Source organism: Phalangium opilio, unplaced genomic scaffold (assembly GCF_054372755.1).
Source record: "Phalangium opilio isolate 3A_F unplaced genomic scaffold, DU_Popi_V2 ptg000002l_1, whole genome shotgun sequence".
Classification (NCBI taxonomy): Eukaryota; Metazoa; Arthropoda; class Arachnida; order Opiliones; family Phalangiidae; genus Phalangium; species Phalangium opilio.
Genome location: NW_028324144.1, coordinates 16,241,603 through 16,312,262, shown reverse-complemented (window position 1 = coordinate 16,312,262; position 70,660 = coordinate 16,241,603). Strand labels below are relative to the sequence as shown.

The window sequence follows — 70,660 nt, the reverse complement described above, 5'->3', positions numbered from 1 at the left end:
GTAAAAAGCCAAAGTTTTTCCACAATACCTGACGACCATTTAATTTTTGGGCTTCCGTGGCGCAATGGTTAGCGCGTTCGGCTGTTAACCGAAAAGTTGGTGGTTCGAGCCCATCCGGGAGCGGTGTTGTGGGGTGTCAGATGTAGCGTGAAAAGTCATAACTTTTCCACAATACCTGACAACCATTTAATTTCTGAGCTTCCGTGGCGCAATGGGTAGCGCGTTCGTGTGTTAACTAATAGGTTGGTGGTTCGAGCCCACCCGGGAGCGGTGTTTTGGTTTCTCAAATGTAACGTAAAAAGCCAAAGTTTTTCCACAATACCTGACGACCATTTAATTTTTGGGCTTCCGTGGCGCAATGGTTAGCGCGTTCGGCTGTTAACCGAAAGGTTGGTGGTTCGAGCCCACCCGGGAGCGGTGTTTTGGGATTTCAAATGTAACGTAAAAAGCCAAAGTTTTTCCACAATACCTGACGAACATTTAATTTTTGGGCTTCCGTTGCGCAATGGTTAACGCGTTTAGATGTTAACCGAAAGGTTGGTCGTTCGAGCGCACCCGGGAGAGGTGTTGTGGGGTCTCAGATGTAGCGTAAAAAGTCATATCTTTTCCACAAAACGTGACAACCATTTAATTTCTGAGCTTCCGTGGCGCAATGGTTAACGCGTTTAGATGTTAACCGAAAGGTTGGTCGTTCGAGCCCACCCGGGAGAGGTGTTGTGGGGTCTCAGATGTAGCGTGAAAAGTCATAACTTTTAAACAATACCTGACAACCATTTAATTTCTGAGCTTCCGTGGCTCAATGGTTAGCGCGTTCGGCTGTTAACTAATAGGTTGGTCGTTCGAGCCCACCCGGGAGCGGTGTTTTGGGATCTCAAATGTAACGTTAAAAGCCAAAGTTTTTCCACAATACCTGACGAACATTTAGTTTTTGGGCTTCCGTGGCGCAATGGTTAACGCGTTTAGATGTTAACCGAAAGGTTGGTCGTTCGAGCGCACCCGGGAGAGGTGTTGTGGGGTCTCAGATGTAGCGTGAAAAGTCATAACTTTTAAACAATACCTGACAACCATTTAATTTCTGAGCTTCCGTGGCTCAATGGTTAGCGCGTTCGGCTGTTAACTAATAGGTTGGTGGTTCGAGCCCACCCGGGAGTGGTGTTTTGGGATTTCAAATGTAACGTAAAAAGCCAAAGTTTTTCCACAATTCCTGACGAACATTTAATTTTTGGGCTTCCGTTGCGCAATGGTTAACGCGTTTAGATGTTAATCGAAAGGTTGGTCGTTCGAGCCCACCCGGGAGAGGTGTTGTGAGGTCTCAGATGTAGCGTGAAAAGTCATAACTTTTCCACAATACCTGACAACCATTTAATTTCTGAGCTTCCGTGGCTCAATGGTTAGCGCGTTCGGCTGTTAACTAATAGGTTGGTGGTTCGAGCCCACCCGGGAGCGGTGTTTTGGGATTTCAAATGTAACGTAAAAAGCCAAAGTTTTTCCACAATTCCTGACGAACATTTAATTTTTGGGCTTCCGTTGCGCAATGGTTAACGCGTTTAGATGTTAATCGAAAGGTTGGTCGTTCGAGCCCACCCGGGAGAGGTGTTGTGAGGTCTCAGATGTAGCGTGAAAAGTCATAACTTTTCCACAATACCTGACAACCATTTAATTTCTGAGCTTCCGTGGCTCAATGGTTAGCGCGTTCGGCTGTTAACTAATAGGTTGGTGGTTCGAGCCCACCCGGGAGCGGTGTTTTGGGATTTCAAATGTAACGTAAAAAGCCAAAGTTTTTCCACAATTCCTGACGAACATTTAATTTTTGGGCTTCCGTTGCGCAATGGTTAACGCGTTTTGATGTTAACCGAAAGGTTGGTCGTTCGAGCCCACCCGGGAGAGGTGTTGTGGGGTCTCAGATGTAGCGTGAAAAGTCATAACTTTTCCACAATACCTGACAACCATTTAATTTTTGGGCTTCCGTGGCGCAATGGTTAGCGCGTTCGGCTGTTAACCGAAAGGTTGGTGGTTCGAGCCCATCCGGGAGCGGTGTTGTGGTGTGTCAGATGTAGCGTGAATAGTCATAACTTTTCCACAATACCTGACAACCATTTAATTTCTGACCTTCCGTGGCTCAATGGTTAGCTCGTTCGGCTGTTAACTAATAGGTTGGTGGTTCGAGCCCACCCGGGAGCGCTGTTTTGGGATCTCAAATGTAACGTAAAAAGCCAAAGTTTTTCCACAATACATGACGACCATTTTTTTTGGGCTTCCGTGGCGCAATGGTTAGCGCGTTCGGCTGTTAACCGAAAGGTTGGTGGTTCGAGCCCATCCGGGAGAGGTGTTGTGGGGTCTCAGATGTAGCGTGAAAAGTCATATCTTTTCCACAAAACGTGACAACCATTTAATTTCTGAGCTTCCGAGGCTCAATGGTTAGCGCGTTCGGCTGTTAACTAATAGGTTGGTGGTTCGAGCCCACCCGGGAGCGCTGTTTTGGGATCTCAAATGTAACGTAAAAAGTCAAAGTTTTTCCACAATACCTGACGACCATTTAATTTTTGGGCTTCCGTGGCGCAATGGTTAGCGCGTTCGGCTGTTAACCGAAAAGTTGGTGGTTCGAGCCCATCCGGGAGCGGTGTTGTGGGGTGTCAGATGTAGCGTGAAAAGTCATAACTTTTCCACAATACCTGACAACCATTTAATTTCTGAGCTTCCGTGGCGCAATGGGTAGCGCGTTCGTGTGTTAACTAATAGGTTGGTGTTTCGAGCCCACCCGGGAGCGGTGTTTTGGTTTCTCAAATGTAACGTAAAAAGCCAAAGTTTTTCCACAATACCTGACGACCATTTAATTTTTGGGCTTCCGTGGCGCAATGGTTAGCGCGTTCGGCTGTTAACCGAAAGGTTGGTGGTTCGAGCCCACCCGGGAGCGGTGTTTTGGGATTTCAAATGTAACGTAAAAAGCCAAAGTTTTTCCACAATACCTGACGAACATTTAATTTTTGGGCTTCCGTTGCGCAATGGTTAACGCGTTTAGATGTTAACCGAAAGGTTGGTCGTTCGAGCGCACCCGGGAGAGGTGTTGTGGGGTCTCAGATGTAGCGTAAAAAGTCATATCTTTTCCACAAAACGTGACAACCATTTAATTTCTGAGCTTCCGTGGCGCAATGGTTAACGCGTTTAGATGTTAACCGAAAGGTTGGTCGTTCGAGCCCACCCGGGAGAGGTGTTGTGGGGTCTCAGATGTAGCGTGAAAAGTCATAACTTTTAAACAATACCTGACAACCATTTAATTTCTGAGCTTCCGTGGCTCAATGGTTAGCGCGTTCGGCTGTTAACTAATAGGTTGGTCGTTCGAGCCCACCCGGGAGCGGTGTTTTGGGATCTCAAATGTAACGTTAAAAGCCAAAGTTTTTCCACAATACCTGACGACCATTTAGTTTTTGGGCTTCCGTGGCGCAATGGTTAACGCGTTTAGATGTTAACCGAAAGGTTGGTCGTTCGAGCGCACCCGGGAGAGGTGTTGTGGGGTCTCACATGTAGCGTGAAAAGTCATATCTTTTCCACAAAACGTGACAACCATTTAATTTCTGAGCTTCCGTGGCGCAATGGTTAACGCGTTTAGATGTTAACCGAAAGGTTGGTCGTTCGAGCCCACTCGGGAGAGGTGTTGTGGGGTCTCAGATGTAGCGTGAAAAGTCATAACTTTTAAACAATACCTGACAACCATTTAATTTCTGAGCTTCCGTGGCTCAATGGTTAGCGCGTTCGGCTGTTAACTAATAGGTTGGTCGTTCGAGCCCACCCGGGAGCGGTGTTTTGGGATTTCAAATGTAACGTAAAAAGCCAAAGTTTTTCCACAATACCTGACGAACATTTAATTTTTGGGCTTCCGTTGCGCAATGGTTAACGCGTTTAGATGTTAACCGAAAGGTTGGTCGTTCGAGCCCACCCGGGAGAGGTGTTGTGGGGTCTCAGATGTAGCGTGAAAAGTCATAACTTTTCCACAATACCTGACAACCATTTAATTTCTGAGCTTCCGTGGCGCAATGGTTAGCGCGTTCGGCTGTTAACTAATAGGTTGGTGGTTCGAGCCCACCCGGGAGCGGTGTTTTGGGATCTCAAATGTAACGTAAAAAGCCAAAGTATTTCCACAATACCTGACGACCATTTAATTTTTGGGCTTCCGTGGTGCAATGGTTAGCGCGTTCGGCTGTTAACCGAAAGGTTGGTGGTTCGAGCCCACCCGGGAGCGGTGTTTTGGGATTTCAAATGTAACGTAAAAAGCCAAAGTTTTTCCACAATACCTGACGAACATTTAATTTTTGGGCTTCCGTTGCGCAATGGTTAACGCGTTTAGATGTTAACCAAAAGGTTGGTCGTTCGAGCGCACCCGGGAGAGGTGTTGTGGGGTCTCAGATGTAGCGTGAAAAGTCATATCTTTTCCACAAAACGTGACAACCATTTAATTTCTGAGCTTCCGTGGCGCAATGGTTAACGCGTTTAGATGTTAACCGAAAGGTTGGTCGTTCGAGCCCACCCGGGAGAGGTGTTGTGGGGTCTCAGATGTAGCGTGAAAAGTCATAACTTTTAAACAATACCTGACAACCTTTTAATTTCTGAGCTTCCGTGGCTCAATGGTTAGCGCGTTCGGCTGTTAACTAATAGGTTGGTCGTTCGAGCCCACCCGGGAGCGGTGTTTTGGGATCTCAAATGTAACGTTAAAAGCCAAAGTTTTTCCACAATACCGGACGACCATTTAGTTTTTGGGCTTCCGTGGCGCAATGGTTAACGCGTTTAGATGTTAACCGAAAGGTTGGTCGTTCGAGCGCACCCGGGAGAGGTGTTGTGGGGTCTCAGATGTAGCGTGAAAAGTCATATCATTTCCACAAAACGTGACAACCATTTAATTTCTGAGCTTCCGTGGCGCAATGGTTAACGCGTTTAGATGTTAACCGAAAGGTTGGTCGTTCGAGCCCACCCGGGAGAGGTGTTGTGGGGTCTCAGATGTAGCGTGAAAAGTCATAACTTTTAAACAATACCTGACAACCATTTAATTTCTGAGCTTCCGTGGCTCAATGGTTAGCGCGTTCGGCTGTTAACTAATAGGTTGGTCGTTCGAGCCCACCCGGGAGCGGTGTTTTGGGATTTCAAATGTAACGTAAAAAGCCAAAGTTTTTCCACAATACCTGACGAACATTTAATTTTTGGGCTTCCGTTGCGCAATGGTTAACGCGTTTAGATGTTAACCGAAAGGTTGGTCGTTCGAGCCCACCCGGGAGAGGTGTTGTGGGGTCTCAGATGTAGCGTGAAAAGTCATAACTTTTCCACAATACCTGACAACCATTTAATTTCTGAGCTTCCGTGGCGCAATGGTTAGCGCGTTCGGCTGTTAACTAATAGGTTGGTGGTTCGAGCCCACCCGGGAGCGGTGTTTTGGGATCTCAAATGTAACGTAAAAAGCCAAAGTATTTCCACAATACCTGACGACCATTTAATTTTTGGGCTTCCGTGGTGCAATGGTTAGCGCGTTCGGCTGTTAACCGAAAGGTTGGTGGTTCGAGCCCACCCGGAAGCGGTGTTTTGGGATTTCAAATGTAACGTAAAAAGCCAAAGTTTTTCCACAATTCCTGACGAACATTTAATTTTTGGGCTTCCGTTGCGCAATGGTTAACGCGTTTAGATGTTAATCGAAAGGTTGGTCGTTCGAGCCCACCCGGGAGAGGTGTTGTGGGGTCTCAGATGTAGCGTGAAAAGTCATAACTTTTCCACAATACCTGACAACCATTTAATTTCTGAGCTTCCGTGGCGCAATGGTTAGCGCGTTCGGCTGTTAACCGAAAGATTGGTGGTTCGAGCCTATCCGGGAGCGGTATTGTGAGGTTTCAGATGTGACGTAAAAAGTCAAAGTTTTTCCACAATACCTGACGAACATTTAATTTTTGGGCTTCCGTTGCGCAATGGTTAACGCGTTTAGATGTTAACCGAAAGGTTGGTCGTTCGAGCCCACCCGGGAGAGGTGTTGTGGGGTCTCAGATGTAGCGTGAAAAGTCATATCTTTTCCACAAAACGTGACAACCATTTAATTTCTGAGCTTCCGTGGCGCAATAGTTAACGCGTTTAGATGTTAACCGAAAGGTTGGTCGTTCGAGCCCACCCGGGAGAGGTGTTGTGGGGTCTCAGATGTAGCGTGAAAAGTCATAACTTTTAAACAATACCTGACAACCATTTAATTTCTGAGCTTCCGTGGCTCAATGGTTAGCGCGTTCGGCTGTTAACTAATAGGTTGGTCGTTCGAGCCCACCCGGGAGCGGTGTTTTGGGATTTCAAATGTAACGTAAAAAGCCAAAGTTTTTCCACAATACCTGACGAACATTTAATTTTTGGGCTTCCGTTGCGCAATGGTTAACGCGTTTAGATGTTAACCGAAAGGTTGGTCGTTCGAGCCCACCCGGGAGAGGTGTTGTGGGGTCTCAGATGTAGCGTGAAAAGTCATAACTTTTCCACAATACCTGACAACCATTTAATTTCTGAGCTTCCGTGGCGCAATGGTTAGCGCGTTCGGCTGTTAACTCATAGGTTGGTGGTTCGAGCCCACCCGGGAGCGGTGTTTTGGGATCTCAAATGTAACGTAAAAAGCCAAAGTATTTCCACAATACCTGACGACCATTTAATTTTTGGGCTTCCGTGGTGCAATGGTTAGCGCGTTCGGCTGTTAACCGAAAGGTTGGTGGTTCGAGCCCACCCGGGAGCGGTGTTTTGGGATTTCAAATGTAACGTAAAAAGCCAAAGTTTTTCCACAATTCCTGACGAACATTTAATTTTTGGGCTTCCGTTGCGCAATGGTTAACGCGTTTAGATGTTAATCGAAAGGTTGGTCGTTCGAGCCCACCCGGGAGAGGTGTTGTGGGGTCTCAGATGTAGCGTGAAAAGTCATAACTTTTCCACAATACCTGACAACCATTTAATTTCTGAGCTTCCGTGGCGCAATGGTTAGCGCGTTCGGCTGTTAACCGAAAGATTGGTGGTTCGAGCCTATCCGGGAGCGGTATTGTGAGGTTTCAGATGTGACGTAAAAAGTCAAAGTTTTTCCACAATACCTGACGAACATTTAATTTTTGGGCTTCCGTTGCGCAATGGTTAACGCGTTTAGATGTTAACCGAAAGGTTGGTCGTTCGAGCCCACCCGGGAGAGGTGTTGTGGGGTCTCAGATGTAGCGTGAAAAGTCATATCTTTTCCACAAAACGTGACAACCATTTAATTTCTGAGCTTCCGTGGCGCAATGGTTAACGCGTTTAGATGTTAACCGAAAGGTTGGTCGTTCGAGCCCACCCGGGAGAGGTGTTGTGGGGTCTCAGATGTAGCGTGAAAAGTCATAACTTTTAAACAATACCTGACAACCATTTAATTTCTGAGCTTCCGTGGCTCAATGGTTAGCGCGTTCGGCTGTTAACTAATAGGTTGGTCGTTCGAGCCCACCCGGGAGCGGTGTTTTGGGATTTCAAATGTAACGTAAAAAGCCAAAGTTTTTCCACAATACCTGACGAACATTTAATTTTTGGGCTTCCGTTGCGCAATGGTTAACGCGTTTAGATGTTAACCGAAAGGTTGGTCGTTCAAGCCCACCCGGGAGAGGTGTTGTGGGGTCTCAGATGTAGCGTGAAAAGTCATAACTTTTCCACAATACCTGACAACCATTTAATTTCTGAGCTTCCGTGGCGCAATGGTTAGCGCGTTCGGCTGTTAACTAATAGGTTGGTGGTTCGAGCCCACCCGGGAGCGGTGTTTTGGGATCTCAAATGTAACGTAAAAAGCCAAAGTATTTCCACAATACCTGACGACCATTTAATTTTTGGGCTTCCGTGGTGCAATGGTTAGCGCGTTCGGCTGTTAACCGAAAGGTTGGTGGTTCGAGCCCACCCGGGAGCGGTGTTTTGGGATTTCAAATGTAACGTAAAAAGCCAAAGTTTTTCCACAATTCCTGACGAACATTTAATTTTTGGGCTTCCGTTGCGCAATGGTTAACGCGTTTAGATGTTAATCGAAAGGTTGGTCGTTCGAGCCCACCCGGGAGAGGTGTTGTGGGGTCTCAGATGTAGCGTGAAAAGTCATAACTTTTCCACAATACCTGACAACCATTTAATTTCTGAGCTTCCGTGGCGCAATGGTTAGCGCGTTCGGCTGTTAACCGAAAGATTGGTGGTTCGAGCCCATCCGGGAGCGGTATTGTGAGGTTTCAGATGTGACGTAAAAAGTCAAAGTTTTTCCACAATACCTGACGAACATTTAATTTTTGGGCTTCCGTTGCGCAATGGTTAACGCGTTTAGATGTTAACCGAAAGGTTGGTCGTTCGAGCCCACCCGGGAGAGGTGTTGTGGGGTCTCAGATGTAGCGTGAAAAGTCATATCTTTTCCACAAAACGTGACAACCATTTAATTTCTGAGCTTCCGTGGCGCAATGGTTAACGCGTTTAGATGTTAACCGAAAGGTTGGTCGTTCGAGCCCACCCGGGAGAGGTGTTGTGGGGTCTCAGATGTAGCGTGAAAAGTCATAACTTTTAAACAATACCTGACAACCATTTAATTTCTGAGCTTCCGTGGCTCAATGGCTAGCGCGTTCGGCTGTTAACTAATAGGTTGGTCGTTCGAGCCCACCCGGGAGCGGTGTTTTGGGATTTCAAATGTAACGTAAAAAGCCAAAGTTTTTCCACAATACCTGACGAACATTTAATTTTTGGGCTTCCGTTGCGCAATGGTTAACGCGTTTAGATGTTAACCGAAAGGTTGGTCGTTCGAGCCCACCCGGGAGAGGTGTTGTGGGGTCTCAGATGTAGCGTGAAAAGTCATAACTTTTCCACAATACCTGACAACCATTTAATTTCTGAGCTTCCGTGGCGCAATGGTTAGCGCGTTCGGTTGTTAACTAATAGGTTGGTGGTTCGAGCCCACCCGGGAGCGGTGTTTTGGGATCTCAAATGTAACGTAAAAAGCCAAAGTATTTCCACAATACCTGACGACCAATTAATTTTTGGGCTTCCGTGGTGCAATGGTTAGCGCGTTCGGCTGTTAACCGAAAGGTTGGTGGTTCGAGCCCACCCGGGAGCGGTGTTTTGGGATTTCAAATGTAACGTAAAAAGCCAAAGTTTTTCCACAATACCTGACGAACATTTAATTTTTGGGCTTCCGTTGCGCAATGGTTAACGCGTTTAGATGTTAACCGAAAGGTTGGTCGTTCGAGCGCACCCGGGAGAGGTGTTGTGGGGTCTCAGATGTAGCGTGAAAAGTCATATCTTTTCCACAAAACGTGACAACCATTTAATTTCTGAGCTTCCGTGGCGCAATGGTTAAGGCGTTTAGATGTTAACCGAAAGGTTGGTCGTTCGAGCCCACCCAGGAGAGGTGTTGTGGGGTCTCAGATGTAGCGTGAAAAGTCATAACTTTTAAACAATACCTGACAACCATTTAATTTCTGAGCTTCCGTGGCTCAATGGTTAGCGCGTTCGGCTGTTAACTAATAGGTTGGTCGTTCGAGCCCACCCGGGAGCGGTGTTTTGGGATCTCAAATGTAACGTTAAAAGCCAAAGTTTTTCCACAATACCTGACGACCATTTAGTTTTTGGGCTTCCGTGGCGCAATGGTTAACGCGTTTAGATGTTAACCGAAAGGTTGGTCGTTCGAGCGCACCCGGGAGAGGTGTTGTGGGGTCTCAGATGTAGCGTGAAAAGTCATATCTTTTCCACAAAACGTGACAACCATTTAATTTCTGAGCTTCCGTGGCGCAATGGTTAACGCGTTTAGATGTTAACCGAAAGGTTGGTCGTTCGAGCCCACCCGGGAGAGGTGTTGTGGGGTCTCAGATGTAGCGTGAAAAGTCATAACTTTTAAACAATACCTGACAACCATTTAATTTCTGAGCTTCCGTGGCTCAATGGTTAGCGCGTTCGGCTGTTAACTAATAGGTTGGTCGTTCGAGCCCACCCGGGAGCGGTGTTTTGGGATTTCAAATGTAACGTAAAAAGCCAAAGTTTTTCCACAATACCTGACGAACATTTAATTTTTGGGCTTCCGTTGCGCAATGGTTAACGCGTTTAGATGTTAACCGAAAGGTTGGTCGTTCGAGCCCACCCGGGAGAGGTGTTGTGGGGTCTCAGATGTAGCGTGAAAAGTCATAACTTTTCCACAATACCTGACAACCATTTAATTTCTGAGCTTCCGTGGCGCAATGGTTAGCGCGTTCGGCTGTTAACCGAAAGATTGGTGGTTCGAGCCCATCCGGGAGCGGTATTGTGAGGTTTCAGATGTGACGTAAAAAGTCAAAGTTTTTCCACAATACCTGACGAACATTTAATTTTTGGGCTTCCGTTGCGCAATGGTTAACGCGTTTAGATGTTAACCGAAAGGTTGGTCGTTCGAGCCCACCCGGGAGAGGTGTTGTGGGGTCTCAGATGTAGCGTGAAAAGTCATATCTTTTCCACAAAACCTGACAACCATCTAATTTCTGAGCTTCCGTGGCGCAATGGTTAACGCGTTTAGATGTTAACCGAAAGGTTGGTCGTTCGAGCCCACCCGGGAGAGGTGTTGTGGGGTCTCAGATGTAGCGTGAAAAGTCATAACTTTTAAACAATACCTGACAACCATTTAATTTCTGAGCTTCCGTGGCTCAATGGTTAGCGCGTTCGGCTGTTAACTAATAGGATGGTCGTTCGAGCCCACCCGGGAGCGGTGTTTTGGGATCTCAAATGTAACGTAAAAAGCCAAAGTATTTCCACAATACCTGACGACCATTTAATTTTTGGGCTTCCGTGGCGCAATGGTTAACGCGTTTAGATGTTAACCGAAAGGTTGGTCGTTCGAGCGCACCCGGGAGAGGTGTTGTGGGGTCTCAGATGTAGCGTGAAAAGTCATATCTTTTCCACAAAACGTGACAACCATTTAATTTCTGAGCTTCCGTGGCGCAATGGTTAACGCGTTTAGATGTTAACCGAAAGGTTGGTCGTTCGAGCCCACCCGGGAGAGGTGTTGTGGGGTCTCAGATGTAGCGTGAAAAGTCATAACTTTTAAACAATACCTGACAACCATTTAATTTCTGAGCTTCCGTGGCTCAATGGTTAGCGCGTTCGGCTGTTAACTAATAGGTTGGTGGTTCGAGCCCACCCGGGAGCGGTGTTTTGGGATCTCAAATGTAACGTAAAAAGCCAAAGTATTTCCACAATACCTGACGACCATTTAATTTTTGGGCTTCCGTGGTGCAATGGTTAGCGCGTTCGGCTGTTAACCGAAAGGTTGGTGGTTCGAGCCCACCCGGGAGCGGTGTTTTGGGATTTCAAATGTAACGTAAAAAGCCAAAGTTTTTCCACAATACCTGACGAACATTTAATTTTTGGGCTTCCGTTGCGCAATGGTTAACGCGTTTAGATGTTAACCGAAAGGTTGGTCGTTCGAGCGCACCCGGGAGAGGTGTTGTGGGGTCTCAGATGTAGCGTGAAAAGTCATATCTTTTCCACATAACGTGACAACCATTTAATTTCTGAGCTTCCGTGGCGCAATGGTTAAGGCGTTTAGATGTTAACCGAAAGGTTGGTCGTTCCAGCCCACCCGGGAGAGGTGTTGTGGGGTCTCAGATGTAGCGTGAAAAGTCATAACTTTTAAACAATACCTGACAACCAATTAATTTCTGAGCTTCCGTGGCTCAATGGTTAGCGCGTTCGGCTGTTAACTAATAGGTTGGTCGTTCGAGCCCACCCGGGAGCGGTGTTTTGGGATCTCAAATGTAACGTTAAAAGCCAAAGTTTTTCCACAATACCTGACGACCATTTAGTTTTTGGGCTTCCGTGGCGCAATGGTTAACGCGTTTAGATGTTAACCGAAAGGTTGGTCGTTCGAGCGCACCCGGGAGAGGTGTTGTGGGGTCTCAGATGTAGCGTGAAAAGTCATATCTTTTCCACAAAACGTGACAACCATTTAATTTCTGAGCTTCCGTGGCGCAATGGTTAACGCGTTTAGATGTTAACCGAAAGGTTGGTCGTTCGAGCCCACCCGGGAGAGGTGTTGTGGGGTCTCAGATGTAGCGTGAAAAGTCATATCTTTTAAACAATACCTGACAACCATTTAATTTCTGAGCTTCCGTGGCTCAATGGTTAGCGCGTTCGGCTGTTAACTAATAGGTTGGTGGTTCGAGCCCACCCGGGAGCGGTGTTTTGGGATTTCAAATGTAACGTAAAAAGCCAAAGTTTTTCCACAATACCTGACGACCAATTAATTTTTGGGCTTCCGTGGTGCAATGGTTAGCGCGTTCGGCTGTTAACCGAAAGGTTGGTGGTTCGAGCCCACCCGGGAGCGGTGTTTTGGGATTTCGAATGTAACGTAAAAAGCCAAAGTTTTTCCACAATACCTGACGAACATTTAATTTTTGGGCTTCCGTTGCGCAATGGTTAACTCGTTTAGATGTTAACCGAAAGGTTGGTCGTTCGAGCGCACCCGGGAGAGGTGTTGTGGGGTCTCAGATGTAGCGTGAAAAGTCATATCTTTTCCACAAAACGTGACAACCATTTAATTTCTGAGCTTCCGTGGCGCAATGGTTAAGGCGTTTAGATGTTAACCGAAAGGTTGGTCGTTCGAGCCCACCCGGGAGAGGTGTTGTGGGGTCTCAGATGTAGCGTGAAAAGTCATAACTTTTAAACAATACCTGACAACCATTTAATTTCTGAGCTTCCGTGGCTCAATGGTTAGCGCGTTCGGCTGTTAACTAATAGGTTGGTCGTTCGAGCCCACCCGGGAGCGGTGTTTTGGGATCTCAAATGTAACGTTAAAAGCCAAAGTTTTTCCACAATACCTGACGACCATTTAGTTTTTGGGCTTCCGTGGCGCAATGGTTAACGCGTTTAGATGTTAACCGAAAGGTTGGTCGTTCGAGCGCACCCGGGAGAGGTGTTGTGGGGTCTCAGATGTAGCGTGAAAAGTCATATCTTTTCCACAAAACGTGACAACCATTTAATTTCTGAGCTTCCGTGGCGCAATGGTTAACGCGTTTAGATGTTAACCGAAAGGTTGGTCGTTCGAGCCCACCCGGGAGAGGTGTTGTGGGGTCTCAGATGTAGCGTGAAAAGTCATAACTTTTAAACAATACCTGACAACCATTTAATTTCTGAGCTTCCGTGGCTCAATGGTTAGCGCGTTCGGCTGTTAACTAATAGGTTGGTCGTTCGAGCCCACCCGGGAGCGGTGTTTTGGGATTTCAAATGTAACGTAAAAAGCCAAAGTTTTTCCACAATACCTGACGAACATTTAATTTTTGGGCTTCCGTTGCGCAATGGTTAACGCGTTTAGATGTTAACCGAAAGGTTGGTCGTTCGAGCCCACCCGGGAGAGGTGTTGTGGGGTCTCAGATGTAGCGTGAAAAGTCATAACTTTTCCACAATACCTGACAACCATTTAATTTCTGAGCTTCCGTGGCGCAATGGTTAGCGCGTTCGGCTGTTAACCGAAAGATTGGTGGTTCAAGCCCATCCGGGAGCGGTATTGTGAGGTTTCAGATGTGACGTAAAAAGTCAAAGTTTTTCCACAATACCTGACGAACATTTAATTTTTGGGCTTCCGTTGCGCAATGGTTAACGCGTTTAGATGTTAACCGAAAGGTTGGTCGTTCGAGCGCACCCGGGAGAGGTGTTGTGGGGTCTCAGATGTAGCGTGAAAAGTCATATCTTTTCCACAAAACGTGACAACCATTTAATTTCTGAGCTTCCGTGGCGCAATGGTTAAGGCGTTTAGATGTTAACCGAAAGGTTGGTCGTTCGAGCCCACCCGGGAGAGGTGTTGTGGGGTCTCAGATGTAGCGTGAAAAGTCATAACTTTTAAACAATACCTGACAACCATTTAATTTCTGAGCTTCCGTGGCTCAATGGTTAGCGCGTTCGGCTGTTAACTAATAGGTTGGTCGTTCGAGCCCACCCGGGAGCGGTGATTTGGGATCTCAAATGTAACGTTAAAAGCCAAAGTTTTTCCACAATACCTGACGACCATTTAGTTTTTGGGCTTCCGTGGCGCAATGGTTAACGCGTTTAGATGTTAACCGAAAGGTTGGTCGTTCGAGCGCACCCGGGAGAGGTGTTGTGGGGTCTCAGATGTAGCGTGAAAAGTCATATCTTTTCCACAAAACGTGACAACCATTTAATTTCTGAGCTTCCGTGGCGCAATGGTTAACGCGTTTAGATGTTAACCGAAAGGTTGGTCGTTCGAGCCCACCCGGGAGAGGTGTTGTGGGGTCTCAGATGTAGCGTGAAAAGTCATATCTTTTAAACAATACCTGACAACCATTTAATTTCTGAGCTTCCGTGGCTCAATGGTTAGCGCGTTCGGCTGTTAACTAATAGGTTGGTCGTTCGAGCCCACCCGGGAGCGGTGTTTTGGGATTTCAAATGTAACGTAAAAAGCCAAAGTTTTTCCACAATACCTGACGAACATTTAATTTTTGGGCTTCCGTTGCGCAATGGTTAACGCGTTTAGATGTTAACCGAAAGGTTGGTCGTTCGAGCCCACCCGGGAGAGGTGTTGTGGGGTCTCAGATGTAGCGTGAAAAGTCATAACTTTTCCACAATACCTGACAACCATTTAATTTCTGAGCTTCCGTGGCGCAATGGTTAGCGCGTTCGGCTGTTAACTAATAGGTTGGTGGTTCGAGCCCACCCGGGAGCGGTGTTTTGGGATCTCAAATGTAACGTAAAAAGCCAAAGTATTTCCACAATACCTGACGACCATTTAATTTTTGGGCTTCCGTGGTGCAATGGTTAGCGCGTTCGGCTGTTAACCGAAAGGTTGGTGGTTCGAGCCCACCCGGGAGCGGTGTTTTGGGATTTCAAATGTAACGTAAAAAGCCAAAGTTTTTCCACAATTCCTGACGAACATTTAATTTTTGGGCTTCGGTTGCGCAATGGTTAACGCGTTTAGATGTTAATCGAAAGGTTGGTCGTTCGAGCCCACCCGGGAGAGGTGTTGTGGGGTCTCAGATGTAGCGTGAAAAGTCATAACTTTTCCACAATACCTGACAACCATTTAATTTCTGAGCTTCCGTGGCGCAATGGTTAGCGCGTTCGGCTGTTAACCGAAAGATTGGTGGTTCGAGCCCATCCGGGAGCGGTATTGTGAGGTTTCAGATGTGACGTAAAAAGTCAAAGTTTTTCCACAATACCTGACGAACATTTAATTTTTGGGCTTCCGTTGCGCAATGGTTAACGCGTTTAGATGTTAACCGAAAGGTTTTTCGTTCGAGCCCACCCGGGAGAGTTGTTGTGGGGTCTCAGATGTAACGTGAAAAGTCATAACTTTTCCACAATACCTGACAACCATTTAATTTCTGAGCTTCCGTGGTTCAATGGTTAGCGCGTTCGGCTGTTAACCGAAAGGTTGGTGGTTCGAGCCTATCCGGGAGCGGTGTTGTGAGGTCTCAGATGTGACGTAATAATTCAAAGTTTTTCCACAATACCTGACGAACATTTAATTTTTGGGCTTCCGTAACGCAATGGTTAACGCGTTTAGATGTTAACCGAAAGGTTGGTCGTTCGAGCCCACCCGGGAGAGGTGTTGTGGGGTCTCAGATGTAGCGTGAAAAGTCATAACTTTTCCACAATACCTGACAACCATTTAATTTCTGAGCTTCCGTGGCGCAATGGTTAGCGCGTTCGGCTGTTAACTAATAGGTTGGTGGTTCGAGCCCACCCAGGAGCGGTGTTTTGGGATCTCAAATGTAACGTAAAAAGCCAAAGTATTTCCACAATACCTGACGACCATTTAGTTTTTGGGCTTCCGTGGCGCAATGGTTAGCGCGTTCGGCTGTTAACCGAAAGGTTGGTGGTTCGAGCCCACCCAGGAGCGGTGTTTTGGGATCTCAAATGTAACGTAAAAAGCCAAAGTTTTCCACAATACCTGACGAACATTTAATTTTTGGGCTTCCGTTGCGCAATGGTTAACGCGTTTAGATGTTAACCGAAAGGTTGGTCGTTCGAGCCCACCCGGGAGAGGTGTTGTGGGGTCTCAGATGTAGCGTGAAAAGTCATAACTTTTCCACAATACCTGACAACCATTTAATTTCTGAGCTTCCGTGGCGCAATGGTTAGCGCGTTCGGCTGTTAACCGAAAGATTGGTGGTTCGAGCCCATCCGGTAGCGGTATTGTAAGGTTTCAGATGTGACGTAAAAAGTCAAAGTTTTTCCACAATACCTGACGAACATTTAATTTTTGGGCTTCCGTTGCGCAATGGTTAACGCGTTTAGATGTTAACCGAAAGGTTGGTCGTTCGAGCCCACCCGGGAGTGGTGTTGTGGGGTCTCAGATGTAGCGTGAAAAGTCATAACTTTTCCACAATACCTGACAACCATTTAATTTCTGAGCTTCCGTGGTTCAATGGTTAGCGCGTTCGGCTGTTAACCGAAAGGTTGGTGGTTCGAGCCTATCCGGGAGCGGTGTTGTGAGGTCTCAGATGTGACGTAAAAAGTCAAAGTTTTTCCACAATACCTGACGAACATTTAATTTTTGGGCTTCCGTTGCGCAATGGTTAACGCGTTTAGATGTTAACCGAAAGGTTGGTCGTTCGAGCCCACCCGGGAGAGGTGTTGTGGGGTCTCAGATGTAGCGTGAAAAGTCATAACTTTTCCACAATACCTGACAACCATTTAATTTCTGAGCTTCCGTGGCGCAATGGTTAGCGCGTTCGGCTGTTAACTAATAGGTTGGTGGTTCGAGCCCACCCGGGAGCGGTGTTTTGGGATCTCAAATGTAACGTAAAAAGCCAAAGTATTTCCACAATACCTGACGACCATTTAATTTTTGGGCTTCCGTGGCGCAATGGTTACGCGTTCGGCTGCTAACCGAAAGGTTGGTGGTTCGAGCCCACCCGGGAGCGGTGTTTTGGGATTTCAAATGTAACGTAAAAAGTCAAAGTTTTTCCACAATACCTGACGAACATTTAATTTTTGGGCTTCCGTTGCGCAATGGTTAACGCGTTTAGATGTTAATCGAAAGGTTGGTCGTTCGAGCCCACCCGGGAGAGGTGTTGTGGGGTCTCAGATGTAGCGTGAAAAGTCATAACTTTTCCACAATACCTGACAACCGTTTAATTTCTGAGCTTCCGTGGCTCAATGGTTAGCGCGTTCGGCTGTTAACTAATAGGTTGGTGGTTCGAGCCCACCCGGGAGCGGTGTTTTGGGATCTCAGATGTAGCGTGAAAAGTCATAACTTTTCCACAATATCTGACAACCATTTAATTTCTGAGCTTCCGTGGCTCAATGGTTAGCGCGTTCGGCTGTTAACTAATAGGTTGGTGGTTCGAGCCCACCCGAGAGCGGTGTTTTGGGATCTCAAATGTAACGTTAAAAGCCAAAGTTTTTCCACAATACCTGACGACCAAGTAGTTTTTGGGCTTCCGTGGCGCAATGGTTAGCGCGTTCGGCTGTTAACCGAAAGGTTGGTGGTTCGAGCCCACCCGGGAGCGGTGTTTTGCGATCTCAAATGTTACGTAAAAAGCCAAAGTTTTTCCACAATTCCTGACGAACATTTAATTTTTGGGCTTCCGTTGCGCAATGGTTAACGCGTTTAGATGTTAATCGAAAGGTTGGTCGTTCGAGCCCACCCGGGAGAGGTGTTGTGGGGTCTCAGATGTAGCGTGAAAATTCATAACTTTTCCACGATACCTGACAACCATTTAATTTCTGAGCTTCCGTGGCGCAATGGTTAGCGCGTTCGGCTGTTAACCGAAAGGTTGGTGGTTCGAGCCCATCCGGTAGCGGTGTTGTGAGGTTTCAGATGTGACGTAAAAAGTCAAAGTTTTTCCACAATACCTGACGAACATTTAATTTTTGGGCTTCCGTTGCGCAATGGTTAACGCGTTTAGATGTTAACCGAAAGGTTGGTCGTTCGAGCCCACCCGGGAGAGGTGTTGTGGGGTCTCAGATGTAGCGTGAAAAGTCATAACTTTTCCACAATACCTGACAACCATTTAATTACTGAGCGTCCGTGGCTCAATGGTTAGCGCATTCGGCTGTTAACTAATAGGATGGTGGTTCGAGCCCACCCGGGAGCGGTGTTTTGGGATCTCAAATGTGACGTAAAAAGCCAAGGTTTTTCCACAATACCTGACGACCGTATAATTTTTGGGCTTCCGTGACGCAATGGTTAGCGCGTTCGGTAGGATTGCACTTTACGTGACCCACCCAACTAACAATGGTTTCTAGTTAATTGGACCATGAGGAGTCCGAAAAAAATAGTTAAAAAATTATTTGACCGCCGCAAGTTGGTCAAAAAAATTTTTGAAAATTTTAAAATCCATGCACTTAAGCCATTGAAGCCGCTATACGCTTAACGCATTCTGCCCTCAATCTCGCAAAATAAGCCGAGGGGACTGTGAAAAAAAGACTTACTCGCGCCGGTGTTTTAGCTATGGAATTTTTTAAGCTTACGGAAACCGTTTATTTCTGATAAAAGGACGGAAATATAAATGCGAGAAAAACTGCTATGTTTAGGGAAAAATCGTTGAATTTTTTGGTAATTCGACAATTGATAAGGCAAATTTTGGTAATTGCCTTATTCGGGAATTTGATAAATGTGAAGGACGATATTTTGGAAAAGGTGTCAAATTATTCGAGAATTTGATAAATGTGTATGACGATATTATGGAAATGGTGTCAAATTATTCGGGAAATTGATAAATGTGAAGGACGATATTTTGGAAAAGGTGTCAAATGATTCGGGAATTTGATAAATGTGAAGGACGATATTTTGGAAAAGGTGTCAAATTATTCGGAAATTTGATAAATGTGAAGGACGATATTTTAGAAAAGGTGTCAAATTATTCGGGAATTTGATAAATGTGAAGGACGATATTTTGGAAAAGGCGTCAAATTATTCGGGAATTTGATAAATGTGCAGGACGATATTTTGGAAAAGGCGTCAAATTATTCGGGAATTAGATAAATGTAAAGGATGATATTTTGGAAAAGGTGTCAAATTATTCGGGAATTAGATAAATGTGAAGGATGATATTTTGGAAAAGGTGCCAAATTATTCGGGAATTTGATAAATGTGAAGGACAATATTTTGGAAAAGGTGTAAATTATTCCTGAATTTGATAAATGTGAAGGACGATATTTTGGAAAAGGTGTCAAATTATTCGGGAATTTGATAAATGTGAAGGATGATATTTTGGAAAAGCTGTCAAATTATTCGGGAATTAGATAAATGTGAAGGATGATATATTGGAAAAGGTGCCAAATTATTCGGGAATTTGATAAATGTGAAGGACAATATTTTGGAAAAGGTGTAAATTATTCCTGAATTTGATAAATGTGAAGGACGATATTTTGGAAAAGGTGTCAAATTATTCGGGAATTTGATAAATGTGAAGGACGATATTTTGGAAAAGGTGTCAAATTATTCGGGAATTTGATAAATGTGAAGGACAATATTTTGGAAAAGGTGTAAATTATTCCTGAATTTGATAAATGTGAAGGACGATATTTTGGAAAAGGTGTCAAATTATTCTTGAAGTTGATAAATGTGAAGGACAATATTTTGGAAAAGGTGTCAAATTATTCTTGAATTTAATAAATGATATTTTGGAAAGTGGTTCACTACGGATGGACTCAATACAATTTGAAAGTAGTGCACTGAAATTTAAAAATGGTAAGTATTAATGTGTGGCTCTTAGCGTTACCCAAGAAACACCACTTGGAGGTAATTACCCAATAATTTGTCGCCTTTTCCAAAATATGGCTGAAATAACTAGACGCCTTTTCTAAAATTTTGATGTTGACATTTGCTAATTACCCAATAATTTGTCGCCTTTTCCAAAATATGGCTGAAATAACTAGACGCCTTTTCTAAAATTTTGATGTTGACATTTGCTAATTACCCAATAATTTGTCGCCTTTTCCAAAATATGGCTGAAATAACTAGACGACTTTTCTAAAATTTTGATGTTGACATTTGCTAATTACCCAATGATTTGTCGCCTTTTCCAAAATATGGCTGAAATAACTAGACGACTTTTCTAAAATATTGATGTTGACAATTGCTAATTTCCCAATAATTTGACACCTTTTCCAAAATATTGCTGAAATAACTAGACTCCTCTTCTAAAATATATTTGCAACAGCTAGAATCCATTTCTAAAAGATTAATGTTGACGTTTGGTGCCGTCCCAATAATTTGTCGCTTTTCCCAAAATATAGTTGCAAAAACTAGACTCCTTTTCTGAAATATTGTTGTTGGCATTTGCTAATTTCCCAATAATTTGACACCTTTTCCAAAATATTGCTGAAATAACTATAGACGCCTCTTCTAAAATATAGTTGCAACGGCTAGAATCCTTTTCTAAAAGATTAATGTTGACGTTTGGTACCTTCCCAATAATTTGTCGCTTTTCCCAAAATATAGTTGCAAAAACTGGACTCCTTTTCTGAAATATTGATGTTGACATTTGCTAATTTCCCAATAATTTGACACCTTTTCCAAAACATAGTTGCAATAACTTGACTCCTTTCCTGAAATATTGATGTTGACATTTGCTAATTTCCCAATAATTCGACACCTTTTCCAAAACATAGTTGCAATAACTTGACTCCTTTTATTTCAAAATTTTGTTCCAAAAAAATCTAATTCCCCAAGGATTTGACACACTTTCCAAAATAAATTCAAAAATAATTTGACGGCAATTACCAAAATTTGACTTTATCAATTGTCGAATTACCAAAAAATTCAACGATTTTTCCCTAAACATAGCAGTTTTTCTCGCATTTATATTTCCGTCCTTTTATCAGAAATAAACGGTTTCCGTAAGCTTAAAAAATTCCATAGCTAAAACTCCGGCGCGAGTAAGTCTTTTTTTCACAGTCCCCTCGGCTTATTTTGCGAGATTGAGCCTTGAGGGCAGAATGCGTTAAGCGTATAGCGGCTTCAATGGCGGTAAGTGCATGGATTTTAAAATTTTCAAAAATTTTTTTGACCAACTTGCGGCGGTCAAATAATTTTTTAACTATTTTTTTCGGACTCCTCATGGTCCAATTAACTAGAATCTATTGTTAGTTGGGTGGGTCACGTAAAGTGCAATCCTACCGCGCGTTCGGCTGTTAGCCGAAAGGTTGGTGGTTCGAGCCCATCCGGGAGCGGTGTTGTGAGGTCTCAGATGTGACGTAAAAAGTCAAAGTTTTTCCACAATACCTGACAACCATTTAATTTCTGAGCTTCCGTGGCTCAATGGTTAGCGCGTTCGGCTGTCAACTAATAGGTTGGTGGTTCGAGCCCACCCGGGATTGGTGTTTTGGGATCTCAAATGTAACGTAAAAAGCCAAAGTTTTTCCACAATACCTGACGACCATTTACTTTTTGGGATTCCGTGGCGCAATGGTTAGCGCGTTCGGCTGTTAACCGAAAGGTTGGTGGTTCGAGCCCATCCGGGAGCGGTGTTGTGAGGTCTCAGATGTGACGTAAAAAGTCAAGGTTTTTCCACAATACCTGACAACCATTTAATTTCTGAGCTTCCGTGGCGCAATGGTTAGTGCGTGCGGCTGTTAACCGAAAGGTTGGTGGTTCGAGCCCATCCGGGAGCGGTGTTGTGAGGTCTCAGATGTGACGTAAAAAGTCAAAGTTTTTCCACAATACCTGACGAACATTTAATTTTTGGGCTTCCGTTGCGCAATGGTTAACGCGTTTAGATGTTAACCGAAACGTTGGTCGTTCGAGCCCACCCGGGAGAGGTGTTGTGGGGTCTCAGATGTAGCGTGAAAAGTCATAACTTTTCCAAAATACTTGACAACCATTTAATTTCCGAGCTTCCGAGGCGCAATGGTTAGCGCGTTCGGCTGTTAACCGAAAGGTTGGTGGTTCGAGCCCATCCGGGAGCGGTGTTGTGAGGTTTCAGATGTGAAGTAAAAAGTCAAAGTTTTTCCACAATACCTGACGAACATTTAATTTTTGGGCTTCCGTTGCGCAATGGTTAACGCGTTTAGATGTTAACCGAAAGGTTGGTCGTTCGACCCCACCCGGGAGAGGTGTTGTGGGGTCTCAGATGTAGCGTGAAAAGTCATATCTTTTCCACAAAACGTGACAACCATTTAATTTCTGAGCTTCTGTGGCTCAATGGTTAGCGCGTTCGGCTGTTAACTAATAGGTTGGTGGTTCGGGCCCACCCGGGAGCGGTGTTTTGGGATCTCAAATGTAACGTAAAAAGCCAAAGTTTTTCCACAATACCTGACGACCATTTAATATTTGGGCTTCCGTGGCGCAATGGTTAGCGCGTTCGGCTGTTAACCGAAAGGTTGGTGGTTCGAGCCCATCCGGGAGCGGTGTTGTGGGGTGTCAGATGTAGCGTGAAAAGTCATAACTTTTCCACAATACCTGACAACCATTTAATTTCTGAGCTTCCGTGGCGCAATGGGTAGCGCGTTCGTGTGTTAACTAATAGGTTGGTGGTTCGAGCCCACCCGGGAGCGGTGTTTTGGTTTCTCAAATGTAACGTAAAAAGCCAAAGTTTTTCCACAATACCTGACGACCATTTAATTTTTGGGCTTCCGTGGCGCAATGGTTAGCGCGTTCGGCTGTTAACCGAAAGGTTGGTGGTTCGAGCCCACCCGGGAGCGGTGTTTTGGGATTTCAAATGTAACGTAAAAAGCCAAAGTTTTTCCACAATACCTGACGAACATTTAATTTTTGGGCTTCCGTTGCGCAATGGTTAACGCGTTTAGATGTTAACCGAAAGGTTGGTCGTTCGAGCGCACCCGGGAGAGGTGTTGTGGGGTGTCAGATGTAGCGTAAAAAGTCTTATCTTTTCCACAAAACGTGACAACCATTTAATTTCTGAGCTTCCGTGGCGCAATGGTTAACGCGTTTAGATGTTAACCGAAAGGTTGGTCGTTCGAGCCCACCCGGGAGAGGTGTTGTGGGGTCTCAGATGTAGCGTGAAAAGTCATAACTTTTAAACAATACCTGACAACCATTTAATTTCTGAGCTTCCGTGGCTCAATGGTTAGCGCGTTCGGCTGTTAACTAATAGGTTGGTCGTTCGAGCCCACCCGGGAGCGGTGTTTTGGGATTTCAAATGTAACGTAAAAAGCCAAAGTTTTTCCACAATACCTGACGAACATTTAATTTTTGGGCTTCCATTGCGCAATGGTTAACGCGTTTAGATGTTAACCGAAAGGTTGGTCGTTCGAGCCCACCCGGGAGAGGTGTTGTGGGGTCTCAGATGTAGCGTGAAAAGTCATAACTTTTCCACAATACCTGACAACCATTTAACTTCTGAGCTTCCGTGGCGCAATGGTTAGCGCGTTCGGCTGTTAACTAATAGGTTGGTGGTTCGAGCCCACCCGGGAGCGGTGTTTTGGGATCTCAAATGTAACGTAAAAAGCCAAAGTATTTCCACAATACCTGACGACCATTTAATTTTTGGGCTTCCGTGGTGCAATGGTTAGCGCGTTCGGCTGTTAACCGAAAGGTTGGTGGTTCGAGCCCACCCGGGAGCGGTGTTTTGGGATTTCAAATGTAACGTAAAAAGCCAAAGTTTTTCCACAATTCCTGACGAACATTTAATTTTTGGGCTTCCGTTGCGCAATGGTTAACGCGTTTAGATGTTAATAGAAAGGTTGGTCGTTCGAGCCCACCCGGGAGAGGTGTTGTGGGGTCTCAGATGTAGCGTGAAAAGTCATAACTTTTAAACAATACCTGACAACCATTTAATTTCTGAGCTTCCGTGGCTCAATGGTTAGCGCGTTCGGCTGTTAACTAATAGGTTGGTCGATCGAGCCCACCCGGGAGCGGTGTTTTGGGATCTCAAATGTAACGTTAAAAGCCAAAGTTTTTCCACAATACCTGACGACCATTTAGTTTTTGGGCTTCCGTGGCGCTATGGTTAACGCGTTTAGATGTTAACCGAAAGGTTGGTCGTTCGAGCGCACCCGGGAGAGGTGTTGTGGGGTCTCAGATGTAGCGTGAAAAGTCATATCTTTTCCACAAAACGTGACAACCATTTAATTTCTGAGCTTCCGTGGCGCAATGGTTAACGCGTTTAGATGTTAACCGAAAGGTTGGTCGTTCGAGCCCACCCGGGAGAGGTGTTGTGGGGTCTCAGATGTAGCGTGAAAAGTCATAACTTTTAAACAATACCTGACAATCATTTAATTTCTGAGCTTCCGTGGCTCAATGGTTAGCGCGTTCGGCTGTTAACTAATAGGTTGGTCGTTCGAGCCCACCCGGGAGCGGTGTTTTGGGATCTCAAATGTAACGTTAAAAGCCAAAGTTTTTCCACAATACCTGACGACCATTTAGTTTTTGGGCTTCCGTGGCGCTATGGTTAACGCGTTTAGATGTTAACCGAAAGGTTGGTCGTTCGAGCGCACCCGGGAGAGGTGTTGTGGGGTCTCAGATGTAGCGTGAAAAGTCATATCTTTTCCACAAAACGTGACAACCATTTAATTTCTGAGCTTCCGTGGCGGAATGGTTAACGCGTTTAGATGTTAACCGAAAGGTTGGTCGTTCGAGCCAACCCGGGAGAGGTGTTGTGGGGTCTCAGATGTAGCGTGAAAAGTCATAACTTTTAAACAATACCTGACAACCATTTAATTTCTGAGCTTCCGTGGCTCAATGGTTAGCGCGTTCGGCTGTTAACTAATAGGTTGGTCGTTCGAGCCCACCCGGGAGCGGTGTTTTGGGATTTCAAATGTAACGTAAAAAGCCAAAGTTTTTCCACAATACCTGACGAACATTTAATTTTTGGGCTTCCATTGCGCAATGGTTAACGCGTTTAGATGTTAACCGAAAGGTTGGTCGTTCGAGCCCACCCGGGAGAGGTGTTGTGGGGTCTCAGATGTAGCGTGAAAAGTCATAACTTTTCCACAATACCTGACAACCATTTAATTTCTGAGCTTCCGTGGCGCAATGGTTAGCGCGTTCGGCTGTTAACTAATAGGTTGGTGGTTCGAGCCCACCCGGGAGCGGTGTTTTGGGATCTCAAATGTAACGTAAAAAGCCAAAGTATTTCCACAATACCTGACGACCATTTAATTTTTGGGCTTCCGTGGTGCAATGGTTAGCGCGTTCGGCTGTTAACCGAAAGGTTGGTGGTTCGAGCCCACCCGGGAGCGGTGTTTTGGGATTTCAAATGTAACGTAAAAAGCCAAAGTTTTTCCACAATTCCTGACGAACATTTAATTTTTGGGCTTCCGTTGCGCAATGGTTAACGCGTTTAGATGTTAATCGAAAGGTTGGTCGTTCGAGCCCACCCGGGAGAGGTGTTGTGGGGTCTCAGATGTAGCGTGAAAAGTCATAACTTTTAAACAATACCTGACAACCATTTAATTTCTGAGCTTCCGTGGCTCAATGGTTAGCGCGTTCGGCTGTTAACTAATAGGTTGGTCGATCGAGCCCACCCGGGAGCGGTGTTTTGGGATCTCAAATGTAACGTTAAAAGCCAAAGTTTTTCCACAATACCTGACGACCATTTAGTTTTTGGGCTTCCGTGGCGCTATGGTTAACGCGTTTAGATGTTAACCGAAAGGTTGGTCGTTCGAGCGCACCCGGGAGAGGTGTTGTGGGGTCTCAGATGTAGCGTGAAAAGTCATATCTTTTCCACAAAACGTGACAACCATTTAATTTCTGAGCTTCCGTGGCGCAATGGTTAACGCGTTTAGATGTTAACCGAAAGGTTGGTCGTTCGAGCCAACCCGGGAGAGGTGTTGTCGGGTCTCAGATGTAGCGTGAAAAGTCATAACTTTTAAACAATACCTGACAACCATTTAATTTCTGAGCTTCCGTGGCTCAATGGTTAGCGCGTTCGGCTGTTAACTAATAGGCTGGTCGTTCGAGCCCACCCGGGAGCGGTGTTTTGGGATTTCAAATGTAACGTAAAAAGCCAAAGTTTTTCCACAATACCTGACGAACATTTAATTTTTGGGCTTCCATTGCGCAATGGTTAACGCGTTTAGATGTTAACCGAAAGGTTGGTCGTTCGAGCCCACCCGGGAGAGGTGTTGTGGGGTCTCAGATGTAGCGTGAAAAGTCATAACTTTTCCACAATACCTGACAACCATTTAATTTCTGAGCTTCCGTGGCGCAATGGTTAGCGCGTTCGGCTGTTAACTAATAGGTTGGTGGTTCGAGCCCACCCGGGAGCGGTGTTTTGGGATCTCAAATGTAACGTAAAAAGCCAAAGTATTTCCACAATACCTGACGACCATTTAATTTTTGGGCTTCCGTGGTGCAATGGTTAGCGCGTTCGGCTGTTAACCGAAAGGTTGGTGGTTCGAGCCCACCCGGGAGCGGTGTTTTGGGATTTCAAATGTAACGTAAAAAGCCAAAGTTTTTCCACAATTCCTGACGAACATTTAATTTTTGGGCTTCCGTTGCGCAATGGTTAACGCGTTTAGATGTTAATCGAAAGGTTGGTCGTTCGAGCCCACCCGGGAGAGGTGTTGTGGGGTCTCAGATGTAGCGTGAAAAGTCATAACTTTTCCACAATACCTGACAACCATTTAATTTCTGAGCTTCCGTGGCGCAATGGTTAGCGCGTTCGGCTGTTAACCGAAAGATTGGTGGTTCGAGCCCATCCGGGAGCGGTATTGTGAGGTTTCAGATGTGACGTAAAAAGTCAAAGTTTTTCCACAATACCTGACGAACATTTAATTTTTGGGCTTCCGTTGCGCAATGGTTAACGCGTTTAGATGTTAACCGAAAGGTTGGTCGTTCGAGCCCACCCGGGAGAGGTGTTGTGGGGTCTCAGATGTAGCGTGAAAAGTCATATCTTTTCCACAAAACGTGACAACCATTTAATTTCTGAGCTTCCGTGGCGCAATGGTTAACGCGTTTAGATGTTAACCGAAAGGTTGGTCGTTCGAGCCCACCCGGGAGAGGTGTTGTGGGGTCTCAGATGTAGCGTGAAAAGTCATAACTTTTAAACAATACCTGACAACCATTTAATTTCTGAGCTTCCGTGGCTCAATGGTTAGCGCGTTCGGCTGTTAACTAATAGGTTGGTCGTTCGAGCCCACCCGGGAGCGGTGTTTTGGGATTTCAAATGTAACGTAAAAAGCCAAAGTTTTTCCACAATACCTGACGAACATTTAATTTTTGGGCTTCCGTTGCGCAATGGTTAACGCGTTTAGATGTTAACCGAAAGGTTGGTCGTTCGAGCCCACCCGGGAGAGGTGTTGTGGGGTCTCAGATGTAGCGTGAAAAGTCATAACTTTTCCACAATACCTGACAACCATTTAATTTCTGAGCTTCCGTGGCGCAATGGTTAGCGCGTTCGGCTGTTAACTAATAGGTTGGTGGTTCGAGCCCACCCGGGAGCGGTGTTTTGGGATCTCAAATGTAACGTAAAAAGCCAAAGTATTTCCACAATACCTGACGACCATTTAATTTTTGGGCTTCCGTGGTGCAATGGTTAGCGCGTTCGGCTGTTAACCGAAAGGTTGGTGGTTCGAGCCCACCCGGGAGCGGTGTTTTGGGATTTCAAATGTAACGTAAAAAGCCAAAGTTTTTCCACAATTCCTGACGAACATTTAATTTTTGGGCTTCCGTTGCGCAATGGTTAACGCGTTTAGATGTTAATCGAAAGGTTGGTCGTTCGAGCCCACCCGGGAGAGGTGTTGTGGGGTCTCAGATGTAGCGTGAAAAGTCATAACTTTTCCACAATACCTGACAACCATTTAATTTCTGAGCTTCCGTGGCGCAATGGTTAGCGCGTTCGGCTGTTAACCGAAAGATTGGTGGTTCGAGCCCATCCGGGAGCGGTATTGTGAGGTTTCAGATGTGACGTAAAAAGTCAAAGTTTTTCCACAATACCTGACGAACATTTAATTTTTGGGCTTCCGTTGCACAATGGTTAACGCGTTTAGATGTTAACCGAAAGGTTGGTCGTTCGAGCCCACCCGGGAGAGGTGTTGTGGGGTCTCAGATGTAGCGTGAAAAGTCATATCTTTTCCACAAAACGTGACAACCATTTAATTTCTGAGCTTCCGTGGCGCAATGGTTAACGCGTTTAGATGTTAACCGAAAGGTTGGTCGTTCGAGCCCACCCGGGAGAGGTGTTGTGGGGTCTCAGATGTAGCGTGAAAAGTCATAACTTTTAAACAATACCTGACAACCATTTAATTTCTGAGCTTCCGTGGCTCAATGGTTAGCGCGTTCGGCTGTTAACTAATAGGTTGGTCGTTCGAGCCCACCCGGGAGCGGTGTTTTGGGATCTCAAATGTAACGTAAAAAGCCAAAGTATTTCCACAATACCTGACGACCATTTAATTTTTGGGCTTCCGTGGTGCAATGGTTAGCGCGTTCGGCTGTTAACCGAAAGGTTGGTGGTTCGAGCCCACCCGGGAGCGGTGTTTTGGGATTTCAAATGTAACGTAAAAAGCCAACGTTTTTCCACAATTCCTGACGAACATTTAATTTTTGGGCTTCCGTTGCGCAATGGTTAACGCGTTTAGATGTTAATCGAAAGGTTGGTCGTTCGAGCCCACCCGGGAGAGGTGTTGTTGGGTCTCAGATGTAGCGTGAAAAGTCATAACTTTTCCACAATACCTGACAACCATTTAATTTCTGAGCTTCCGTGGCGCAATGGTTAGCGCGTTCGGCTGTTAACCGAAAGATTGGTGGTTCGAGCCCATCCGGGAGCGGTATTGTGAGGTTTCAGATGTGACGCAAAAAGTCAAAGTTTTTCCACAATACCTGACGAACATTTAATTTTTGGGCTTCCGTTGCGCAATGGTTAACGCGTTTAGATGTTAACCGAAAGGTTGGTCGTTCGAGCCCACCCGGGAGAGGTGTTGTGGGGTCTCAGATGTAGCGTGAAAAGTCATATCTTTTCCACAAAACGTGACAACCATTTAATTTCTGAGCTTCCGTGGCGCAATGGTTAACGCGTTTAGATGTTAACCGAAAGGTTGGTCGTTCGAGCCCACCCGGGAGAGGTGTTGTGGGGTCTCAGATGTAGCGTGAAAAGTCATAACTTTTAAACAATACCTGACAACCATTTAATTTCTGAGCTTCCGTGGCTCAATGGTTAGCGCGTTCGGCTGTTAACTAATAGGTTGGTCGTTCGAGCCCACCCGGGAGCGGTGTTTTGGGATTTCAAATGTAACGTAAAAAGCCAAAGTTTTTCCACAATACCTGACGAACATTTAATTTTTGGGCTTCCGTTGCGCAATGGTTAACGCGTTTAGATGTTAACCGAAAGGTTGGTCGTTCGAGCCCACCCGGGAGAGGTGTTGTGGGGTCTCAGATGTAGCGTGAAAAGTCATAACTTTTCCACAATACCTGACAACCATTTAATTTCTGAGCTTCCGTGGCGCAATGGTTAGCGCGTTCGGCTGTTAACTAATAGGATGGTGGTTCGAGCCCACCCGGGAGCGGTGTTTTGGGATCTCAAATGTAACGTAAAAAGCCAAAGTATTTCCACAATACCTGACGACCATTTAATTTTTGGGCTTCCGTGGTGCAATGGTTAGCGCGTTCGGCTGTTAACCGAAAGGTTGGTGGTTCGAGCCCACCCGGGAGCGGTGTTTTGGGATTTCAAATGTAACGTAAAAAGCCAAAGTTTTTCCACAATACCTGACGAACATTTAATTTTTGGGCTTCCGTTGCGCAATGGTTAACGCGTTTAGATGTTAACCGAAAGGTTGGTTGTTCGAGCGCACCCGGGAGAGGTGTTGTGGGGTCTCAGATGTAGCGTGAAAAGTCATATCTTTTCCACAAAACGTGACAACCATTTAATTTCTGAGCTTCCGTGGCGCAATGGTTAACGCGTTTAGATGTTAACCGAAAGGTTGGTCGTTCGAGCCCACCCGGGAGAGGTGTTGTGGGGTCTCAGATGTAGCGTGAAAAGTCATAACTTTTAAACAATACCTGACAACCATTTAATTTCTGAGCTTCCGTGGCTCAATGGTTAGCGCGTTCGGCTGTTAACTAATAGGTTGGTCGTTCGAGCCCACCCGGGAGCGGTGTTTTGGGATTTCAAATGTAACGTAAAAAGCCAAAGTTTTTCCACAATACCTGACGAACATTTAATTTTTGGGCTTCCGTTGCGCAATGGTTAACGCGTTTAGATGTTAACCGAAAGGTTGGTCGTTCGAGCCCACCCGGGAGAGGTGTTGTGGGGTCTCAGATGTAGCGTGAAAAGTCATATCTTTTCCACAAAACGTGACAACCATTTAATTTCTGAGCTTCCGTGGCGCAATGGTTAACGCGTTTAGATGTTAACCGAAAGGTTGGTCGTTCGAGCCCACCCGGGAGAGGTGTTGTGGGGTCTCAGATGTAGCGTGAAAAGTCATAACTTTTAAACAATACCTGACAACCATTTAATTTCTGAGCTTCCGTGGCTCAATGGTTAGCGCGTTCGGCTGTTAACTAATAGGTTGGTCGTTCGAGCCCACCCGGGAGCGGTGTTTTGGGATTTCAAATGTAACGTAAAAAGCCAAAGTTTTTCCACAATACCTGACGAACATTTAATTTTTGGGCTTCCGTTGCGCAATGGTTAACGCGTTTAGATGTTAACCGAAAGGTTGGTCGTTCGAGCCCACCCGGGAGAGGTGTTGTGGGGTCTCAGATGTAGCGTGAAAAGTCATAACTTTTCCACAATACCTGACAACCATTTAATTTCTGAGCTTCCGTGGCGCAATGGTTAGCGCGTTCGGCTGTTAACTAATAGGTTGGTGGTTCGAGCCCACCCGGGAGCGGTGTTTTGGGATCTCAAATGTAACGTAAAAAGCCAAAGTATTTCCACAATACCTGACGACCATTTAATTTTTGGGCTTCCGTGGTGCAATGGTTAGCGCGTTCGGCTGTTAACCGAAAGGTTGGTGGTTCGAGCCCACCCGGGAGCGGTGTTTTGGGATTTCAAATGTAACGTAAAAAGCCAAAGTTTTTCCACAATACCTGACGAACATTTAATTTTTGGGCTTCCGTTGCGCAATGGTTAACGCGTTTAGATGTTAACCGAAAGGTTGGTCGTTCGAGCGCACCCGGGAGAGGTGTTGTGGGGTCTCAGATGTAGCGTGAAAAGTCATATCTTTTCCACAAAACGTGACAACCATTTAATTTCTGAGCTTCCGTGGCGCAATGGTTAACGCGTTTAGATGTTAACCGAAAGGTTGGTCGTTCGAGCCCACCCGGGAGAGGTGTTGTGGGGTCTCAGATGTAGCGTGAAAAGTCATAACTTTTAAACAATACCTGACAACCATTTAATTTCTGAGCTTCCGTGGCTCAATGGTTAGCGCGTTCGGCTGTTAACTAATAGGTTGGTCGTTCGAGCCCACCCGGGAGCGGTGTTTTGGGATTTCAAATGTAACGTAAAAAGCCAAAGTTTTTCCACAATACCTGACGAACATTTAATTTTTGGGCTTCCGTTGCGCAATGGTTAACGCGTTTAGATGTTAACCGAAAGGTTGGTCGTTCGAGCCCACCCGGGAGAGGTGTTGTGGGGTCTCAGATGTAGCGTGAAAAGTCATATCTTTTCCACAAAACGTGACAACCATTTAATTTCTGAGCTTCCGTGGCGCAATGGTTAACGCGTTTAGATGTTAACCGAAAGGTTGGTCGTTCGAGCCCACCCGGGAGAGGTGTTGTGGGGTCTCAGATGTAGCGTGAAAAGTCATAACTTTTAAACAATACCTGACAACCATTTAATTTCTGAGCTTCCGTGGCTCAATGGTTAGCGCGTTCGGCTGTTAACTAATAGGTTGGTCGTTCGAGCCCACCCGGGAGCGGTGTTTTGGGATTTCAAATGTAACGTAAAAAGCCAAAGTTTTTCCACAATACCTGACGAACATTTAATTTTTGGGCTTCCGTTGCGCAATGGTTAACGCGTTTAGATGTTAACCGAAAGGTTGGTCGTTCGAGCCCACCCGGGAGAGGTGTTGTGGGGTCTCAGATGTAGCGTGAAAAGTCATAACTTTTCCACAATACCTGACAACCATTTAATTTCTGAGCTTCCGTGGCGCAATGGTTAGCGCGTTCGGCTGTTAACTAATAGGTTGGTGGTTCGAGCCCACCCGGGAGCGGTGTTTTGGGATCTCAAATGTAACGTAAAAAGCCAAAGTATTTCCACAATACCTGACGACCATTTAATTTTTGGGCTTCCGTGGTGCAATGGTTAGCGCGTTCGGCTGTTAACCGAAAGGTTGGTGGTTCGAGCCCACCCGGGAGCGGTGTTTTGGGATTTCAAATGTAACGTAAAAAGCCAAAGTTTTTCCACAATACCTGACGAACATTTAATTTTTGGGCTTCCGTTGCGCAATGGTTAACGCGTTTAGATGTTAACCGAAAGGTTGGTCGTTCGAGCGCACCCGGGAGAGGTGTTGTGGGGTCTCAGATGTAGCGTGAAAAGTCATATCTTTTCCACAAAACGTGACAACCATTTAATTTCTGAGCTTCCGTGGCGCAATGGTTAACGCGTTTAGATGTTAACCGAAAGGTTGGTCGTTCGAGCCCACCCGGGAGAGGTGTTGTGGGGTCTCAGATGTAGCGTGAAAAGTCATAACTTTTAAACAATACCTGACAACCATTTAATTTCTGAGCTTCCGTGGCTCAATGGTTAGCGCGTTCGGCTGTTAACTAATAGGTTGGTCGTTCGAGCCCACCCGGGAGCGGTGTTTTGGGATTTCAAATGTAACGTAAAAAGCCAAAGTTTTTCCACAATACCTGACGAACATTTAATTTTTGGGCTTCCGTTGCGCAATGGTTAACGCGTTTAGATGTTAACCGAAAGGTTGGTCGTTCGAGCCCACCCGGGAGAGGTGTTGTGGGGTCTCAGATGTAGCGTGAAAAGTCATAACTTTTCCACAATACCTGACAACCATTTAATTTCTGAGCTTCCGTGGCGCAATGGTTAGCGCGTTCGGCTGTTAACTAATAGGTTGGTGGTTCGAGCCCACCCGGGAGCGGTGTTTTGGGATCTCAAATGTAACGTAAAAAGCCAAAGTATTTCCACAATACCTGACGACCATTTAATTTTTGGGCTTCCGTGGTGCAATGGTTAGCGCGTTCGGCTGTTAACCGAAAGGTTGGTGGTTCGAGCCCACCCGGGAGCGGTGTTTTGGGATTTCAAATGTAACGTAAAAAGCCAAAGTTTTTCCACAATACCTGACGAACATTTAATTTTTGGGCTTCCGTTGCGCAATGGTTAACGCGTTTAGATGTTAACCGAAAGGTTGGTTGTTCGAGCGCACCCGGGAGAGGTGTTGTGGGGTCTCAGATGTAGCGTGAAAAGTCATATCTTTTCCACAAAACGTGACAACCATTTAATTTCTGAGCTTCCGTGGCGCAATGGTTAACGCGTTTAGATGTTAACCGAAAGGTTGGTCGTTCGAGCCCACCCGGGAGAGGTGTTGTGGGGTCTCAGATGTAGCGTGAAAAGTCATAACTTTTAAACAATACCTGACAACCATTTAATTTCTGAGCTTCCGTGGCTCAATGGTTAGCGCGTTCGGCTGTTAACTAATAGGTTGGTCGTTCGAGCCCACCCGGGAGCGGTGTTTTGGGATTTCAAATGTAACGTAAAAAGCCAAAGTTTTTCCACAATACCTGACGAACATTTAATTTTTGGGCTTCCGTTGCGCAATGGTTAACGCGTTTAGATGTTAACCGAAAGGTTGGTCGTTCGAGCCCACCCGGGAGAGGTGTTGTGGGGTCTCAGATGTAGCGTGAAAAGTCATATCTTTTCCACAAAACGTGACAACCATTTAATTTCTGAGCTTCCGTGGCGCAATGGTTAACGCGTTTAGATGTTAACCGAAAGGTTGGTCGTTCGAGCCCACCCGGGAGAGGTGTTGTGGGGTCTCAGATGTAGCGTGAAAAGTCATAACTTTTAAACAATACCTGACAACCATTTAATTTCTGAGCTTCCGTGGCTCAATGGTTAGCGCGTTCGGCTGTTAACTAATAGGTTGGTCGTTCGAGCCCACCCGGGAGCGGTGTTTTGGGATTTCAAATGTAACGTAAAAAGCCAAAGTTTTTCCACAATACCTGACGAACATTTAATTTTTGGGCTTCCGTTGCGCAATGGTTAACGCGTTTAGATGTTAACCGAAAGGTTGGTCGTTCGAGCCCACCCGGGAGAGGTGTTGTGGGGTCTCAGATGTAGCGTGAAAAGTCATAACTTTTCCACAATACCTGACAACCATTTAATTTCTGAGCTTCCGTGGCGCAATGGTTAGCGCGTTCGGCTGTTAGCTAATAGGTTGGTGGTTCGAGCCCACCCGGGAGCGGTGTTTTGGGATCTCAAATGTAACGTAAAAAGCCAAAGTATTTCCACAATACCTGACGACCATTTAATTTTTGGGCTTCCGTGGTGCAATGGTTAGCGCGTTCGGCTGTTAACCGAAAGGTTGGTGGTTCGAGCCCACCCGGGAGCGGTGTTTTGGGATTTCAAATGTAACGTAAAAAGCCAAAGTTTTTCCACAATACCTGACGAACATTTAATTTTTGGGCTTCCGTTGCGCAATGGTTAACGCGTTTAGATGTTAACCGAAAGGTTGGTTGTTCGAGCGCACCCGGGAGAGGTGTTGTGGGGTCTCAGATGTAGCGTGAAAAGTCATATCTTTTCCACAAAACGTGACAACCATTTAATTTCTGAGCTTCCGTGGCGCAATGGTTAACGCGTTTAGATGTTAACCGAAAGGTTGGTCGTTCGAGCCCACCCGGGAGAGGTGTTGTGGGGTCTCAGATGTAGCGTGAAAAGTCATAACTTTTAAACAATACCTGACAACCATTTAATTTCTGAGCTTCCGTGGCTCAATGGTTAGCGCGTTCGGCTGTTAACTAATAGGTTGGTCGTTCGAGCCCACCCGGGAGCGGTGTTTTGGGATTTCAAATGTAACGTAAAAAGCCAAAGTTTTTCCACAATACCTGACGAACATTTAATTTTTGGGCTTCCGTTGCGCAATGGTTAACGCGTTTAGATGTTAACCGAAAGGTTGGTCGTTCGAGCCCACCCGGGAGAGGTGTTGTGGGGTCTCAGATGTAGCGTGAAAAGTCATATCTTTTCCACAAAACGTGACAACCATTTAATTTCTGAGCTTCCGTGGCGCAATGGTTAACGCGTTTAGATGTTAACCGAAAGGTTGGTCGTTCGAGCCCACCCGGGAGAGGTGTTGTGGGGTCTCAGATGTAGCGTGAAAAGTCATAACTTTTAAACAATACCTGACAACCATTTAATTTCTGAGCTTCCGTGGCTCAATGGTTAGCGCGTTCGGCTGTTAACTAATAGGTTGGTCGTTCGAGCCCACCCGGGAGCGGTGTTTTGGGATTTCAAATGTAACGTAAAAAGCCAAAGTTTTTCCACAATACCTGACGAACATTTAATTTTTGGGCTTCCGTTGCGCAATGGTTAACGCGTTTAGATGTTAACCGAAAGGTTGGTCGTTCGAGCCCACCCGGGAGAGGTGTTGTGGGGTCTCAGATGTAGCGTGAAAAGTCATAACTTTTCCACAATACCTGACAACCATTTAATTTCTGAGCTTCCGTGGCGCAATGGTTAGCGCGTTCGGCTTTTAACCGAAAGATTGGTGGTTCGAGCCCATCCGGGAGCGGTATTGTGAGGTTTCAGATGTGACGTAAAAAGTCAAAGTTTTTCCACAATACCTGACGAACATTTAATTTTTGGGCTTCCGTTGCGCAATGGTTAACGCGTTTAGATGTTAACCGAAAGGTTGGTCGTTCGAGCGCACCCGGGAGAGGTGTTTTGGGATTTCAAATGTAACGTAAAAAGCCAAAGTTTTTCCACAATACCTGACGAACATTTAATTTTTGGGCTTCCGTTGCGCAATGGTTAACGCGTTTAGATGTTAACCGAAAGGTTGGTCGTTCGAGCGCACCCGGGAGAGGTGTTGTGGGGTCTCAGATGTAGCGTGAAAAGTCATATCTTTTCCACAAAACGTGACAACCATTTAATTTCTGAGCTTCCGTGGCGCAATGGTTAAGGCGTTTAGATGTTAAGCGAAAGGTTGGTCGTTCGAGCCCACCCGGGAGAGGTGTTGTGGGGTCTCAGATGTAGCGTGAAAAGTCATAACTTTTAAACAATACCTGACAACCATTTAATTTCTGAGCTTCCGTGGCTCAATGGTTAGCGCGTTCGGCTGTTAACTAATAGGTTGGTCGTTCGAGCCCACCCGGGAGCGGTGTTTTGGGATCTCAAATGTAACGTTAAAAGCCAAAGTTTTTCCACAATACCTGACGACCATTTAGTTTTTGGGCTTCCGTGGCGCAATGGTTAACGCGTTTAGATGTTAACCGAAAGGTTGGTCGTTCGAGCGCACCCGGGAGAGGTGTTGTGGGGTCTCAGATGTAGCGTGAAAAGTCATATCTTTTCCACAAAACATGACAACCATTTAATTTCTGAGCTTCCGTGGCTCAATGGTTAGCGCGTTCGGCTGTTAACTAATAGGTTGGTCGTTCGAGCCCACCCGGGAGCGGTGTTTTGGGATTTCAAATGTAACGTAAAAAGCCAAAGTTTTTCCACAATACCTGACGAACATTTAATTTTTGGGCTTCCGTTGCGCAATGGTTAACGCGTTTAGATGTTAACCGAAAGGTTGGTCGTCGAGCCCACCCGGGAGAGGTGTTGTGGGGTCTCAGATGTAGCGTTAAAAGTCATAACTTTTCCACAATACCTGACAACCATTTAATTTCTGAGCTTCCGTGGCGCAATGGTTAGCGCGTTCGGCTGTTAACTAATAGGTTGGTGGTTCGAGCCCACCCGGGAGCGGTGTTTTGGGATCTCAAATGTAACGTAAAAAGCCAAAGTATTTCCACAATACCTGACGACCATTTAATTTTTGGGCTTCCGTGGTGCAATGGTTAGCGCGTTCGGCTGTTAACCGAAAGGTTGGTGGTTCGAGCCCACCCGGGAGCGGTGTTTTGGGATTTCAAATGTAACGTAAAAAGCCAAAGTTTTTCCACAATACCTGACGAACATTTAATTTTTACCTCTCCGTGTGACGTAGTCCAGGAGAGGTTCTGTAACGGCCGTGTCTGTGTGTGTGTCTGTCTGTGTGTGTGTCTGTCTGTGTGTCTGTCTGTCTGTCCGTTGTTACACCCACGTGACCGCGTTCGCAGTTTGCGTATCGGAGCAAACGTGTTCGCCATTTCCGAACTGCTTTCACAGTCACGGAAATGGCTCCTCTACTTGAGTTCTCACACCACCATCTTCTGGTCTTTGTCCATCCCACACGGACACCAGTCTGTTCTTACTGGCTTCTAATCACCACCATCTTCTGCTCTTTGTCAATCCCACATTGACACCAGTCTGCACTTACACTGGCTTCTAACACCACCATCCACTGGTCTTCCGTCTATTCCACATAGACACCAATCTGTATCATTGGCTTCTACTCCATTATCATCGTTTGGTTTTAGGATATACGCGGCGATCAGCTAGGGTTACGAGAAACGTCTAGCCTCCCTAAGGTGGGATCGCCACCAAAGGTTTTCGCAATTGCGCTTTTTCCTTACTATTATAATGGAAACGAATCGTATATATACCCCAAATTTGAAAAAAGCGGGCAAGAGGGGTACCCTTAACTTTAAACGTCAATATTAGCAAAGTTTGAGAAGATAATAGGTATAACTTTATTTTAAACGATTTAACTATTATTAATGTTAATTATTGAAGATTAAAATAATTAAAAATAATTATATTTATTTAAATATTAAAGATAAACCTCTGGTGCAAAGAGAGAGATTATCATTGCCTCCTATATCTACCAAGGCCCGTGCATGCGATATATTTCCTTCATTGCCTCTTATATCTATCAAGGCCCGTGCATTGTGATATATTTCATTCATTGCCTCCTATATCTATCAAGGCCCGTGCATTGCGATATATTTTTCAAAACAACAACAAAAATGGGAAACCCCAACTCAGAAACATAATAACGTTTTCATTGGATACTTTAAGTTTATATAATCTTCTTGACACGGAGAGGTAATATTTTGGTTTTCCCAACTTGTTGGGCTTCCGTTGCGCAATGGTTAACGCGTTTAGATGTTAACCGAAAGGTTGGTCGTTCGAGCGCACCCGGGAGAGGTGTTGTGGGGTCTCAGATGTAGCGTGAAAAGTCATATCTTTTCCACAAAACGTGACAACCATTTAATTTCTGAGCTTCCGTGGCGCAATGGTTAAGGCGTTTAGATGTTAAGCGAAAGGTTGGTCGTTCGAGCCCACCCGGGAGAGGTGTTGTGGGGTCTCAGATGTAGCGTGAAAAGTCATAACTTTTAAACAATACCTGACAACCATTTAATTTCTGAGCTTCCGTGGCTCAATGGTTAGCGCGTTCGGCTGTTAACTAATAGGTTGGTCGTTCGAGCCCACCCGGGAGCGGTGTTTTGGGATTTCAAATGTAACGTAAAAAGCCAAAGTTTTTCCACAATACCTGACGAACATTTAATTTTTGGGCTTCCGTTGCGCAATGGTTAACGCGTTTAGATGTTAACCGAAAGGTTGGTCGTTCGAGCCCACCCGGGAGAGGTGTTGTGGGGTCTCAGATGTAGCGTGAAAAGTCATAACTTTTCCACAATACCTGACAACCATTTAATTTCTAAGCTTCCGTGGCGCAATGGTTAGCGCGTTCGGCTGTTAACCGAAAGATTGGTGGTTCGAGCCCATCCGGGAGCGGTATTGTGAGGTTTCAGATGTGACGTAAAAAGTCAAAGTTTTTCCACAATACCTGACGAACATTTAATTTTTGGGCTTCCGTTGCGCAATGGTTAACGCGTTTAGATGTTAACCGAAAGGTTGGTCGTTCGAGCGCACCCGGGAGAGGTGTTTTGGGATTTCAAATGTAACGTAAAAAGCCAAAGTTTTTCCACAATACCTGACGAACATTTAATTTTTGGGCTTCCGTTGCGCAATGGTTAACGCGTTTAGATGTTAACCGAAAGGTTGGTCGTTCGAGCGCACCCGGGAGAGGTGTTGTGGGGTCTCAGATGTAGCGTGAAAAGTCATATCTTTTCCACAAAACGTGACAACCATTTAATTTCTGAGCTTCCGTGGCGCAATGGTTAAGGCGTTTAGATGTTAAGCGAAAGGTTGGTCGTTCGAGCCCACCCGGGAGAGGTGTTGTGGGGTCTCAGATGTAGCGTGAAAAGTCATAACTTTTAAACAATACCTGACAACCATTTAATTTCTGAGCTTCCGTGGCTCAATGGTTAGCGCGTTCGGCTGTTAACTAATAGGTTGGTCGTTCGAGCCCACCCGGGAGCGGTGTTTTGGGATCTCAAATGTAACGTTAAAAGCCAAAGTTTTTCCACAATACCTGACGACCATTTAGTTTTTGGCTTCCGTGGCGCAATGGTTAACGCGTTTAGATGTTAACCGAAAGGTTGGTCGTTCGAGCGCACCCGGGAGAGGTGTTGTGGGGTCTCAGATGTAGCGTGAAAAGTCATATCTTTTCCACAAAACATGACAACCATTTAATTTCTGAGCTTCCGTGGCTCAATGGTTAGCGCGTTCGGCTGTTAACTAATAGGTTGGTCGTTCGAGCCCACCCGGGAGCGGTGTTTTGGGATTTCAAATGTAACGTAAAAAGCCAAAGTTTTTCCACAATACCTGACGAACATTTAATTTTTGGGCTTCCGTTGCGCAATGGTTAACGCGTTTAGATGTTAACCGAAAGGTTGGTCGTTCGAGCCCACCCGGGAGAGGTGTTGTGGGGTCTCAGATGTAGCGTTAAAAGTCATAACTTTTCCACAATACCTGACAACCATTTAATTTCTGAGCTTCCGTGGCGCAATGGTTAGCGCGTTCGGCTGTTAACTAATAGGTTGGTGGTTCGAGCCCACCCGGGAGCGGTGTTTTGGGATCTCAAATGTAACGTAAAAAGCCAAAGTATTTCCACAATACCTGACGACCATTTAATTTTTGGGCTTCCGTGGTGCAATGGTTAGCGCGTTCGGCTGTTAACCGAAAGGTTGGTGGTTCGAGCCCACCCGGGAGCGGTGTTTTGGGATTTCAAATGTAACGTAAAAAGCCAAAGTTTTTCCACAATACCTGACGAACATTTAATTTTTGGGCTTCCGTTGCGCAATGGTTAACGCGTTTAGATGTTAACCGAAAGGTTGGTCGTTCGAGCGCACCCGGGAGAGGTGTTGTGGGGTCTCAGATGTAGCGTGAAAAGTCATATCTTTTCCACAAAACGTGACAACCATTTAATTTCTGAGCTTCCGTGGCGCAATGGTTAAGGCGTTTAGATGTTAAGCGAAAGGTTGGTCGTTCGAGCCCACCCGGGAGAGGTGTTGTGGGGTCTCAGATGTAGCGTGAAAAGTCATAACTTTTAAACAATACCTGACAACCATTTAATTTCTGAGCTTCCGTGGCTCAATGGTTAGCGCGTTCGGCTGTTAACTAATAGGTTGGTCGTTCGAGCCCACCCGGGAGCGGTGTTTTGGGATCTCAAATGTAACGTTAAAAGCCAAAGTTTTTCCACAATACCTGACGACCATTTAGTTTTTGGGCTTCCGTGGCGCAATGGTTAACGCGTTTAGATGTTAACCGAAAGGTTGGTCGTTCGAGCGCACCCGGGAGAGGTGTTGTGGGGTCTCAGATGTAGCGTGAAAAGTCATATCTTTTCCACAAAACATGACAACCATTTAATTTCTGAGCTTCCGTGGCTCAATGGTTAGCGCGTTCGGCTGTTAACTAATAGGTTGGTCGTTCGAGCCCACCCGGGAGCGGTGTTTTGGGATTTCAAATGTAACGTAAAAAGCCAAAGTTTTTCCACAATACCTGACGAACATTTAATTTTTGGGCTTCCGTTGCGCAATGGTTAACGCGTTTAGATGTTAACCGAAAGGTTGGTCGTTCGAGCCCACCCGGGAGAGGTGTTGTGGGGTCTCAGATGTAGCGTTAAAAGTCATAACTTTTCCACAATACCTGACAACCATTTAATTTCTGAGCTTCCGTGGCGCAATGGTTAGCGCGTTCGGCTGTTAACTAATAGGTTGGTGGTTCGAGCCCACCCGGGAGCGGTGTTTTGGGATCTCAAATGTAACGTAAAAAGCCAAAGTATTTCCACAATACCTGACGACCATTTAATTTCTGGGCTTCCGTGGTGCAATGGTTAGCGCGTTCGGCTGTTAACCGAAAGGTTGGTGGTTCGAGCCCACCCGGGAGCGGTGTTTTGGGATTTCAAATGTAACGTAAAAAGCCAAAGTTTTTCCACAATACCTGACGAACATTTAATTTTTGGGCTTCCGTTGCGCAATGGTTAACGCGTTTAGATGTTAACCGAAAGGTTGGTCGTTCGAGCGCACCCGGGAGAGGTGTTGTGGGGTCTCAGATGTAGCGTGAAAAGTCATATCTTTTCCACAAAACGTGACAACCATTTAATTTCTGAGCTTCCGTGGCGCAATGGTTAAGGCGTTTAGATGTTAAGCGAAAGGTTGGTCGTTCGAGCCCACCCGGGAGCGGTGTTTTGGGATCTCAAATGTAACGTAAAAAGCCAAAGTATTTCCACAATACCTGACGACCATTTAATTTTTGGGCTTCCGTGGTGCAATGGTTAGCGCGTTCGGCTGTTAACCGAAAGGTTGGTGGTTCGAGCCCACCCGGGAGCGGTGTTTTGGGATTTCAAATGTAACGTAAAAAGCCAAAGTTTTTCCACAATTCCTGACGAACATTTAATTTTTGGGCTTCCGTTGCGCAATGGTTAACGCGTTTAGATGTTAATCGAAAGGTTGGTCGTTCGAGCCCACCCGGGAGAGGTGTTGTGGGGTCTCAGATGTAGCGTGAAAAGTCATAACTTTTCCACAATACCTGACAACCATTTAATTTCTGAGCTTCCGTGGCGCAATGGTTAGCGCGTTCGGCTGTTAACCGAAAGATTGGTGGTTCGAGCCCATCCGGGAGCGGTATTGTGAGGTTTCAGATGTGACGTAAAAAGTCAAAGTTTTTCCACAATACCTGACGAACATTTAATTTTTGGGCTTCCGTTGCGCAATGGTTAACGCGTTTAGATGTTAACCGAAAGGTTGGTCGTTCGAGCCCACCCGGGAGAGGTGTTGTGGGGTCTCAGATGTAGCGTGAAAAGTCATAACTTTTCCACAATACCTGACAACCATTTAATTTCTGAGCTTCCGTGGCTCAATGGTTAGCGCGTTCGGCTATTAACTAATAGGTTGTGGTTTGAGCCCACCCGGGAGCGGTGTTTTGGGATCTCAAATGTAACGTTAAAAGCCAAAGTTTTTCCACAATACCTGACGACCATTTAGTTTTTGGGCTTCCGTGGCGCAATGGTTAGCGCGTTCGGCTGTTAACCGAAAGGTTGGTGGTTCGAGCCCACCCAGGAGCGGTGTTTTGGGATCTCAAATGTAACGTAAAAAGCCAAAGTTTTCCACAATACCTGACGAACATTTAATTTTTGGGCTTCCGTTGCGCAATGGTTAACGCGTTTAGATGTTAACCGAAAGGTTGGTCGTTCGAGCCCACCCGGGAGAGGTGTTGTGGGGTCTCAGATGTAGCGTGAAAAGTCATAACTTTTCCACAATACCTGACAACCATTTAATTTCTGAGCTTCCGTGGCGCAATGGTTAGCGCGTTCGGCTGTTAACCGAAAGATTGGTGGTTCGAGCCCATCCGGGAGCGGTATTGTAAGGTTTCAGATGTGACGTAAAAAGTCAAAGTTTTTCCACAATACCTGACGAACATTTAATTTTTGGGCTTCCGTTGCGCAATGGTTAACGCGTTTAGATGTTAACCGAAAGGTTGGTCGTTCGAGCCCACCCGGGAGTGGTGTTGTGGGGTCTCAGATGTAGCGTGAAAAGTCATAACTTTTCCACAATACCTGACAACCATTTAATTTCTGAGCTTCCGTGGTTCAATGGTTAGCGCGTTCGGCTGTTAACCGAAAGGTTGGTGGTTCGAGCCTATCCGGGAGCGGTGTTGTGAGGTCTCAGATGTGACGTAAAAAGTCAAAGTTTTTCCACAATACCTGACGAACATTTAATTTTTGGGCTTCCGTTGCGCAATGGTTAACGCGTTTAGATGTTAACCGAAAGGTTGGTCGTTCGAGCCCACCCGGGAGAGGTGTTGTGGGGTCTCAGATGTAGCGTGAAAAGTCATAACTTTTCCACAATACCTGACAACCATTTAATTTCTGAGCTTCCGTGGCGCAATGGTTAGCGCGTTCGGCTGTTAACTAATAGGTTGGTGGTTCGAGCCCACCCGGGAGCGGTGTTTTGGGATCTCAAATGTAACGTAAAAAGCCAAAGTATTTCCACAATACCTGACGACCATTTAATTTTTGGGCTTTCGTGGCGCAATGGTTACGCGTTCGGCTGCTAACCGAAAGGTTGGTGGTTCGAGCCCACCCGGGAGCGGTGTTTTGGGATTTCAAATGTAACGTAAAAAGTCAAAGTTTTTCCACAATACCTGACGAACATTTAATTTTTGGGCTTCCGTTGCGCAATGGTTAACGCGTTTAGATGTTAATCGAAAGGTTGGTCGTTCGAGCCCACCCGGGAGAGGTGTTGTGGGGTCTCAGATGTAGCGTGAAAAGTCATAACTTTTCCACAATACCTGACAACCGTTTAATTTCTGAGCTTCCGTGGCTCAATGGTTAGCGCGTTCGGCTGTTAACTAATAGGTTGGTGGTTCGAGCCCACCCGGGAGCGGTGTTTTGGGATCTCAGATGTAGCGTGAAAAGTCATAACTTTTCCACAATATCTGACAACCATTTAATTTCTGAGCTTCCGTGGCTCAATGGTTAGCGCGTTCGGCTGTTAACTAATAGGTTGGTGGTTCGAGCCCACCCGGGAGCGGTGTTTTGGGATCTCAAATGTAACGTTAAATGCCAAAGTTTTCCACAATACCTGACGAACATTTAATTTTTGGGCTTCCGTTGCGCAATGGTTAACGCGTTTAGATGTTAACCGAAAGGTTGGTCGTTCGAGCCCACCCGGGAGAGGTGTTGTGGGGTCTCAGATGTAGCGTGAAAAGTCATAACTTTTCCACAATACCTGACAACCATTTAATTTCTGAGCTTCCGTGGCGCAATGGTTAGCGCGTTCGGCTGTTAACCGAAAGATTGGTGGTTCGAGCCCATCCGGGAGCGGTATTGTAAGGTTTCAGATGTGACGTAAAAAGTCAAAGTTTTTCCACAATACCTGACGAACATTTAATTTTTGGGCTTCCGTTGCGCAATGGTTAACGCGTTTAGATGTTAACCGAAAGGTTGGTCGTTCGAGCCCACCCGGGAGTGGTGTTGTGGGGTCTCAGATGTAGCGTGAAAAGTCATAACTTTTCCACAATATCTGACAACCATTTAATTTCTGAGCTTCCGTGGTTCAATGGTTAGCGCGTTCGGCTGTTAACCGAAAGGTTGGTGGTTCGAGCCTATCCGGGAGCGGTGTTGTGAGGTCTCAGATGTGACGTAAAAAGTCAAAGTTTTTCCACAATACCTGACGAACATTTAATTTTTGGGCTTCCGTTGCGCAATGGTTAACGCGTTTAGATGTTAACCGAAAGGTTGGTCGTTCGAGCCTACCCGGGAGAGGTGTTGTGGGGTCTCAGATGTAGCGTGAAAAGTCATAACTTTTCCACAATACCTGACAACCATTTAATTTCTGAGCTTCCGTGGCGCAATGGTTAGCGCGTTCGGCTGTTAACTAATAGGTTGGTGGTTCGAGCCCACCCGGGAGCGGTGTTTTGGGATCTCAAATGTAACGTAAAAAGCCAAAGTATTTCCACAATACCTGACGACCATTTAATTTTTGGGCTTCCGTGGCGCAATGGTTACGCGTTCGGCTGCTAACCGAAAGGTTGGTGGTTCGAGCCCACCCGGGAGCGGTGTTTTGGGATTTCAAATGTAACGTAAAAAGTCAAAGTTTTTCCACAATACCTGACGAACATTTAATTTTTGGGCTTCCGTTGCGCAATGGTTAACGCGTTTAGATGTTAATCGAAAGGTTGGTCGTTCGAGCCCACCCGGGAGAGGTGTTGTGGGGTCTCAGATGTAGCGTGAAAAGTCATAACGTTTCCACAATACCTGACAACCGTTTAATTTCTGAGCTTCCGTGGCTCAATGGTTAGCGCGTTCGGTTGTTAACTAATAGGTTGGTGGTTCGAGCCCACCCGGGAGCGGTGTTTTGGGATCTCAGATGTAGCGTGAAAAGTCATAACTTTTCCACAATATCTGACAACCATTTAATTTCTGAGCTTCCGTGGCTCAATGGTTAGCGCGTTCGGCTGTTAACTAATAGGTTGGTGGTTCGAGCCCACCCGGGAGCGGTGTTTTGGGATCTCAAATGTAACGTTAAATGCCAAAGTTTTTCCACAATACCTGACGACCAAGTAGTTTTTGGGCTTCCGTGGCGCAATGGTTAGCGCGTTCGGCTGTTAACCGAAAGGTTGGTGGTTCGAGCCCACCCGGGAGCGGTGTTTTGCGATCTCAAATGTTACGTAAAAAGCCAAAGTTTTTCCACAATTCCTGACGAACATTTAATTTTTGGGCTTCCGTTGCGCAATGGTTAACGCGTTTAGATGTTAATCGAAAGGTTGGTCGTTCGAGCCCACCCGGGAGAGGTGTTGTGGGGTCTCAGATGTAGCGTGAAAAGTCATAACTTTTCCACAATACCTGACAACCATTTAATTTCTGAGCTTCCGTGGCGCAATGGTTAGCGCGTTCGGCTGTTAACTAATAGGTTGGTGGTTCGAGCCCACCCGGGAGCGGTGTTTTGGGATCTCAAATGTAACGTAAAAAGCCAAAGTATTTCCACAATACCTGACGACCATTTAATTTTTGGGCTTCCGTGGTGCAATGGTTACGCGTTCGGCTGCTAACCGAAAGGTTGGTGGTTCGAGCCCACCCGGGAGCGGTGTTTTGGGATTTCAAATGTAACGTAAAAAGTCAAAGTTTTTCCACAATACCTGACGAACATTTAATTTTTGGGCTTCCGTTGCGCAATGGTTAACGCGTTTAGATGTTAATCGAAAGGTTGGTCGTTCGAGCCCACCTGGGAGAGGTGTTGTGGGGTCTCAGATGTAGCGTGAAAAGTCATAACCTTTCCACAATACCTGACAACCGTTTAATTTCTGAGCTTCCGTGGCTCAATGGTTAGCGCGTTCGGTTGTTAACTAATAGGTTGGTGGTTCGAGCCCACCCGGGAGCGGTGTTTTGGGATCTCAGATGTAGCGTGAAAAGTCATAACTTTTCCACAATATCTGACAACCATTTAATTTCTGAGCTTCCGTGGCTCAATGGTTAGCGCGTTCGGCTGTTAACTAATAGGTTGGTGGTTCGAGCCCACCCGGGAGCGGTGTTTTGGGATCTCAAATGTAACGTTAAATGCCAAAGTTTTTCCACAATACCTGACGACCAAGTAGTTTTTGGGCTTCCGTGGCGCAATGGTTAGCGCGTTCGGCTGTTAACCGAAAGGTTGGTGGTTCGAGCCCACCCGGGAGCGGTGTTTTGCGATCTCAAATGTTACGTAAAAAGCCAAAGTTTTTCCACAATTCCTGACGAACATTTAATTTTTGGGCTTCCGTTGCGCAATGGTTAACGCGTTTAGATGTTAATCGAAAGGTTGGTCGTTCGAGCCCACCCGGGAGAGGTGTTGTGGGGTCTCAGATGTAGCGTGAAAAGTCATAACTTTTCCACAATACCTGACAACCATTTAATTTCTGAGCTTCCGTGGCGCAATGGTTAGCGCGTTCGGCTGTTAACTAATAGGTTGGTGGTTCGAGCCCACCCGGGAGCGGTGTTTTGGGATCTCAAATGTAACGTAAAAAGCCAAAGTATTTCCACAATACCTGACGACCATTTAATTTTTGGGCTTCCGTGGCGCAATGGTTACGCGTTCGGCTGCTAACCGAAAGGTTGGTGGTTCGAGCCCACCCGGGAGCGGTGTTTTGGGATTTCAAATGTAACGTAAAAAGTCAAAGTTTTTCCACAATACCTGACGAACATTTAATTTTTGGGCTTCCGTTGCGCAATGGTTAACGCGTTTAGATGTTAATCGAAAGGTTGGTCGTTCGAGCCCACCCGGGAGAGGTGTTGTGGGGTCTCAGATGTAGCGTGAAAAGTCATAACTTTTCCACAATACCTGACAACCGTTTAATTTCTGAGCTTCCGTGGCTCAATGGTTAGCGCGTTCGGCTGTTAACTAATAGGTTGGTGGTTCGAGCCCACCCGGGAGCGGTGTTTTGGGATCTCAGATGTAGCGTGAAAAGTCATAACTTTTCCACAATATCTGACAACCATTTAATTTCTGAGCTTCCGTGGCTCAATGGTTAGCGCGTTCGGCTGTTAACTAATAGGTTGGTGGTTCGAGCCCACCCGGGAGCGGTGTTTTGGGATCTCAAATGTAACGTTAAATGCCAAAGTTTTTCCACAATACCTGACGACCAAGTAGTTTTTGGGCTTCCGTGGCGCAATGGTTAGCGCGTTCGGCTGTTAACCGAAAGGTTGGTGGTTCGAGCCCACCCGGGAGCGGTGTTTTGCGATCTCAAATGTTACGTAAAAAGCCAAAGTTTTTCCACAATTCCTGACGAACATTTAATTTTTGGGCTTTCGTTGCGCAATGGTTAACGCGTTTAGATGTTAATCGAAAGGTTGGTCGTTCGAGCCCACCCGGGAGAGGTGTTGTGGGGTCTCAGATGTAGCGTGAAAAGTCATAACTTTTCCACAATACCTGACAACCATTTAATTTCTGAGCTTCCGTGGCGCAATGGTTAGCGCGTTCGGCTGTTAACCGAAAGGTTGGTGGTTCGAGCCCATCCGGGGGCGGTGTTGTGAGGTTTCAGATGTGACGTAAAAAGTCAAAGTTTTTCCACAATACCTGACGAACATTTAATTTTTGGGCTTCCGTGACGCAATGGTTAGCGCGTTCGGTAGGATTGCACTTTACGTGACCCACCCAACTAACAATGGTTTCTAGTTAATTGGACCATGAGGAGTCCGAAAAAAATAGTTAAAAAATTATTTGACCGCCGCAAGTTGGTCAAAAAAATTTTTGAAAATTTTAAAATCCATGCACTTAAGCCATTGAAGCCGCTATACGCTTAACGCATGATAAAAGGACGGAAATATAAATGCGAGAAAAACTGCTATGTTTAGGGAAAAATCGTTGAATTTTTTGGTAATTCGACAATTGATAAGGCAAATTTTGGTAATTGCCTTATTCGGGAATTTGATAAATGTGAAGGACGATATTTTGGAAAAGGTGTCAAATTATTCGAGAATTTGATAAATGTGTATGACGATATTATGGAAATGGTGTCAAATTATTCGGGAAATTGATAAATGTGAAGGACGATATTTTGGAAAAGGTGTCAAATGATTCGGGAATTTGATAAATGTGAAGGACGATATTTTGGAAAAGGTGTCAAATTATTCGGAAATTTGATAAATGTGAAGGACGATATTTTAGAAAAGGTGTCAAATTATTCGGGAATTTGATAAATGTGAAGGACGATATTTTGGAAAAGGCGTCAAATTATTCGGGAATTTGATAAATGTGCAGGACGATATTTTGGAAAAGGCGTCAAATTATTCGGGAATTAGATAAATGTAAAGGATGATATTTTGGAAAAGGTGTCAAATTATTCGGGAATTAGATAAATGTGAAGGATGATATTTTGGAAAAGGTGCCAAATTATTCGGGAATTTGATAAATGTGAAGGACAATATTTTGGAAAAGGTGTAAATTATTCCTGAATTTGATAAATGTGAAGGACGATATTTTGGAAAAGGTGTCAAATTATTCGGGAATTTGATAAATGTGAAGGATGATATTTTGGAAAAGGTGCCAAATTATTCGGGAATTAGATAAATGTGAAGGATGATATTTTGGAAAAGGTGCCAAATTATTCGGGAATTTGATAAATGTGAAGGACAATATTTTGGAAAAGGTGTAAATTATTCCTGAATTTGATAAATGTGAAGGACGATATTTTGGAAAAGGTGTCAAATTATTCGGGAATTTGATAAATGTGAAGGACGATATTTTGGAAAAGGTGTCAAATTATTCGGGAATTTGATAAATGTGAAGGACAATATTTTGGAAAAGGTGTAAATTATTCCTGAATTTGATAAATGTGAAGGACGATATTTTGGAAAAGGTGTCAAATTATTCTTGAATTTGATAAATGTGAAGGACAATATTTTGGAAAAGGTGTCAAATTATTCTTGAATTTAATAAATGATATTTTGGAAAGTGGTTCACTACGGATGGACTCAATACAATTTGAAAGTAGTGCACTGAAATTTAAAAATGGTAAGTATTAATGTGTGGCTCTTAGCGTTACCCAAGAAACACCACTTGGAGGTAATTACCCAATAATTTGTCGCCTTTTCCAAAATATGGCTGAAATAACTAGACGCCTTTTCTAAAATTTTGATGTTGACATTTGCTAATTACCCAATAATTTGTCGCCTTTTCCAAAATATGGCTGAAATAACTAGACGCCTTTTCTAAAATTTTGATGTTGACATTTGCTAATTACCCAATAATTTGTCGCCTTTTCCAAAATATGGCTGAAATAACTAGACGACTTTTCTAAAATTTTGATGTTGACATTTGCTAATTACCCAATGATTTGTCGCCTTTTCCAAAATATGGCTGAAATAACTAGACGACTTTTCTAAAATATTGATGTTGACAATTGCTAATTTCCCAATAATTTGACACCTTTTCCAAAATATTGCTGAAATAACTAGACACCTCTTCTAAAATATATTTGCAACAGCTAGAATCCATTTCTAAAAGATTAATGTTGACGTTTGGTGCCTTCCCAATAATTTGTCGCTTTTCCCAAAATATAGTTGCAAAAACTAGACTCCTTTTCTGAAATATTGTTGTTGGCATTTGCTAATTTCCCAATAATTTGACACCTTTTCCAAAATATTGCTGAAATAACTATAGACGCCTCTTCTAAAATATAGTTGCAACGGCTAGAATCCTTTTCTAAAAGATTAATGTTGACGTTTGGTACCTTCCCAATAATTTGTCGCTTTTCCCAAAATATAGTTGCAAAAACTGGACTCCTTTTCTGAAATATTGATGTTGACATTTGCTAATTTCCCAATAATTTGACACCTTTTCCAAAACATAGTTGCAATAACTTGACTCCTTTTATTTCAAAATTTTGTTCCAAAAAAATCTAATTCCCCAAGGATTTGACACACTTTCCAAAATAAATTCAAAAATAATTTGACGGCAATTACCAAAATTTGACTTTATCAATTGTCGAATTACCAAAAAATTCAACGATTTTTCCCTAAACATAGCAGTTTTTCTCGCATTTATATTTCCGTCCTTTTATCAGAAATAAACGGTTTCCGTAAGCTTAAAAAATTCCATAGCTAAAACTCCGGCGCGAGTAAGTCTTTTTTTCACAGTCCCCTCGGCTTATTTTGCGAGATTGAGCCTTGAGGGCAGAATGCGTTAAGGTGCCTTCAGAGAAAAAATAGCAAAATGACTGTTTTTGCCATCTCGCAAAATCCCGTTTTTCAGTTGAAGGTGATTATACACCGACATGAAATTTTTAGCATTAAAATAACAAATATCCACCTATAATTTGATATATTTTTGGTTTTCATAGTTTAAATTTTCTTGGTTTTATTTAAGTTTTAAAATTGCCATTTTAAAGTTGAGGGGGTCTCAGTTAGAGGAGTTCATACTCTTCCCAAATGAAACGTTTCCATCGCAACAGGCATATAATTTACGAGCACAGGATAGGCTATCCATTGATCTATGTAAAAACGAAATCGGCCTTACCATTAAAATAACAATTCGTCTTAATCGATTTACTCAAAATATCTGATTCAGTATTTTTAAGATTAAAGCTAGAGCTTTTATCACACAATAAAAAAAATACATCATTGGATGGATCGTGATTTACCGATAATTTTAAGCTCTGTTTTGTAATTTTGACATAAAAAATCATTGATCTGAACTCCTTCATAGATTTCTCGTAATACATTTCAGTGCTAAAACTTTAGCCAACTAGTTCGTATATTTTCCGTAGATGGCAGGATATAAGTAGTGACTTTTTTCAAGGGGGTAACAAGAGGGGTCTGTAGTCTACAGACTGAAAGACGTTTACCAATTAAGGGATGTCGGCATCATGTCGCACGCACCGGCGCCTTAACCCACAGTACCCACCCCTCACAGTAAACCACCCAAACTTTCGGGTCAGGTGGAAGAGAAAAAGACATACAAAGCACTTACCGGGAAGAGGGGGGGGGGAGAAAGAGGCGAATTTTGAAAGACCCTATGCACAATTATTGAAGAATAGGCGATATCTTCTTCTTCTATTTCCCGTCCCACTTTTGCAAGTAGAACAAGAAAAGGCTTATACAATATCACTAGTCATTTCTGAAAAGTGTAAAAACGGAGCTCCTTTCCTAAAATTTTCCTACTTTTCCTAAAAACAAATGGCTAAAAAAAACGGAATTGTAATGAACAGTCGGAGCAAACGGGTTCAAAAAATTAAATCATGCCATCGAGATAAACGGGAAAAATTATTAATACAAACATCAGAGGTGGGTGATTGTACTGAACTTATAAACTTACAAGTCCCAACCAACCATGTGAAAGAAATGTTTACACTGTAAAAAATTGTGGTGTATAAATAGTGCCATAATGGTGTTAGAACAATGTGCACTATTTGTACACCTTGACAAGGTGCTGAAATAGTACGAAAATAGTTCGGTATTTAAAAAACACCATTAGCTTAAACGAATGGTGTAGAAATGGGTTTATAAAACATAATTCTTTAAAAGGTGTGCAAATGATACCTTAATTAAATAAAATAACCCCATCGAATACCCCATTAAATGGTGCTCAAATGGCATAGAATTAGTGCGATATTTTTTAAACACCATTCATTAAAAGGCGCACAAATGATACCTAAACGATATAAAATAACACCTTCGCAAGGCCCATATAAAAGTGTTCAAATAATGTGAAAATAGAGTAAGGATTTCCAACGTCTATCCGATTTTCTGAAGGGCATTCAAATCAACATGTGAACACAAAATAAGATTTTATGGATCGCGGGGGGGGGTGTTATTTCTAGAATAGAGGCTCATTGGAAAAAAGTCTAGTTATTGAAATGCCTGCCCTAAAATAGGTTGGCGCCCCATACTAATAGTAATATATAAAGCACTTTACGCCGGGTGCGCGAACTTAGACGCGGGAAGGAGTAATGCCGACCATCTCTGCTTTCTCCCCTATCCCACTTTAGAAAGTCGAGCAAGAAAACAAACAGATACTATCGCTACAGGCGATTACAAAAAGTACGTTTCACCAGGTTGGGGGCGCGGATGTGAAGAAAGCCCGCGACAAAATTTTTGGTATAGGGAACTATCTCTTTTGTTCGATTTCAGGGGTGGGGTCGGGCTTACTGATAGTTCAAAGGGTTTCCACGAATTTCCTTTCTATACGTTCCAACAACTTCGGGTGTCAGAAACCAGGAGCGTCGATGTTATAAACATAGGTTTTTCCTTCGCTGTAAAGAGCTCTGGTGGTCTCAACTTTAGTGGGACAAATTATAAAATCGTCAAACGTTTTGCAAAAACGGACCACTATTGCTATTTTTGAGTCCCTAGCGGAAAAATTTGTAAACTTTTTTCTCTGAAGGCACCTTAAGCGTATAGCGGCTTCAATGGCGGTAAGTGCATGGATTTTAAAATTTTCAAAAATTTTTTTGACCAACTTGCGGCGGTCAAATAATTTTTTAACTATTTTTTTCGGACTCCTCACGGTCCAATTAACTAGAATCTATTGTTAGTTGGGTGGGTCACGTAAAGTGCAATCCTACCGCGCGTTCGGCTGTTAGCCGAAAGGTTGGTGGTTCGAGCCCATCCGGGAGCGGTGTTGTGAGGTCTCAGATTTGACGTAAAAAGTCAAAGTTTTTCCACAATACCTGACAACCATTTAATTTCTGAGCTTCCGTGGCTCAATGGTTAGCGCGTTCGGCTGTCAACTAATAGGTTGGTGGTTCGAGCCCACCCGGGATTGGTGTTTTGGGATCTCAAATGTAACGTAAAAAGTCAAAGTTTTTCCACAATACCTGACAACCATTTAATTTCTGAGCTTCCGTGGCGCAATGGTTAGTGCGTGCGGCTGTTAACCGAAAGGTTGGTGGTTCGAGCCCATCCGGGAGCGGTGTTGTGAGGTCTCAGATGTGACGTAAAAAGTCAAAGTTTTTCCACAATACCTGACGAACATTTAATTTTTGGGCTTCCGTTGCGCAATGGTTAACGCGTTTAGATGTTAACCGAAAGGTTGGTCGTTCGAGCCCACCCGGGAGAGGTGTTGTGGGGTCTCAGATGTAGCGTGAAAAGTCATAACTTTTCCAAAATACTTGACAACCATTTAATTTCTGAGCTTCCGAGGCGCAATGGTTAGCGCGTTCGGCTGTTAACCGAAAGGTTGGTGGTTCGAGCCCATCCGGGAGCGGTGTTGTGAGGTTTCAGATGTGAAGTAAAAAGTCAAAGTTTTTCCACAATACCTGACGAACATTTAATTTTTGGGCTTCCGTTGCGCAATGGTTAACGCGTTTAGATGTTAACCGAAAGGTTGGTCGTTCGAGCCCACCCGGGAGAGGTGTTGTGGGGTCTCAGATGTAGCGTGAAAAGTCATATCTTTTCCACAAAACGTGACAACCATTTAATTTCTGAGCTTCTGTGGCTCAATGGTTAGCGCGTTCGGCTGTTAACTAATAGGTTGGTGGTTCGGGCCCACCCGGGAGCGGTGTTTTGGGATCTCAAATGTAACGTAAAAAGCCAAAGTTTTTCCACAATACCTGACGACCATTTAATTTTTGGGCTTCCGTGGAGCAATGGTTAGCGCGTTCGGCTGTTAACCGAAAGGTTGGTGGTTCGAGCCCATCCGGGAGCGGTGTTGTGGGGTGTCAGATGTAGCGTGAAAAGTCATAACTTTTCCACAATACCTGACAACCATTTAATTTCTGAGCTTCCGTGGCTCAATGGTTAGCGCGTTCGGGTGTTAACTAATAGGTTGGTGGTTCGGGCCCACCCGGGAGCGGTGTTTTGGGATCTCAAATGTAACGTAAAAAGCCAAAGTTTTTCCACAATACCTGACGACCATTTAATTTTTGGGCTTCCGTGGCGCAATGGTTAGCGCGTTCGGCTGTTAACCGAAAGGTTGGTGGTTCGAGCCCATCCGGGAGCGGTGTTGTGGGGTGTCAGATGTAGCGTGAAAAGTCATAACTTTTCCACAATACCTGACAACCATTTAATTTCTGAGCTTCCGTGGCTCAATGGTTAGCGCGTTCGGGTGTTAACTAATAGGTTGGTGGTTCGGGTGTTAACTAATAGGTTGGTGGTTCGGGCCCACCCGGGAGCGGTGTTTTGGGATCTCAAATGTAACGTAAAAAGCCAAAGTTTTTCCACAATACCTGACGACCATTTAAATTTTGGGCTTCCGTGGCGCAATGGTTAGCGCGTTCGGCTGTTAACCGAAAGGCTGGTGGTTCGAGCCCACCCGGGAGCGGTGTTTTGGGATTTCAAATGTAACGTAAAAAGCCAAAGTTTTTCCACAATACCTGACGACCATTTAATTTTTGGGCTTCCGTGGCGCAATGGTTAGCGCGTTCGGCTGTTAACCGAAAGGTTGGTGGTTCGAGCCCATCCGGGAGCGGTGTTGTGGGGTCTCAGATGTAGCGTGAAAAGTCATATCTTTTCCACAAAACGTGACAACCATTTAATTTCTGAGCTTCTGTGGCTCAATGGTTAGCGCGTTCGGCTGTTAACTAATAGGTTGGTGGTTCGGGCCCACCCGGGAGCGGTGTTTTGGGATCTCAAATGTAACGTAAAAAGCCAAAGTTTTTCCACAATACCTGACGACCATTTAATTTTTGGGCTTCCGTGGAGCAATGGTTAGCGCGTTCGGCTGTTAACCGAAAGGTTGGTGGTTCGAGCCCATCCGGGAGCGGTGTTGTGGGGTGTCAGATGTAGCGTGAAAAGTCATAACTTTTCCACAATACCTGACAACCATTTAATTTCTGAGCTTCCGTGGCTCAATGGTTAGCGCGTTCGGGTGTTAACTAATAGGTTGGTGGTTCGAGCCCACCCGGGAGCGGTGTTTTGGGATCTCAATTGTAACGTAAAAAGCCAAAGTTTTTCCACAATACCTGACGACCATTTAATGTTTGGGCTTCCGTGGCGCAATGGTTAGCGCGTTCGGCTATTAACCGAAAGGTTGGTGGTTCGAGCCCACCCGGGAGCGGTGTTTTGGGATTTCAAATGTAACGTAAAAAGCCAAAGTTTTTCCACAATACCTGACGAACATTTAATTTCTGAGCTTCCGTGGCGCACTGGTTAGCGCGTTCGGCTGTTAACCGAAAGGTTGGTGGTTCGAGCCCATCCGGGAGCGGTGTTGTGGGGTGTCAGATGTAGCGTGAAAAGTCATAACTTTTCCACAATACCTGACAACCATTTAATTTCTGAGCTTCCGTGGCTCAATGGTTAGCCAGTTCGGGTGTTAACTAATAGGCTGGTGGTTCGAGCCCACCCGGGAGCAGTGTTTTGGGATCTCAAATGTAACGTAAAAAGCCAAAGTTTTTCCACAATACCTTTCCACCATTTAATTTTTGGGCTTCCGTGGCGCAATGGTTAGCGCGTTCGGCTGTTAACCGAAAGGTTGGTGGCTCGAGCCCACCCGGGAGCGGTGTTTTGGGATTTCAAATGTAACGTAAAAAGCCAAAGTTTTTCCACAATACCTGACGAACATTTAATTTTTGGGCTTCCGTTGCGCAATGGTTAACGCGTTTAGATGTTAACCGAAAGGTTGGTCGTTCGAGCCCACCCGGGAGAGGTGTTGTGGGGTCTCGGATGTAGCGTGAAAAGTCATATCTTTTCCACAAAACGTGACAACCATTTAATTTCTGAGCTTCCGTGGCGCAATGGTTAACGCGTTTAGATGTTAACCGAAAGGTTGGTCGTTCGAGCCCACCCGGGAGAGGTGTTGTGGGGTCTCGGATGTAGCGTGAAAAGTCATAACTTTTCCACAATACCTGACAACCATTTAATTTCTGAGCTTCCGTGGCGCAATGGTTAGCGCGTTCGGCTGTTAACCGAAAGGTTGGTGGTTCGAGACCAGCCGGGAGCGGTGTTGTGAGGTCTCAGATGTGACGTAAAAAGTCAAAGTTTTTCCACAATACCTGACGACCATTTAATTTTTGGACTTCCGTGGCGCAATGGTTAGCGCGTTCGGCTGTTAACCGAAAGGTTGGTGGTTCCAGCCCATCCGGGAGCGGTGTTGTGAGGTTTCAGATGTGACGTAAAAAGTCAAAGTTTTTCCACAATACCTGACGAATATTTAATTTTTGGGCTTCCGTTGCGCAATGGTTAACGCGTTTAGATGTTAACCGAAAGGTTTGTCGTTCGAGCCCACCCGGGAGAGGTGTTGTGGGGTCTCAGATGTAGCGTGAAAAGTCATAACTTTTCCACAATAGCTGACAACCATTTAATTTCTGAGCTTCCGTGGCTCAATGGTTAGCGCCTTCGGCTGTTAACCGAAAGGTTGGTGGTTCGAGCCCACCCGGGAGCGGTGTTTTGGGATCTCAAATGTAACGTAAAAAGCCAAGGTTTTTCCACAATACCAGACGACCATATAATTTTTGGGCTTCCGTGACGCAATGGTTAGCGCGTTCGGCTGTTAACAGAAAGGTTGGTGGTTAGAGCCCATCCGGGAGCGGTGTTGTGAGGTCTCAGATGTGACGTAAAAAGTAAAAGTTTTTCCACAATACCTGACAACCATTTAATTTCTGAGCTTCCGTGGCGGAATGGTTAGTGTGTGCGGCTGTTAACCGAAAGGTTGGTGGTTCGAGCCCATCCGGGAGCGGTGTTGTGAGGTTTCAGATGTGACGTAAAAAGTCAAAGTTTTTCCACAATACCTGACGAACATTTAATTTTTGGGCTTCCGTTGCTTAATGGTTAACGTGTTTAGATGTTAACCGAAAGGTTGGTCGTTCGAGCCCACCCGAGAGAGGTGTTGTGGGGTCTCAGATGTATCGTGAAAAGTCATAACGTTTCCACAATACCTGACAACCATTTAATTACTGAGCTTCCGTGGTTCAATGGTTAGCGCGTTCGGCTGTTAACCGAAAGGTTGGTGGTTCGAGCCCATCCGGGAGCGGTGTTGTGAGGTTTCAGATGTGACGTAAAAAGTCAAAGTTTTTCCACAATACCTGACGAACATTTAATTTTTGGGCTTCCGTTGCGCAATGGTTAACGCGTTCAGCTGTTAACCGAAAGGTTGGTGGTTCGAGCCCACCCGGGAGAGGTGTTGTGGGGTCTCAGATGTAGCGTGAAAAGTCATATCTTTTCCACAATACGTGACAACCATTTAATTTCTGAGCTTCCGTGGCTCAATGGTTAGCGCGTTCGGCTGTTAACTAATAGGTTGGTGGTTCGAGCCCACCCGGGAGCGGTGTTTTGGGATCTCAAATGAAACATAAAAAGCCAAAGCTTTTCCACAATACCTGACGACCATTTAGTTTTTGGGCTTCCGTGGCGCAATGGTTAGCGCGTTCGGCTGTTAACCGAAAGGTTGGTGGTTCGAGCCCACCCGGGAGCGGTGTTTTGGGATTTCAAATGTAACGTAAAAAGCCAAAGTTTTTCCACAATACCAGACGAACATTTAATTTTTGGGCTTCCGTTGCGCAATGGTTAACGCGTTTAGATGTTAACCCAAAGGTTGGTCGTTCGAGCTAACCCGGGAGAGGTGTTGTGGGGTCTTTGATGTAGCGTGAAAAGTCATAACTTTTCCACAATACCTGACAACCATTTAACTTCTGAGCTTCCGTGGCTCAATGGTTAGCGCCTTCGGCTGTTAACTAATAGGTTGGTGGTTCGAGCCCACCCGGGAGCGGTGTTTTGGGATCTCAAATGTAACGTAAAAAGCCAAAGTTCTTCCACAATACCTGACGACCATTTAGTTTTTGGGCTTTCGTGGCGCAATGGTTAGCGCGTTCGGCTATTAACCGAAAGGTTGGTGGTTCGAGCCCACCCGGGAGCGGTGTTTTGGGATCTCAAATGTAACGTAAAAAGCCAAGGTTTTTCCACAATACCTGACGACCATATAATTTTTGGGCTTCCGTGACGCAATGGTTAGCGCGTTCGGCTGTTAACCGAAATGTTGGTCGTTCGAGCCCACCCGGGAGAGGTGTTGTGGGGTCTCAGATGTAGCGTGAAAAGTCATGACTTTTCCACAATACCTGACAACCATTTAATTTCTGAGCTTCCGTGGCGCAATGGTTAGCGCCTTCGGCTGTTAACCAAAAGGTTGGTGGTTCGAGCCCATCCGGAAGCGGTGTTGTGAGGTTTCAGACGTGACGTAAAAAGTCAAAGTTTTTCCACAATACCTGACGAACATTTAATTTTTGGGCTTCCGTTGCGCAATGGTTAACGCGTTTAGATGTTAACCGAAAGGTTGGTCGTTCGAGCCCACCCGGGAGAGGTGTTGTGGGGTCTCAGAAGTAGCGTGAAAAGTCATAACTTTTCCACAATACCTGACAACCATTTAATTTCTGAGCTTCCGTGGTGCAATGGTTAGCGCGTTCGGCTGTTAACCGAAAGGTTGGTGGTTCGAGCCCATCCGGGAGCGGTGTTGTGAGGTTTCAGATTTGACGTAAAAAGTCAAAGTTTTTCCACAATACCTGACGAACATTTAATTTTTGGGCTTCCGTTGCGCAATGGTTAACGCGTTCAGCTGTTAACCGAAGGGTTGGTGGTTCGAGCCCACCCGGGAGAGGTGTTGTGGGGTCTCAGATGTAGCGTGAAAAGTCATATCTTTTCCACAATACGTGACAACCATTTAATTTCTGAGCTTCCGTGGCTCAATGGTTAGCGCGTTTGGCTGTTAACTAATAGGTTGGTGGTTCGAGCCCACCCGGGAGCGGTGTTTTGGGATTTCAAATGTAACGTAAAAAGCCAAAGTTTTTCCACAATACCTGACGAACATTTAATTTTTGGGCTTCCGTTGCGCAATGGTTAACGCGTTTAGATGTTAACCCATAGGTTGGTCGTTCGAGCTAACCCGGGAGAGGTGTTGTGGGGTCTCTGATGTAGCGTGAAAAGTCATAACTTTTCCACAATACCTGACAACCATTTAATTTCTGAGCTTCCGTGGCTCAATGGTTAGCGCCTTCGGCTGTTAACTAATAGGTTGGTGGTTCGAGCCCACCCGGGAGCGGTGTTTTGGGATCTCAAATGTAACGTAAAAAGCCAAAGTTCTTCCACAATACCTGACGACCATTTAGTTTTTGGGCTTTCGTGGCGCAATGGTTAGCGCGTTCGGCTGTTAACCGAAAGGTTGGTGGTTCGAGCCCACCCGGGAGCGGTGTTTTGGGATCTCAAATGTAACGTAAAAAGCCAAGGTTTTTCCACAATACCTGACGACCATATAATTTTTGGGCTTCCGTGACGCAATGGTTAGCGCGTTCGGTTGTTAACCGAAAGGTTGGTCGTTCGAGCCCACACGGGAGAGGTGTTGTGGGGTCTCAGATGTAGCGTGAAAAGTCATGACTTTTCCACAATACCTGACAACCATTTAATTTCTGAGCTTCCGTGGCGCAATGGTTAGCGCGTTCGGCTGTTAACCAAAAGGTTGGTGGTTCGAGCCCATCCGGAAGCGGTGTTGTGAGGTTTCAGATGTGACGTAAAAAGTCAAAGTTTTTCCACAATACCTGACGAACATTTAATTTTTGGGCTTCCGTTGCGCAATGGTTAACGCGTTTAGATGTTAACCGAAAGGTTGGTCGTTCGAGCCCACCCGGGAGAGGTGTTGTGGGTTCTCAGAAGTAGCGTGAAAAGTCATATCTTTTCCACAATACGTGACAACCATTTAATTTCAGAGCTTCCGTGGCGCAATGGTTAGCGCCTTCGGCTGTTAACTAATAGGTTGGTGGTTCGAGCCCACCCGGGAGCGGTGTTTTGGGATCTCAAATGTAACGTAAAAGCCAAAGTTTTTCCACAATACCTGACGACCATTTAGTTTTTGGGCTTCCGTGGCGCAATGGTTAGCGCGTTCGGCTGTTAACCGAAAGGTTGGTGGTTCGAGCCCACCCGGGAGCGGTGTTTTGGGATCTCAAATGTAACGTAAAAAGCCAAAGTTTTTCCACAATACCAGACGACCATATAATTTTTGGGCTTCCGTGGTTCAATGGTTAGCGCGTTCGGCTGTTAACCGAAAGGTTGGTGGTTCGAGCCCATCCGGGAGCGGTGTTGTGGGGTTTCAGATGTGACGTAAAAAGTCAAAGATTTTCCACAATACCTGACGAACATTTAATTTTTGGGCTTCCGTTGCGCAATGGTTAACGCGTTCAGCTGTTAACCGAAGGGTTGGTGGTTCGAGCCCACCCGGGAGAGGTGCTGTGGGGTCTCAGATGTAGCGTGAAAAGTCATATCTTTTCCACAATACGTGACAACCATTTAATTTCTGAGCTTCCGTGGCTCAATGGTTAGCGCGTTCGGCTGTTAACTAATAGGTTGGTGGTTCGATTCCACCCGGGAGCGGTGTATTGGGATCTCAAATGAAACGTAAAAAGCCAAAGCTTTTCCACAATACCTGACGACCATTTAGTTTTTGGGCTTCCGTGGCGCAATGGTTAGCGCGTTCGGCTGTTAACCGAAAGGTTGGTGGTTCGAGCCCACCCGGCAGCGGTGCTTTGGGATCTCAAATGTAACCTAAAAAGCCAAAGTTTTTCCACAATACCTGACGACCATATAATTTTTGGGCTTCCGTGACGCAATGGTTAGCGCGTTCGGCTGTTAACCGAAAGGTTGGTGGTTCGAGCCCACCCGGGAGCGGTGTTTTGGGATTTCAAATGTAACGTAAAAAGCCAAAGTTTTTCCACAATACCTGACGAACATTTAATTTTTGGGCTTCCGTTGCGCAATGGTTAACGCGTTTAGATGTTAACCGAAAGGTTGGTCGTTCGAGCCCACCCGGGAGAGGTGTTGTGGGTTCTCAGAAGTAGCGTGAAAAGTCATATCTTTTCCACAATACGTGACAACCATTTAATTTCAGAGCTTCCGTGGCGCAATGGTTAGCGCCTTCGGCTGTTAACCGAAAGGTTGGTGGTTCGAGCCCACCCGGCAGCGGTGCTTTGGGATCTCAAATGTAACCTAAAAAGCCAAAGTTTTTCCACAATACCTGACGACCATATAATTTTTGGGCTTCCGTGACGCAATGGTTAGCGCGTTCGGCTGTTAACCGAAAGGTTGGTGGTTCGAGCCCACCCGGGAGCGGTGTTTTGGGATTTCAAATGTAACGTAAAAAGCCAAAGTTTTTCCACAATACCTGACGAACATTTAATTTTTGGGCTTCCGTTGCGCAATGGTTAACGCGTTTAGATGTTGACCGAAAGGTTGGTCGTTCGAGCCCACCCGGGAGAGGTGTTGTGGGGTCTCAGATGTAGCGAGAAAAGTCATAACTTTTCCACAATACCTGACAACCATTTAATTTCTGAGCTTCCGTGGCGCAATGGTTAGCCCGTTCGGCTGTTAACCGAAAGGTTGGTGGTTCGAGCCCATCCGGGAGCGGTGTTGTGAGGTTTCAGAAGTGACGTAAAAAGTCAAAGTTTTTCCACAATACCTGACGAACATTTAATTTTTGGGCTTCCGTTGCGCAATGGTTAACGCGTTTAGATGTTAACCGAAAGGTTGGTCGTTCGAGCCCACCCGGGAGAGGTGTTGTGGGTTCTCAGAAGTAGCGTGAAAAGTCATATCTTTTCCACAATACGTGACAACCATTTAATTTCAGAGCTTCCGTGGCGCAATGGTTAGCGCCTTCGGATGTTAACTAATAGGTTGGTGGTTCGAGCCCACCCGGGAGCGGTGTTTTGGGATCTCAAATGTAACGTAAAAAGCCAAAGTTTTTCCACAATACCAGACGACCATATAATTTTTGGGCTTCCGTGGTTCAATGGTTAGCGCGTTCGGCTGTTAACCGAAAGGTTGGTGGTTCGAGCCCATCCGGGAGCGGTGTTGTGAGGTTTCAGATGTGACGTAAAAAGTCAAAGTTTTTCCACAATACCTGACGAACATTTAATTTTTGGGCTTCCGTTGCGCAATGGTTAATGCTTTCAGCTGTTAACCGAAAGGTTGGTGGTTCGAGCCCACCCGGGAGAGGTGTTGTGGGGTCTCAGAAGTAGCGTGAAAAGTCATATCTTTTCCACAATACGTGACAACCATTTAATTTCTGAGCTTACGTGGCTCAATGGTTAGCGCCTTCGGCTGTTAACTAATAGGTTGGTGGTTCGAGCCCACCCGGGAGCGGTGTTTTGGGATCTCAAATGTAACGTAAAAAGCCAAAGTTTTTCCACAATACCTGACGACCATTTAGTTTTTGGGCTTCCGTGGCGCAATGGTTAGCGCGTTCGGCTGTTAACCGAAAGGTTGGTGGTTCGAGCCCACCCGGCAGCGGTGTTTTGGGATCTCAAATGTAACCTAAAAAGCCAAAGTTTTTCCACAATACCTGACGACCATATAATTTTTGGGCTTCCGTGACGCAATGGTTAGCGCGTTCGGCTGTTAACCGAAAGGTTGGTGGTTCGAGCCCACCCGGGAGCGGTGTTTTGGGATTTCAAATGTAACGTAAAAAGCCAAAGTTTTTCCACAATACCTGACGAACATTTAATTTTTGGGCTTCCGTTGCGCAATGGTTAACGCGTTTAGATGTTGACCGAAAGGTTGGTCGTTCGAGCCCACCCGGGAGAGGTGTTGTGGGGTCTCAGATGTAGCGAGAAAAGTCATAACTTTTCCACAATACCTGACAACCATTTAATTTCTGAGCTTCCGTGGCGCAATGGTTAGCCCGTTCGGCTGTTAACCGAAAGGTTGGTGGTTCGAGCCCATCCGGGAGCGGTGTTGTGAGGTTTCAGAAGTGACGTAAAAAGTCAAAGTTTTTCCACAATACCTGACGAACATTTAATTTTTGGGCTTCCGTTGCGCAATGGTTAATGCTTTCAGCTGTTAACCGAAAGGTTGGTGGTTCGAGCCCACCCGGGAGAGGTGTTGTGGGGTCTCAGAAGTAGCGTGAAAAGTCATATCTTTTCCACAATACGTGACAACCATTTAATTTCTGAGCTTACGTGGCTCAATGGTTAGCGCCTTCGGCTGTTAACTAATAGGTTGGTGGTTCGAGCCCACCCGGGAGCGGTGTTTTGGGATCTCAAATGTAACGTAAAAAGCCAAAGTTTTTCCACAATACCTGACGACCATTTAGTTTTTGGGCTTCCGTGGCGCAATGGTTAGCGCGTTCGGCTGTTAACCGAAAGGTTGGTGGTTCGAGCCCACCCGGCAGCGGTGTTTTGGGATCTCAAATGTAACCTAAAAAGCCAAAGTTTTTCCACAATACCTGACGACCATATAATTTTTGGGCTTCCGTGACGCAATGGTTAGCGCGTTCGGCTGTTAACCGAAAGGTTGGTGGTTCGAGCCCACCCGGGAGCGGTGTTTTGGGATTTCAAATGTAACGTAAAAAGCCAAAGTTTTTCCACAATACCTGACGAACATTTAATTTTTGGGCTTCCGTTGCGCAATGGTTAACGCGTTTAGATGTTGACCGAAAGGTTGGTCGTTCGAGCCCACCCGGGAGAGGTGTTGTGGGGTCTCAGATGTAGCGAGAAAAGTCATAACTTTTCCACAATACCTGACAACCATTTAATTTCTGAGCTTCCGTGGCGCAATGGTTAGCCCGTTCGGCTGTTAACCGAAAGGTTGGTGGTTCGAGCCCATCCGGGAGCGGTGTTGTGAGGTTTCAGAAGTGACGTAAAAAGTCAAAGTTTTTCCACAATACCTGACGAACATTTAATTTTTGGGCTTCCGTTGCGCAATGGTTAACGCGTTTAGATGTTAACCGAAAGGTTGGTCGTTCGAGCCCACCCGGGAGAGGTGTTGTGGGTTCTCAGAAGTAGCGTGAAAAGTCATATCTTTTCCACAATACGTGACAACCATTTAATTCCAGAGCTTCCGTGGCGCAATGGTTAGCGCCTTCGGCTGTTAACTAATAGGTTGGTGGTTCGAGCCCACCCGGGAGCGGTGTTTTGGGATCTCAAATGTAACGTAAAAAGCCAAAGTTTTTCCACAATACCTGACGACCATTTAGTTTTTGGGCTTCCGTGGCGCAATGGTTAGCGCGTTCGGCTGTTAACCGAAAGGTTGGTGGTTCGAGCCCACCCGGGAGCGGTGTTTTGGGATCTCAAATGTAACGTAAAAAGCCAAAGTTTTTCCACAATACCAGACGACCATATTATTTTTGGGCTTCCGTGGTTCAATGGTTAGCGCGTTCGGCTGTTAACCGAAAGGTTGGTGGTTCGAGCCCATCCGGGAGCGGTGTTGTGAGGTTTCAGATGTGACGTAAAAAGTCAAAGTTTTTCCACAATACCTGACGAACATTTAATTTTTGGGCTTCCGTTGCGCAATGGTTAATGCTTTCAGCTGTTAACCGAAAGGTTGGTCGTTCGAGCCCACCCGGGAGCGGTGTTTTGGGATCTCAAATGAAACGTAAAAAGCCAAAGTTTTTCCACAATACCTGACGACCATATAATTTTTGGGCTTCCGTGACGCAATGGTTAGCGCGTTCGGCTGTTAACCGAAAGGTTGGTGGTTCGAGCCCATCCGGGAGCGGTATTGTGAGGTCTCAGATGTGACGTAAAAAGTCATATCTTTTCCACAATACGTGACAACCATTTAATTTCTGAGCTTCCGTGGCTCAATGGTTAGCGCGTTCTGCTGTTAACTAATAGGTTGGTGGTTCGAGCCCACCCGGGAGCGGTGTTTTGGGATCTCAAATGTAACGTAAAAAGCCAAAGTTTTTCCACAATACCTGACGACCATATAATTTTTGGGCTTCCGTGACGCAATGGTTAGCGCGTTCGGCTGTTAACCGAAAGGTTGGTGGTTTCGAGCCCATGCGGGAGCGGTGTTGTAAGGTCTCAGATGTGACGTAAAAAGTCAAAGTTTTTCCACAATACCTGACAACCATATAATTTTTGGGCTTCCGTGGTTCAATGGTTAGCGCGTTCGGCTGTTAACCGAAAGGTTGGTGGTACGAGCCCATCCGGGAGCGGTGTTGTGGGGTTTCAGATGTGACGTAAAAAGTCAAAGATTTTCCACAATACCAGACGACCATATAATTTTTGGGCTTCCGTGGTTGAATGGTTAGCGCGTTCGGCTGTTAACCGAAAGGTTGGTGGTTCGAGCCCATCCGGGAGCGGTGTTGTGGGGTTTCAGATGTGACGTAAAAAGTCAAAGATTTTCCACAATACCTGACGAACATTTAATTTTTGGTCTTCCGTTGCGCAATGGTTAACGCGTTCAGCTGTTAACCGAAGGGTTGGTGGTTCGAGCCCACCCGGGAGAGGTGCTGTGGGGTCTCAGATGTAGCGTGAAAAGTCATATCTTTTCCACAATACGTGACAACCATTTAATTTCTGAGCTTCCGTGGCTCAATGGTTAGCGCGTTCGGCTGTTAACTAATAGGTTGGTGGTTCGAGCCCACCCGGGAGCGGTGTTTTGGGATCTCAAATGAAACGTAAAAAGCCAAAGCTTTTCCACAATACCTGACGACCATTTAGTTTTTGGGCTTCCGTGGCGCAATGGTTAGCGCGTTCGGCTGTTAACCGAAAGGTTGGTGGTTCGAGCCCACCCGGGAGCGGTGTTTTGGGATCTCAAATGTAACGTAAAAAGCCAAAGTTTTTCCACAATACCTGACGACCATATAATTTTTGGGCTTCCGTGACGCAATGGTTAGCGCGTTCGGCTGTTAACCGAAAGGTTGGTGGTTCGAGCCCACCCGGGAGCGGTGTTTTGGGATTTCAAATGTAACGTAAAAAGCCAAAGATTTTCCACAATACCTGACGAACATTTAATTTTTGGGCTTCCGTTGCGCAATGGTTAACGCGTTTAGATGTTGACCGAAAGGTTGGTCGTTCGAGCCCACCCGGGAGAGGTGTTGTGAGGTTTCAGAAGTGACGTAAAAAGTCAAAGTTTTTCCACAATACCTGACGAACATTTAATTTTTGGGCTTCCGTGGCGCAATGGTTAGCGCGTTCGGCTGTTAACCGAAAGGTTGGTGGTTCGAGCCCATCCGAGAGCGGTGTTGTGAGGTTTCAGAAGTGACGTAAAAAGTCAAAGTTTTTCCACAATACCTGACGAACATTTAATTTTTGGGCTTCCGTTGCGCAATGGTTAACTCGTTTAGATGTTAACCGAAAGGTTGGTCGTTCGAGCCCACCCGGGAGAGGTGTTGTGGGGTCTCAGATGTAGCGTGAAAAGTCATATCTTTTCCACAATACGTGACAACCATTTAATTTCTGAGCTTCCGTGGCTCAATGGTTAGCGCGTTCGGCTGTTAACTAATAGGTTGGTGGTTCGAGCCCACCCGGGAGCGGTGTTTTGGGATCTCAAATGAAACGTAAAAAGCCAAAGCTTTTCCACAATACCTGACGACCATTTAGTTTTTGGGCTTCCGTGGCGCAATGGTTAGCGCGTTCGGCTGTTAACCGAAAGGTTGGTGGTTCGAGCCCACCCGGGAGCGGTGTTTTGGGATCTCAAATGTAACGTAAAAAGCCAAAGTTTTTCCACAATACCTGACGACCATATAATTTTTGGGCTTCCGTGACGCAATGGTTAGCGCGTTCGGCTGTTAACCGAAAGGTTGGTGGTTCGAGCCCACCCGGGAGCGGTGTTTTGGGATTTCAAATGTAACGTAAAAAGCCAAAGATTTTCCACAATACCTGACGAACATTTAATTTTTGGGCTTCCGTTGCGCAATGGTTAACGCGTTTAGATGTTGACCGAAAGGTTGGTCGTTCGAGCCCACCCGGGAGAGGTGTTGTGAGGTTTCAGAAGTGACGTAAAAAGTCAAAGTTTTTCCACAATACCTGACGAACATTTAATTTTTGGGCTTCCGTGGCGCAATGGTTAGCGCGTTCGGCTGTTAACCGAAAGGTTGGTGGTTCGAGCCCATCCGAGAGCGGTGTTGTGAGGTTTCAGAAGTGACGTAAAAAGTCAAAGTTTTTCCACAATACCTGACGAACATTTAATTTTTGGGCTTCCGTTGCGCAATGGTTAACTCGTTTAGATGTTAACCGAAAGGTTGGTCGTTCGAGCCCACCCGGGAGAGGTGTTGTGGGGTCTCAGATGTAGCGTGAAAAGTCATAACTTTTCCACAATACCTGACAACCATTTAATTTCTGAGCTTCCGCGGCGCAATGGTTAGCGCGTTCGGTTGTTAACCAAAAGGTTGGTGGTTCGAGCCCATCCGGGAGCGGTGTTGTGAGGTTTCAGATGTGACGTAAAAAGTCAAAGTTTTTCCACAATACCTGACGAACATTTAATTTTTGGGCTTCCGTTGCGCAATTTTTAATGCTTTCAGCTGTTAACCGAAAGGTTGGTGGTTCGAGCGCACCCGGGAGAGGTGTTGTGGGGTCTCAGATGTGACGTAAAAAGTCAAAGATTTTCCACAATACCTGACGAACATTTAATTTCTGAGCTTCCGTGGCTCAATGGTTAGCGCCTTCGGCTGTTAACTAATAGGTTGGTGGTTCGAGCCCACCCGGGAGCGGTGTTTTGGGATCTCAAATGTAACGTAAAAAGCCAAAGTTTTTCCACAATACCTGACGACCATTTAGTTTTTGGGCTTCCGTGGCGCAATGGTTAGCGCGTTCGGCTGTTAACCGAAAGGTTGGTGGTTCGAGCCCACCCGGGAGCGGTGTTTTGGGATCTCAAATGTAACGTAAAAAGCCAAAGTTTTTCCACAATACCAGACGACCATATAATTTTTGGGCTTCCGTGACGCAATGGTTAGCGCGTTCGGCTGTTAACCGAAAGGTTGGTGGTTCGAGCCCATCCGGGAGCGGTGTTGTGAGGTCTCAGATGTGACGTAAAAAGTCAAAGTTTTTCCACAATACCTGACAACCATATAACTTCTGAGCTTCCGTGGCGCAATGGTTAGCGCGTGCGGCTGTTAACCGAAAGGTTGGTGGTTCGAGCCCATCCGGGAGCGGTGTTGTGAGGTCTCAGATGTGACGTAAAAAGTCAAAGTTTTTCCACAATACCTGACGAACATTTAATTTTTGGACTTCCGTTGCGCAATGGTTAACGCGTTTAGATGTTAACCGAAAGGTTGGTCGTTCGAGCCCACCCGGGAGCGGTGTTTTGGGATCTCAAATGAAACGTAAAAAGCCAAAGTTTTTCCACAATACCTGACGACCATATAATTTTTGGGCTTCCGTGACGCAATGGTTAGCGCGTTCGGCTGTTAACCGAAAGGTTGGTGGTTCGAGCCCATCCGGGAGCGGTGTTGTGAGGTCTCAGATGTGACGTAAAAAGTCAAAGTTTTTCCACAATACCAGACAACCATTAGTTAACAGCCGAAGGCGCTAACCATTGAGCCACGGAAGCTCAGAAATTAAATGTTCGTCAGGTATTGTGGAAAATCTTTGACTTTTTACGTCACATCTGAGACCCCACAACACCTCTCCCGGGTGCGCTCGAACCACCAACCTTTCGGTTAACAGCTGAAAGCATTAACCATTGCGCAACGGAAGCCCAAAAATTAAATGTTCGTCAGGTATTGTGGAAAAACTTTGACTTTTTACGTCACATCTGAAACCTCACAACACCGCTCCCGGATGGGCTCGAACCACCAACCTTTCGGTTAACAGCCGAACGCGCTAACCATTGCGCCGCGGAAGCTCAGAAATTAAATGATTGTCAGGTATTGTGGAAAAGTTATGACTTTTCACGCTACATCTGAGACCCCACAACACCTCTCCCGGGTGGGCTCGAACGACCAACCTTTCGGTTAACATCTAAACGCGTTAACCATTGCGCAACGGAAGCCCAAAAATTAAATGTTCGTCAGGTATTGTGGAAAAACTTTGACTTTTTACGTCACTTCTGAAACCTCACAACACCGCTCCCGGATGGGCTCGAACCACCAACCTTTCGGTTAACAGCCGAACGCGCTAACCATTGCGCCACGGAAGCTCAGAAATTAAATTGTTGTCAGGTATTGTGGGAAAGTTATGACTTTTCACGCTACATCTGAGACCCCACAACACCTCTCCCGGGTGGGCTCGAACGACCAACCTTTCGGTCAACATCTAAACGCGTTAACCATTGCGCAACGGAAGCCCAAAAATTAAATGTTCGTCAGGTATTGTGGAAAAACTTTGGCTTTTTACGTTACATTTGAAATCCCAAAACACCGCTCCCGGGTGGGCTCGAACCACCAACCTTTCGGTTAACAGCCGAACGCGCTAACCATTGCGTCACGGAAGCCCAAAAATTATATGGTCGTCAGGTATTGTGGAAAAACTTTGGCTTTTTACGTTACATTTGAGATCCCAAAACACCGCTCCCGGGTGGGCTCGAACCACCAACCTTTCGGTTAACAGCCGAACGCGCTAACCATTGCGCCACGGAAGCCCAAAAACTAAATGGTCGTCAGGTATTGTGGAAAAGCTTTGGCTTTTTACGTTTCATTTGAGATCCCAAAACACCGCTCCCGGGTGGGCTCGAACCACCAACCTATTAGTTAACAGCCGAACGCGCTAACCATTGAGCCACGGAAGCTCAGAAATTAAATGGTTGTCACGTATTGTGGAAAAGATTTGACTTTTCACGCTACATCTGAGACCCCACAGCACCTCTCCCGGGTGGGCTCGAACCACCAACCCTTCGGTTAACAGCTGAACGCGTTAACCATTGCGCAACGGAAGCCCAAAAATTAAATGTTCGTCAGGTATTGTGGAAAATCTTTGACTTTTTACGTCACATCTGAAACCCCACAACACCGCTCCCGGATGGGCTCGAACCACCAACCTTTCGGTTAACAGCCGAACGCGCTAACCATTCAACCACGGAAGCCCAAAAATTATATGGTCGTCTGGTATTGTGGAAAATCTTTGACTTTTTACGTCACATCTGAAACCCCACAACACCGCTCCCGGATGGGCTCGAACCACCAACCTTTCGGTTAACAGCCGAACGCGCTAACCATTGAACCACGGAAGCCCAAAAATTATATGGTTGTCAGGTATTGTGGAAAAACTTTGGCTTTTTACGTTACATTTGAGATCCCAAAACACCGCTCCCGGGTGGGCTCGAACCACCAACCTATTAGTTAACAGCCGAACGCGCTAACCATTGAGCCACGGAAGCTCAGAAATTAAATGGTTGTCACGTATTGTGGAAAAGATATGACTTTTTACGTCACATCTGAGACCTGACAATACCGCTCCCGGATGGGCTCGAACCACCAACCTTTCGGTTAACAGCCGCACGCGCTAACCATTGCGCGACGGAAGCTCAGAAATTAAATGGTTGTCAGGTATTGTGGAAAAACTTTGACTTTTTACGTCACATCTGAGACCTCACAACACCGCTCCCGGATGGGCTCGAACCACCAACCTTTCGGTTAACAGCCGAACGCGCTAACCATTGCGTCACGGAAGCCCAAAAATTATATGGTCGTCAGGTATTGTGGAAAAACTTTGGCTTTTTACGTTTCATTTGAGATCCCAAAACACCGCTCCCGGGTGGGCTCGAACCACCAACCTATTAGTTAACAGCCGAAGGCGCTAACCATTGCGCCACGGAAGCTCTGAAATTAAATGGTTGTCACGTATTGTGGAAAAGATATGACTTTTCACGCTACTTCTGAGAACCC

The 70,660-nt window shown here is 45.5% G+C and overlaps 8 non-coding genes across 8 annotated transcripts; all 8 read left to right on the top strand.

Annotated features, from left to right (window-relative positions):
• Positions 1-16,805: 16,805 nt before the first annotated feature.
• TRNAS-GCU (transfer RNA serine (anticodon GCU)) lies at positions 16,806-16,877 on the top strand. The gene has a single exon. It is a non-coding gene; the product is annotated as a tRNA-Ser (tRNA).
• An 18,591-nt stretch (positions 16,878-35,468) lies between these two features.
• On the top strand, positions 35,469-35,541 carry TRNAK-UUU (transfer RNA lysine (anticodon UUU)). The gene has a single exon. It is a non-coding gene; the product is annotated as a tRNA-Lys (tRNA).
• Positions 35,542-43,252: 7,711 nt separating this feature from the next.
• TRNAS-GCU (transfer RNA serine (anticodon GCU)) lies at positions 43,253-43,324 on the top strand. The gene has a single exon. It is a non-coding gene; the product is annotated as a tRNA-Ser (tRNA).
• Positions 43,325-44,720: 1,396 nt separating this feature from the next.
• On the top strand, positions 44,721-44,792 carry TRNAS-GCU (transfer RNA serine (anticodon GCU)). Its single transcript has one exon. It is a non-coding gene; the product is annotated as a tRNA-Ser (tRNA).
• Positions 44,793-45,748: 956 nt separating this feature from the next.
• Positions 45,749-45,820, top strand: TRNAS-GCU (transfer RNA serine (anticodon GCU)). Its single transcript has one exon. It is a non-coding gene; the product is annotated as a tRNA-Ser (tRNA).
• Positions 45,821-46,776: 956 nt separating this feature from the next.
• TRNAS-GCU (transfer RNA serine (anticodon GCU)) lies at positions 46,777-46,848 on the top strand. Its single transcript has one exon. It is a non-coding gene; the product is annotated as a tRNA-Ser (tRNA).
• An 8,280-nt stretch (positions 46,849-55,128) lies between these two features.
• Positions 55,129-55,201, top strand: TRNAN-AUU (transfer RNA asparagine (anticodon AUU)). The gene has a single exon. It is a non-coding gene; the product is annotated as a tRNA-Asn (tRNA).
• A 2,720-nt stretch (positions 55,202-57,921) lies between these two features.
• TRNAN-AUU (transfer RNA asparagine (anticodon AUU)) lies at positions 57,922-57,994 on the top strand. The gene has a single exon. It is a non-coding gene; the product is annotated as a tRNA-Asn (tRNA).
• Positions 57,995-70,660: the final 12,666 nt, after the last annotated feature.